Source organism: Bidens hawaiensis, unplaced genomic scaffold (genome assembly GCF_021521415.1).
Source record: "Bidens hawaiensis isolate Kalapana, Puna unplaced genomic scaffold, B.hawaiensis_p1.1 tig00030915_1, whole genome shotgun sequence".
NCBI classification, from domain to species: domain Eukaryota; kingdom Viridiplantae; phylum Streptophyta; class Magnoliopsida; order Asterales; family Asteraceae; genus Bidens; species Bidens hawaiensis.
This window is the reverse complement of record NW_027495183.1, coordinates 149,070-211,337: the sequence shown is the minus strand read 5'-3', so window position 1 is coordinate 211,337 and position 62,268 is coordinate 149,070. Positions and strand designations below refer to the sequence as shown.

The window sequence follows — 62,268 nt, the reverse complement described above, 5'->3', positions numbered from 1 at the left end:
TTTTTTTTAGAACGAAAAAGACGGTGGAAACATTTTTGTGTTTTTACTTTTTTTTGTTTTTTATTAAATTTTGAGTTATGATTTTTTTATTAGTTTTTTAAAAAGTTTTTTGTGTGACTAGAAATTCTTTTCGTCCTTCTTATTTTTGTTCTCCTTTGTTAAATAACATGACCCTAAATTAAAAACCATATGTTCATATAGTTTGAATAACATTACTAACTTTTTAAAAAAATTATAAGTTATAAGTTAATGGAAATAAGTAATCCCAAACACCTCCCTTAGACCATGCGTAGACATAACTAGGTACACCTGGACATTTTACGTCATGTGGCGCATAGTCAGTTTTTTGACATTTTGCAAAAAGTGGGTGCAGTAAGAAAATGTCCAAAAATGCTTCTCTCTCTCTCTCTCTCATCCCCTCTGTCTATTTCTCTCTCACAAGACCCTCAAAATCTGTGCCTTCCTTGCGTTATGTACAAAACGCCAGAGGGGGCGGTGTATCTCGGCATTTTGGAGTGAAAATGCCTAAAAAAACGCCATGAGTACGCATGGTCTTAAGCTATGTGTAGTGGAGGGACTACAAATTGGGCGAATTGCAACATGTGGCGCCCAACCACTTAATAGTAGGAAATTTGTTTTTAGGGTGTAATGGTATTGTAGCCCTTCTTCAGTGCTACGTCACCATTTTTTTATTATTTTCTTTTAATAATTAAACTAAACAAATAAAAACATATTGAATTAAATAATTAAATAAAAATACATAAAATAAAAAAAGAAACATTAAAAAAATACATAACAAAAAAAAAACTAATAGTCATAATATTCATGCATTTTTTGAACTCGTCGTTGTTGCGATAATGTTGCCTCTTCGTGTAACCCATTCGCTTTGAGAGATCGTAGTCTTCTTTCATTTGTCGTAGTTGAAGCGTCTAGGCTAGCATTCCGTGATATTCGTTGGTTGCTTTCATGCCGTTTCCCATATGGACTATTTTGGGAATTTTAGCAACTTTCGGACTATTTTGGGAACCTCTCTCTTCAAATTGACTATTTTGGGAATTCTTGTGGCCACACAAAAAACTCTTTAAATATAAATTTAGAAAAATAATAAAAAAATCATAACTTAAAATATAAATAAAAAACAGAAAAATTTAAAAAACTAAAATGTTTCCGCTATCATTCCTGTTAAAAAAAATAAAAAAAAATGACGAAAAGACACAATGCCAAGATCAAAGACACAATGACGAAAATGAACAAAAGACACAGTTACAACTAAAAAAAGACACAATAGATCGCAAAATATACCACAATGCTGAACAAAATATATCATAATGTTGAGTAATATAAAACAATATAAAGAAAAAAAAGACACAACGTAAGGAAAAAAGACACAATCAATGACGAAAACAAACCAAAATATAAACAAAAAGACACGACGACTTTTTTCACTCACCATTGTGTTTTTTTTAGAACGAAAAAGACGGTGGAAACATTTTTGTGTTTTTACTTTTTTTTGTTTTTTATTAAATTTTGAGTTATGATTTTTTTATTAGTTTTTTAAAAAGTTTTTTGTGTGACTAGAAATTCTTTTCGTCCTTCTTATTTTTGTTCTCCTTTGTTAAATAACATGACCCTAAATTAAAAACCATATGTTCATATAGTTTGAATAACATTACTAACTTTTTAAAAAAATTATAAGTTATAAGTTAATGGAAATAAGTAATCCCAAACACCTCCCTTAGACCATGCGTAGACATAACTAGGTACACCTGGACATTTTACGTCATGTGGCGCATAGTCAGTTTTTTGACATTTTGCAAAAAGTGGGTGCAGTAAGAAAATGTCCAAAAATGCTTCTCTCTCTCTCTCTCTCATCCCCTCTGTCTATTTCTCTCTCACAAGACCCTCAAAATCTGTGCCTTCCTTGCGTTATGTACAAAACGCCAGAGGGGGCGGTGTATCTCGGCATTTTGGAGTGAAAATGCCTAAAAAAACGCCATGAGTACGCATGGTCTTAAGCTATGTGTAGTGGAGGGACTACAAATTGGGCGAATTGCAACATGTGGCGCCCAACCACTTAATAGTAGGAAATTTGTTTTTAGGGTGTAATGGTATTGTAGCCCTTCTTCAGTGCTACGTCACCATTTTTTTATTATTTTCTTTTAATAATTAAACTAAACAAATAAAAACATATTGAATTAAATAATTAAATAAAAATACATAAAATAAAAAAAGAAACATTAAAAAAATACATAACAAAAAAAAAACTAATAGTCATAATATTCATGCATTTTTTGAACTCGTCGTTGTTGCGATAATGTTGCCTCTTCGTGTAACCCATTCGCTTTGAGAGATCGTAGTCTTCTTTCATTTGTCGTAGTTGAAGCGTCTAGGCTAGCATTCCGTGATATTCGTTGGTTGCTTTCATGTCGTTTCCCATATGGACTATTTTGGGAATTTTAGCAACTTTCGGACTATTTTGGGAACCTCTCTCTTCAAATTGACTATTTTGGGAATTCTTGTGGCCACACAAAAAACTCTTTAAATATAAATTTAGAAAAATAATAAAAAAATCATAACTTAAAATATAAATAAAAAACAGAAAAATTTAAAAAACTAAAATGTTTCCGCTATCATTCCTGTTAAAAAAAATAAAAAAAAATGACGAAAAGACACAATGCCAAGATCAAAGACACAATGACGAAAATGAACAAAAGACACAGTTACAACTAAAAAAAGACACAATAGATCGCAAAATATACCACAATGCTGAACAAAATATATCATAATGTTGAGTAATATAAAACAATATAAAGAAAAAAAAGACACAACGTAAGGAAAAAAGACACAATCAATGACGAAAACAAACCAAAATATAAACAAAAAGACACGACGACTTTTTTCACTCACCATTGTGTTTTTTTTAGAACGAAAAAGACGGTGGAAACATTTTTGTGTTTTTACTTTTTTTTGTTTTTTATTAAATTTTGAGTTATGATTTTTTTATTAGTTTTTTAAAAAGTTTTTTGTGTGACTAGAAATTCTTTTCGTCCTTCTTATTTTTGTTCTCCTTTGTTAAATAACATGACCCTAAATTAAAAACCATATGTTCATATAGTTTGAATAACATTACTAACTTTTTAAAAAAATTATAAGTTATAAGTTAATGGAAATAAGTAATCCCAAACACCTCCCTTAGACCATGCGTAGACATAACTAGGTACACCTGGACATTTTACGTCATGTGGCGCATAGTCAGTTTTTTGACATTTTGCAAAAAGTGGGTGCAGTAAGAAAATGTCCAAAAATGCTTCTCTCTCTCTCTCTCTCTCTCATCCCCTCTGTCTATTTCTCTCTCACAAGACCCTCAAAATCTGTGCCTTCCTTGCGTTATGTACAAAACGCCAGAGGGGGCGGTGTATCTCGGCATTTTGGAGTGAAAATGCCTAAAAAAACGCCATGAGTACGCATGGTCTTAAGCTATGTGTAGTGGAGGGACTACAAATTGGGCGAATTGCAACATGTGGCGCCCAACCACTTAATAGTAGGAAATTTGTTTTTAGGGTGTAATGGTATTGTAGCCCTTCTTCAGTGCTACGTCACCATTTTTTTATTATTTTCTTTTAATAATTAAACTAAACAAATAAAAACATATTGAATTAAATAATTAAATAAAAATACATAAAATAAAAAAAGAAACATTAAAAAAATACATAACAAAAAAAAAACTAATAGTCATAATATTCATGCATTTTTTGAACTCGTCGTTGTTGCGATAATGTTGCCTCTTCGTGTAACCCATTCGCTTTGAGAGATCGTAGTCTTCTTTCATTTGTCGTAGTTGAAGCGTCTAGGCTAGCATTCCGTGATATTCGTTGGTTGCTTTCATGCCGTTTCCCATATGGACTATTTTGGGAATTTTAGCAACTTTCGGACTATTTTGGGAACCTCTCTCTTCAAATTGACTATTTTGGGAATTCTTGTGGCCACACAAAAAACTCTTTAAATATAAATTTAGAAAAATAATAAAAAAATCATAACTTAAAATATAAATAAAAAACAGAAAAATTTAAAAAACTAAAATGTTTCCGCTATCATTCCTGTTAAAAAAAATAAAAAAAAATGACGAAAAGACACAATGCCAAGATCAAAGACACAATGACGAAAATGAACAAAAGACACAGTTACAACTAAAAAAAGACACAATAGATCGCAAAATATACCACAATGCTGAACAAAATATATCATAATGTTGAGTAATATAAAACAATATAAAGAAAAAAAAGACACAACGTAAGGAAAAAAGACACAATCAATGACGAAAACAAACCAAAATATAAACAAAAAGACACGACGACTTTTTTCACTCACCATTGTGTTTTTTTTAGAACGAAAAAGACGGTGGAAACATTTTTGTGTTTTTACTTTTTTTTGTTTTTTATTAAATTTTGAGTTATGATTTTTTTATTAGTTTTTTAAAAAGTTTTTTGTGTGACTAGAAATTCTTTTCGTCCTTCTTATTTTTGTTCTCCTTTGTTAAATAACATGACCCTAAATTAAAAACCATATGTTCATATAGTTTGAATAACATTACTAACTTTTTAAAAAAATTATAAGTTATAAGTTAATGGAAATAAGTAATCCCAAACACCTCCCTTAGACCATGCGTAGACATAACTAGGTACACCTGGACATTTTACGTCATGTGGCGCATAGTCAGTTTTTTGACATTTTGCAAAAAGTGGGTGCAGTAAGAAAATGTCCAAAAATGCTTCTCTCTCTCTCTCTCTCTCTCATCCCCTCTGTCTATTTCTCTCTCACAAGACCCTCAAAATTTGTGCCTTCCTTGCGTTATGTACAAAACGCCAGAGGGGGCGGTGTATCTCGGCATTTTGGAGTGAAAATGCCTAAAAAAACGCCATGAGTACGCATGGTCTTAAGCTATGTGTAGTGGAGGGACTACAAATTGGGCGAATTGCAACATGTGGCGCCCAACCACTTAATAGTAGGAAATTTGTTTTTAGGGTGTAATGGTATTGTAGCCCTTCTTCAGTGCTACGTCACCATTTTTTTATTATTTTCTTTTAATAATTAAACTAAACAAATAAAAACATATTGAATTAAATAATTAAATAAAAATACATAAAATAAAAAAAGAAACATTAAAAAAATACATAACAAAAAAAAAACTAATAGTCATAATATTCATGCATTTTTTGAACTCGTCGTTGTTGCGATAATGTTGCCTCTTCGTGTAACCCATTCGCTTTGAGAGATCGTAGTCTTCTTTCATTTGTCGTAGTTGAAGCGTCTAGGCTAGCATTCCGTGATATTCGTTGGTTGCTTTCATGCCGTTTCCCATATTCACGGCATGTGTTTCGAAACGACTGCACACCTCGTTTAGATGTTCGACTTCTTCACTGGCCGCGGAGTTGAATCGTGACGACGACGAACCCTCGCCTTTATTTGTATTATTTTCTCTTTCTCTCCCGCGGGTTTGAGCCAACTCAGGTACTTGGACGTCGTCTAAATTAACCGTGTCGTTTTCGTTAACGAGGTTAAAGTTACAAGCATCAGGGGTTTTTTTGGTGTGCTCGGATTTGTCGAGGACGATGTCCTTGACTTTTTTGAAGGCCGGGATGATGAGTCGGCTCGTCGAGCAACCGGAACGGTGGGTGCCCCGTTTCATTTCGCGCATAGCCTTAGTTTTTCCCAACATTTTAGTTGCTTGAACGCTTTCCCGAGCCGCCCTTCGATGTGCCCTTGAAATCGAAAGTCGCTTAACGCTTGGGATTGGATGTCGGCGTCGTTTTGCCTGCTACGCCAACCGGCCCTGTGCAAGCGGTTGTATATCCTAGCAAATTTTTGGCAATCGGAATTAAGGCCCTTCCAGTGGGCTTGAACCGCTTATTTTCCCCGGTAGTCTTCGGGTTTACCCGTTAGCGAAAGCCAAGCTTCAAATACTTTCCTCCAAAATATCCCGCCGGCTTGAAAGTTAGTTACAAATTAAAATTATTTGTCACAATTAGTGTACATTTTTAATAAACACTAAATAAAGTTATATAAATAGTTAATATTAAAAAACTTACCGACGTCGGGATCCTCCGAAACGACGATCCAAGCCCTTGCGAGGGTTACTTCCTCCTCCTCGGTCCATTGCTTGTATGGATCACGTTGTGTCATCGGCTCACCCGGTTGTTATTTTTTTGTGTTTACGGGCCGACTTTTGGCTTGAACCGGAGGCCCGTGTTGTCTGAGTCTTCGGCACCCTCACTGGCTCCGAGTCCGGTTGGGTAGACCCGAACGCCGGCATGAGGTTTTGGGGCATGAGGTAGTTGGCATACATGTTTAGGTCGGGTCGGCAAAAGCAAACGGAAAATTTTGGTTCGCTTGGTTTCGGGTGTTCGAGTTCCATTGCATGTTTACGTTCAGTTGGTTTTGCGAACCGTGGAATTGACTGAAAGGAGGGAATAGGTGGTTCGGGTTGTTTCTAGTTTTCATTTTTGTTGTATTTTTGAAGATTTTGGTTATGTGTAATGTATGAAATGGATATGAGTTTGGAGAAGAAGGGGTATATGTATATATATATTGTTTAAATTAAATTTGTTTTTTTTTTTAAATTTGACCGTTCCCAAACGGTCTTATTATTATTTAGTTTAATCAATAGGCGATAATAACCCCGTGCCAGTCCCCCCTCCCCCTATCGCCCCTAAATTCGCCCGCGGGGGGGGGGGGGGGGGGGTTCTCGCCCACCATCGCTCAAAGTCTCCGCCCACTACATATGGCCTTAGTTGATTTCAATGCACCTTATTTTGCCTATGAGTTGTTGAACAGCTCTTTTTTTACTGTTGATTATTATTATTATTATCATTATTTTGTTTTTTCCATTTATAAATAAACTCACACTCAACTATTTTCCATAAATTATTCTACAAACCATTTTTGCTTTCTTATATTTTTATCAAACTTTTACATTTTCTCCATAGCATCACTTTTAGAAGTAACCAAATACCAAACTGAGAATTAAGGGCCACAAACATGGTGCAATGATGAAGTAGCGTTAGTGAATGTTTGGGTCCATTTTTTTCAAAAACTTAGATCCTGTGAACTAACAAGAATTGGGTTTTTGGCAACGAGTTTGCAACTATTTTGTGACACAGAGAGGATCAAGCAATTATACCGTGTACCAAGTGTGTTCGAAATGATAAAATATGATGAGACAAATTAACACTCGCGATCACGACACATTTGAAGTAAAAACGAAAGTTAAAAGCCAATGGAATTGGGAATAGTACTATTTTTATGTGTTTTTTAAATAAATAAAGTTTTTAATTATTTATGTATTTTTCTAATGAAACCTATGTTTTTTTATATATTTTTGTGTTTATAAATTTAAAATTTATTAGTAATTTTAATAAAAATAAACAATTTTTTTTTGGGAGATTGAAAGGAGTGGCGCCACCTCTTAGGGTAGTTTAGGGTAAAACCGAGGTCCAATTAAAAAGTCCATAAAACATACATTAATGATCGCTACAAAACAACATTTAAAAGGTCCATAAAACATCCAACAGTACAATCATCTACATCTCCTATCACTAAGACAATAATTAACATCCACTAATTAGATTAAAAGGTCCACAAAAGAATTGTTCAAAGCGCAACCCCATCGCCACCGCCATGAAAACACCTTTCTCGGATGAACATAGAATTGGAGATGTTCATTGAGATGCAAATGGCAGACTTGACTTGTTGCGGTCATCATAGGCATCCTGAAATTAAAATAAAAAATAAGGAAAAGTAGAAAAGATAAGATATCCTCCATTTTTATATTCTATTTCAAGTCAACTGTCGGGTTTGGGTCACAGGTCAAAACGAACAAGGTGGTGTTGGAAGTGGAGGCGGTGGTGGTGATGATGTTTGCAACGAGTAGGTGGTGGGGACAAACTGACAAGCAATGGCCATGGGTGGGGCTAACCTATTTGGGTCGTTTTAAGTTAACAAGTTTTAAAATATTTACCCGTTAACTAATTTAAGTACACCCAAATTCACCCGTTAACTGATTTGAGATTACCCAAATGAACCCGTGTTAGCCCAAATTAACCCATTTGAAGAATGGCTTTAGACTGCCACATGTAATAAATAGTATGTCCTCCTAAACTATGAAGTTGAGTGTTTCACAAAATGTTATGAACCGTTTGGACAATTATAGGCCCAACCTTGTGGCCCATCCAAGAAGCCCAACAACATTATGGATCACTTTGAAAGTTAAACGAAACCTAGTCTGATATAACATGGAGAGTGAAAGAAATTAGGAAAAATGTTAAGAAATTGGTTTTCTGTTCTTCTCATCTCTCTTTCTTAGAATCTGTTTCCCATCTCCTTCTTCTATGTTATTGTTTTGATTTCTCTTTTTAATCTTTCTATTGAATCACTCGGAGTTAGTTCATATTTGATTGTCGTTGTGTCAATTTGAATACACAACACAAAAAGATACCTTTACATGAAAGCAAATTATTACTCGTATTATATAGAAAATGCATAAAAAAGTGTAATAGAAGAATAATACTTACTGAATGCTGCCACGCATCTTCTTTCGAGCATTTCTATTGCTCGGGCTGCTTCGTTTCTTGTCAGAAGCTTGATCCATGAGGGGTATGAACTCCATTGCTTGATCAGGTTCAGCCTTTGGTTGTTTTATCACATTGGCATTTGCTGAATTGTTGATTAAAGCAGATGGAACCGGATTCAAAACCAAAGGTTCAGCAACAACCGACTTGATTGGTTTAACTAACACTTGCGAAATTGGTTGTTGATAAGGTTCGGCCTTTGGTTCTTTCATTACATTGGCGGGTGCTGAGTTGTAGACTACAGCAGATGGGTACGGGGTGAAAACCACAGGTTCAGCAACAACCGGATTGATTGGTTCAACTGACACTTGTAATACAGGCTGTTGATCAGGTTCAGCCTTTGGTTGTTTCATTACGTTAGTGACTGCTGAGTTGTTGATTAAAGCAGAGGAGACCGTGTTCAAAAGCAAAGGTTCAGCAACAACCGGCTTGATTGGTTCAACCAATACCTGTGAAATTGGTTGTTGATCAGGTTCAGCCTTTGGTTGTTTTATAACATTAGCGGTTGCTGAGTTGTTGACTAGAACAGATGGGACCGGGGTGAAAACTATAGGTTCAGCAACGACACTTGTGAAATAGGTTGTTGAGTTACAACAGGAACAACTCGACTGACCGGCATGGTTGACACTTTCTGAGCTGCAACAGGTCCAGTTGGAGCGGTTTGCTCAGCCGAAGGCTGTGGAAGTACAACAGCATTTGAACCAATATGAACATTGCTGATTTGTTGATATTGTCTGAACTTTGAATTAACTATGTCCGCCATGTCAGTTCCAGATTCAGAAGCTGAAATTAAGATAAATTACATAAGATAAAAAGCATAGAGAATATGGTATGGAGGATTGCAAATTGCAAATTACCTAAAAATCTAATTATGACAGAGCGCGCCACCAATTGTTCGGCTTCTTTTTTGCTCTTGGCACCATCTCCGGGATAAGTATCACCATTGAAAACCAAATTGGAGCGGAAAACAATAAGTGATGCCTCCGGTTGAGATGTCTCATATACAGGCTTTCCTATGTTCTTCTTGGCTGCGTATTCAGCCATAACAGACTTGCAAAATATTTTATCCTGGATAACAACAAGTAATAAGATAACGCGTTAAAACAATAATCTTAAAATAGGCCAGATGGGGTGGATCTGTCACTTCTTTTTATTTTTTTTCTTCTGCCTATTTCTTCTTTCAGATGATAATAATAATAGTTGATACAAAGAGTATAATTGCAAAAGCTACAGTATGACATATTAGTTTTTCCAATAGAGACAGTAAACAATAGGATACATTTTGTGAGAGTTCACCCTTTAATCCAACTTATTTTAATTTAGTTTCAAAATTAATCACCTGGCAGGCGGCATACACCAGAGATGTAGAAAAAAAATATAGGTGGCAATCATGACCCATTGTTCAGAAAATGGGTTAATTTAGGCAAAACAAAATTGTATATGGGTTCAACTGGGTCACCTTAAATTTGTCAACAGGTCAAATTGGGTCAACTTAAATTAGTCAACGGGTCAAACTGGGCCTACTAAAATGAGTCAACGGGTCAAAACGGGCAACTATAACAAAAACCGTTAAGTTAAAAATGGGGAGGGTGGGGTAGGTACTTTATTTCTAAAACGAATCATTTCAGCCCAATTCTATTTCGGCCAAACCCATTTGACCTGAACAAAACTGTATATATTTTTTTAAAACGGTCCGTATTGACCGAACTCATTTTGCTTACAACCCGTTTGACCCGAACTCATTTTGCTTAGAACCCGCTTTGACCCCAATCCATTATGACCCGAACCAACTTGATATATTTTAAAAATGGCCCGTATTGACCCAAAATCATTTTGCTTAGAATCCGTTTGGCCCAAACTCATTTTGCTAAAACCCGCTCTGACCCCAACCCATTATGACCTGCAACCCGACCCCGACCCGCCCACCTTGCCATGCCTTAAAAAAAATACATTGATCTATACAGTTTTAAGTTTTAATTCTCTAGGTGTGGTTAGCATTACCAAGCATTTCCCAAAAAAAACCCTGAATAAAGATACGAAACAAAGGTGTAACATCCCGAAATTTCCAAGTAATATTAATTATGTTACTTAATAATAGAGAGAAAGTTTACCCGGGTTATCAGGAAATAAATAATAGAATAGGAGTTGGTATGGGTCGGGCTAGTGTTGGGTAATGGATGTGGGTTGTGGACTTGGATTAATTAGGATGGGTTAAATGAGAATGGGCCTTAGGTCCATGGGATCTCAGGGATATAAATACCCTAACACCCCAAAATATCTTCATTCTATCTTTATCCAAGCACACTCCACACACACATACGCTAACTTCGCCGGAACCGGGCCGAGCCAAGAGAAGAATCGGACTGATCCGAGAGTAAGAGAGGGCGACTAGCTGCGTTAACAAGTTAAAGGAGATCCAAACAAGCCCAAAAATGTATGATTCTTGATCTTTGAAGTTTAAAGATCCAAGCTTTTTAGTGTTTAAGTGACCGAAAATGGTCGGGAGCGTAGTGGGTGATATTGAACCATAGCAAGGGTGTTAAAATCGCTCGAAATGCTGGAAAGAAACCGAACAGCGGCTGTCTGGGCAACTTCGCCTGCATCTGGGCAACTTCGCCTTCAACGCGATGAACTTCGCCTGCAAGCTAAGTTCGCCTAATGGTAACTTCGCTTACGGCCAAGTTCGCCTGATGACAACTTCGCCTAAAGCTAAGTTCGCCTGATGGCAACTTCGCTGTAAAGTTAAGTTCGCCTAATGGTAACTTCGCTTACGGCCAAGTTCGCCTGATGACAACTTCGCTGTAAAGCTAAGTTCGCCTAAGGTTTAACTTCGCCTGAAGCTAAGTTCGCCTAGCTGGCAACTTCGCTGTAAAGCTAAGTTCGCCTAGCTGGTAACTTCGCCTAAAGTCAAGTTCGATTAGAAAATAAATTAAAAATCTAATGAAAAAAAATGTGTTAAGACGGTTAATGGAAATAAAATTTTTCCAAGCTGACCTGGCAGCTCGACCCCAGCCAGGGGCTCTGCCCCTTGGACCCTGCTAGGGGCTGCCGCCCCTAGACCCTGCTGCCAGGGGCGCTGCCCCCGGACCCCCGTTCGTTGTGGGTAGTAGTTAAGACTGGAAAGATGATATGAGTAGTGATAGTTGTTTGATACGTGTACTTGTTATACAGTCAGCCGTGCACAGCTGAAGAAAGGGATTACGATTAACGGTGAACGTAACCGTGTTCAGGTGAGTTTCTAGCCCCATTCCTTGTTATGTTTTCGGGGCTGTGTGCATACTCGATGTGTTGTTAATACATTTATCCTAAGTGATAAGTGTATGTCATATGTGATATGTGTGATAGATATGAATGATTGTTTGTCGGTACGCGAACGATCTTCGGATATTGCGCGTACTGTCAGGTTAAAAATAAAGGTACGAATATTATATATCGTAGATGTATGAATATTTCAAATGAATACTTGTCGGGGCGTGAATGATCTTCGGGTATTGCACGTAACGACACGGGGTATGGTTGTTAAATGAATGAGGTAAAGAATGCCTAGAGTGTTCTTATGTTATAATGTAAGTATGTGTATATAGGTACACGAATGGCATGTGAGTTCTACGTTCGACATAGTAAGTTAGGATGGCAAATCCCTCTAGCTTCTGTCGGACATAGACTCGGCTGGTGATGGCGTAGTTAAGGACTGCGAGCCTTATATGTGAAGTAGATGATATATGTAAACGTAGATAAGGACTGCGAACCTTATACGTAATGTAGATAGGCGTCAGCATAGGAAAGAACTGTGAACCTTATACGTGCTGTATTTGTAGCATAGGGGAGGACTGCGAACCTCGTACGTGCTATGAATTAGGTTGCAACATAGGGAAGGACTGCGAACCTTGTACGTGTTGTGGATGTATTTCAGCATAGGAAAGGACTGTGAACCTTATACGTGCTGATTTTGTAGCATAGGGGAGGACTGCGAACCTCGTACGTGCTATGAATTAGGTTGCAACATAGGGAAGGACTGCGAACCTTGTACGTGTTGTGGATGTACTATGGTATAGGGAAGGACCGCGATCCTTGTACGTACCATAAATGGTGAACATAGGTAAGGACTGCGAACCTTGTACGTGTTCACGACCTTGAGTACTGGTATAGACGGTGAACTATGAACGTACTCTCGGTAGACTGAGGTTAGTGATTGTAGATATGTATGTATGTATGGTAGCAAGTATGTATGTAGAACAGAAGGGTAACTAGTGAAGTATGGATATGTATCTACGGATATGTGTGTATGTGTATGTATTGTATGGCGTTCGATTAACTAGAACTCACTCAGCGTAGCTGACTTTTAGTATGCACGCAGGTGAGCTGATTATAGAGTTAGCATGAGGATGACACACGGCATGGATTGAACGGCTGGCATCTGAAGAAAGAAGTAAAGATGTTTTAAATATTAAGTTTTGTGTTATGGTATCAAAGAAAAGATTTAATGTTTTGTAACAAATGATTGATGTTTTATATTCCACGAAATGTTTTAATAAACTCTGATTTGAAGAACTGTGTTTATGAGTAAATCCGACGCTAAAGTAGGGTCACCGGGTTCGGGGCCTTACAAGTTGGTATCAGAGCCGAATTTCTAAAAAGTATAAAAACGAATTTCTAAATGTGTTTTAATCATATTAAACAGAAGCCGAAAATTAAATGATATTTAACAGTTTTGCTGTGTTTTAGAGATCTATCTATGGTTATGACTGGTAAATACAAAACTTATCAAATAAAAAGCAATGCAATAACTTGTGAACATCAAACCTCTCGTATAAAATTCAGCGCATCTGTCTTGTCCTTCTGCGTTATGGCCATATATGCAACTCCATCTCGGCATTCTTACGTTGTCGAAATGTGTTAGAAGATGTGTAGGTCACACCATCAACCCAAACAGTGGATCTGAACATCGGAAGATGCTCAGATCCTTCTTTTTGTGTTTGGTATACCGGGGCAGGTTTCTTCAACTTCTGAGCACGTTGGATCAGAAGACATTTGTATATCAGATGTGGCTTTAAACCTAAAAATTAAGAACAATAACATCAACAACAATAAGCAAGCAAGACAACTTGTGGTTGAGAAAAAGAAAAACCAAACTGAAGCCTGAATAAAGCCTCAAAACTTTCGAAAAAACTGTGATTTCATAGACATTTGTAACATAAACACAAAATGCAACCCGTTGTCTAGACCAAACAAACCTAAAATTTCTAAAATTAAGCAGAAAATTAGCAAACTAAATAATCAGTTTGCAAAAATCACAAGCTCAGCAAAAAAAAAAATTTAAAAATTTAAAAAATTCAGGGATTAAAAATTTAAGAACTTGCATACACATGAAACTCAATAAAACCACATCATGTAGCTAAAAATTACTACTTGACGTGATCACTGTCACAATATGTTTAGAGTTAATTTTTTGTAAAAAGTTAACAGATTTAAAAAAGAAATAAAGTTACTTTTATAGATAAAAGGAAAGATTATAAACACATACCAGCGGCGAAGTGATGAGCATTCTCCGGCGCCGGCGTAACTCCGGCTGTTTCCATGCTATTAAGGTAGTGAGAGTGAGTTGTTGAGTTTAGTTTTGATGAGTTTATAAGTTTAGATGAATTAAAATGTAAAGTTACTTTTTGTTTTTCTGATTTTCTCTCTAGAAGTTGTAAGATGCCAATGTCAAAAGTACAGGTCAAGTTTTGATTATAGTCAATAAAAAGTATTGATCAAACTTTGATTAGAAATATCTTGTTTAACTCTAAACTAGATAAACGTATACACTTACACTTAGCAAACAATAATAAACAGATAAGTTATTCAAATAAATACATAAAACAACATTTTACTAGTTTACGTTAATGTTGCCGTTTTCATTTTCGTTACAAGCACAAACTTCTAGCATATGTGACCAGAATAGTATTTGTTAAAGCAATACGTTAGATTAGAAATTATGAATGTTTTGCTAATTCAGTCAAGATTGAGATAGAGCTTTGCGAGTCTTGTATGGTAATGCTAAAATGGGTATTCACATAAGGACATTCCTCAATAATGCATTTATTCTTACAAGTTACAACTATCCTTACATTTAAAAAAATATATAGTTTTGATACTAGTATTTCACAACTAAATAATGGTTGAGATAATGAGAGGGTGTCACGATACTGGTATTTACGTGTGAAAACGATCCGAAGTAAAATAAAAATAGCCCATCGTTATTGACATTTTCAAAGTTCCCCCATTTTCTTTTTGTAAACACATATAGTTTTTTTATACGACATTATTATTAAAAACAAAAAACTACACCATGAGACTTGACATTTTATTCTTTTAAATACTAGTATACTCTAGCTACATCTAAGAATTTTTTTAAAGACGTTGATATGTTATGCGTATAACTTTCATAATCATATGACGGTGTAGTTATAAAAATATGTTGATTGATTATCATATAAGTTGTGTAATTACGTATGTGTGCAATTATAAATATAGATTGGGTATTTATTGTACGCACATACCTTCGCGCACAGTCACACCATGTTTCATGTTATGTAAGCTTTGTATAATTTACACGTAATTTTCATTTGTACCTTAATGATATTTTGAACCAGCAATATTAATGATATTTTGCACACATTACATAATCCGGGTATTCTTTGTAAATAAATTTATTTGAGTAAATACCATCTATTTAGAAAATTAATAAAGCTTTTCTTTCTTAATAGAAAGATGGTTTTTGAAGTTGGCCATGAGAAGTTCGTTTGTTGTTACAACTTTCATAAGGTTCTAATGACATGACATTTTTGAGCATGCTCGTACTCTTAACTCACCATAAACTTGTGATGTTATTGATATTGTATTAAGCAAATAATTTGATTAACTAAATGTTGAATACTAAACTAGATTACATTTTCGCATGGAGTCCTCTAAACTTCGATTAACAAGAAGATGATGCAAAGTTATTTTTTATCATGTATTTCAAATTAGTAAGGCCATCTTCTAGAATCATGGAAATTTTTGGGCTGAAAACGAAAAAATCATCTGCATTAAATTAGTTGAGTAATTTTTTAACATTAAGTATACATATTTTTTTCAAAAATATATATATAATTTTATAAAATTCGGGCCTATTAGGGTGTCGGGTCGGGGTCGGTCAACCATCTAGCCCTGCCTCATAGTTGGCACTGCAAATTAGGCATTAGAGTATATTTAACTGAGTTTGTGATTTAATCAGTGTAATCTTATATGGTTATAATGATTACCAGATAAATTATGTTATTAAGTAATGAAATACACATTCTTAATGATCATCAATTCAAACCATATTATTGACTTCTAAAGAGCCTTTTTTTTCTTATGAAAAAGATTCTTAAATGATATAAACCCACTAAAAGCACATTAACTTTATGAAGCTTATTTGTGAGGATATTTCATGCTCTAAAACATGACTCTTTTCTTGGTTAAGACGTGTCACTAATTCTCTTCCCAAACCATTTATCCGGTTTTACACGTTTTTTGCAAAAATTAAGGCTCAAAACAAAAAATGAGTACCGGTACCGAAAATGCTTGGTATGGTATGGTACGGTACCAGTATCGAAAGCGAAATATCAGTAAAATACTGGTACCGTACGGATCGTGAAAACTCAAAAAGTGGGTACCGGAAGTACCCGACTCGATACCTGGTACATATGCTCATCCCTACTTTTAAATGTCCTAGATATTTTATCAAAATAATTTAAATTTAAGTTAATGGACTACAATAATACTACAAGTTTAAGACAATTATAGCTCCACGAGCATAAGCTTCAATCATGATAAATCTTGCAACGTATCGGTGATGAGTATATGATGTAGTATGGGTAGTAAAGTTTTGTGCTAAAAATGCACTCTAAAAAGGTAAGCGCAATATCTAATTTAAAATAAATCGAATTAATTATTGTCATAAAGGCCCTTACGCCCACCTCCCACCACCCAATCCTAATCGAATCTCTTTATAACAAAATCTTTTGTCTCATGGTCGCCTGCTCGGGTCGATAGACGCACTAGAAAGTTGACTATAGTAATAATTTGTATAAATAGAATATAAAAAAAACATGTATAATGAAATACCTGATACAAAAAAACAATTTCATCTCCTACTTTTAGATTCAAAAATTTTGCTTCTACAACCGCAACTTCTTCAGCTTTTGACCTCTCAAACCGTTCCAAAACGCAGCTGCGTTTACCACTTTCTTACCCGGCAGCTGAACTTCCAAGACCTTTAGTTAATAAACTAACATCAGATACAATCTTAACACACAAATCAATATTTTACTTAAATTTCATTATACATTTTCTAAAAAAAAGGCTCACCTCAAGAGCCGTGTGCTGGCCACAAGGTATGATCAATGACCCTTTCCTGAAAATAACCTCATCATCTTCACTATTTTTAACATCATCACCACGATAAACCCGAGACGTGATAACTTTAAGCTCAAGCTCGCTGCGTTTATCACTCTTTTCATCAATTACAAGAATTCTAGCTCGGGTTCCGGGCCAACCTGCAAAAGCCTGTACCTAAAAGGTTGTATGTCATGATAACCGACTTCAACTAGGCAAGATGTATGTAAAACTAAAAGTATACCTTGTTATGTAGAGTTAATGCGTCTTGGTCAAAGGATAACCATGACTCCTCTTGACTTATCTGCATCAAACAAAAATTAATATAAACTCATAATATAAGTGTTGGCATTAATGATTAAACTATTATATACCTTTGGCGCTAAAGTAGCCTTTGAGCCATCTTGTGGTTTGGCTTTTGTACTTGCAGACCCATCAAATATAGACGGGAGCTCTTGAAGTAGAAGTTTAGAACCTTGTGCAAATAGCAGATCAAGCAATTCGGGAGCCTTCACGCAAATACATCATTCACTTATTATAAACTGTAAGTAAAATCAAAGAAGAAATTGTATACCTTAATATTGTCATCTATTTCCATTTTTTCGCATGCAATAATGGGCCCCGCATCAAGAGCCCGGACAGTGAATGCTAATGATACACCAGTCTCTTTAACTCCATCCTGATTATTTTTGTATTTAGCTTACGGTATCGTAAAATTAATACTGAATATTTATAAATTTATGAACATAAAATGAACCTGCAATGCTCTCTGAACAGGAGCTGCTCCACGGTATAAAGGCAGCAGGCTCGGATGTATATTAACAGTCCCTAAAAATATTAAATAATAAGAGTTCAATGGATATTTAGTTTAAATAAAATTAGAAAATGTGATAGAAAGAACACCAACCTAATGATGGAATCTTTAAAAACTTGGTTGGTAGTATATTTCCATATGCTGCTGTGATGCAAAGTTCTGGCTCAAGTGCACTAAAATCAGACAAAAATGCTTCCTGCATGACGGTCAAATAAAAAAGTTCATGAGTCAATTTTATTTGAGTTCTTTATTTAAATGCATAGTGTGTTCAACATCTTTTAAACTAATATGATACAAAAAGCATGACAGTGAAGATTGAATAATCAACAAGAAGGTCTTTGTTTTGCTTTTGGAATACCCGTAACATGTTGTAATTGCGAACTGAAAAACATGGTCAATATATCTTGACAGTAAATTATTATTGTTAACTAATGACTGTTTAATTAGAAAGTCAATGGTTAATAACTTAATATGAAGATGTTTACTGAAATCGTGACACTTGGTGGTAAGCCAAGTTTAGTGTAGATATGAATGATTAATATATTTATATCGTATGCTACTAATGCCAAATTGCCAATGTATTATTAATTTTGAACCATTTGCATAGTGTTCACAATATATCCGTCCGTCAAGTAAATAGCATGACCATAGCAACTATTAACATGGACACTGATTAATGATTAGGCTATCAGTTTGAACTTGTAAGCACATTGAAAATTATTTAAGAAATACACGATTGGCTGACGAATAACAAACACTTTAACATAACTGATAAGTAAAGATATGAAATGAGTAAATGTTACCTCAGAGGCTTTAAGAGGTGTGAAAATAAGATGTGCAGGGAAGCCTCTATCAAGAGCATGCTGTGCAACAGGAGACGGTAACACCTTTCTTCCGCGGTCTCGTCCGGAAGGCGGCTGAGTAACAATAGCTGCAACCTAATTTACAATTCATCTCACTAACTAATATTAATTGTCAATTGTGTGTTTTAACAAAATGAAATTGAAACATTATTTATTTATTAAGTAAGTACCTCAAATAGGGAATTAGAGGCGGATGATGCGTCTAGAAGAGTCTCCAGAACAGAAGCAGAGACCTAAAGATAACAAATAATATTAAACTATAATTCAAAAATTATGACTCAGTGGATTTTGCATATATTATTATTATTATTATTGTAGGGAGGTTACCGACGGAGACCCCAAGAAAACGAGTTTTTTCTTCGAAGCAGGAGTAGAAAACACGGGCGTTGCTGAACAGCAAAAGCGGCGGAGCATTAGTGACGAAGAAGATGATAATGATAATGATAATGATAGGGATAAATGCTGCATTTTATTAGTAGAAAACAAGAATAAGGATTCAATAGCCGTCGGCTTTCATCGCCGTCACCGGATTAGATGGGTTTCCCTTTCCCTTTTCTCCTTCAGCCCCTCAAGGGCTAAAAAAGTCATCTCCATTTTTATATATTAGGATTTTTCTTTAAATTAAGTTGTATTTGTGATAGAGTGATAAGGGGGCCATTTCAATTCATGCTCTCATCATCTAGTTTCGATGGTCCTATGTGATGATAAATGACTAGGCAAGTAGGTGGCATTCACTAGTTGGATTTTTGAACTGAGCGAGTTCGATCTCACCGCAATGTCGTGCCTTCGGGCGAGTGTTCATGGGTGCTGGTCTATTGTGACGGTTTTCGCCGGATCAGAAAGCGAGTGTATCCCAATGTGATAAATTTAACCATTAGTCCATCTGAAGAATTCTTTGGTCGTTCAAATAAAATATCGTAGTTGATGGATCCTATCCCAAGTTTAAATCTTAATCGGTCAGATGACGTAGCTTAGGTGGAATAAAAAGTAAAAGGAAAAATAGCTTAGGTGAATGATTTTTTTTCCGGTAGCAAGTGATGTCACTTCAATTATTTTTGTATCAGTGTGCACATTGTATGTCATGTATCTACTATTATAATAAACAAAAATGTTAATTGAACCACAAACCCCCTTAATTGGCCTAATGGTTTGCCAAGTGTCACTCTCATGTATTAACCTATAATTTCTAATTAAAATTATTAATTTAAAACTAAAATTTAACTAAGATTTAAAACATTCCTTATATGGCTAGCCTTATCATGGATTACAACTAAGAAAGTTTGATTCATATTATAAAGTCATGTTCACTACACCACCCCTTTTATTGATTATGATTGCCCAAATGACTTATTTATCTTCTCACAAACCTGAAGTATATTAACTCTTGGTTTATATTTTGTTACAAGTTGCGTGCAATAGATCCGCTTTGTCAATGACAAATTTGGATGTACCATGATAAAAAAACATTAGCGAGTTGGGTAGAAACCAATTGATCAGATTATTCTAGGTTATTTTGACAAAAAAAGACCTTATTTACAAGATCAAAAACATAAGCGGGTTAGGTAGAAGGTCAAAGTGACTAATTTCGTATGGACCGGTTGGAACTGGAACACTCCTTGTCCAGTATTTTGATTAGCAATATGGGTGTCGCATATGAATACAAAAGCCTTAATATTTTGAAATGGAGCTGAAATAAATTTAGCCAATCTTTCTTTCCTTTTTTTTCTCTCTCTTTCGATCTATTTGACTGATTATGAATGTAAAAATTGAACTAAATGAATGAGACAAGTGTTGGGTATTAAATCATGATTAGTTTGGTTATTTTTTTGTTGTGAATTGCAGTTAATAGTAGAAGCAATTAATTGGGCATCAGATGACCTCATCAATGGTTAGGGAAACTAGCAATTAGTTCAAATAAAAAAAATTGTATATGATTTGTATGATTTGTTGGTATACAACGTATGGTTTATTAATGTTTCAGTAAAACTATAGATATTTTTTTGTTTATATAAAACTTGCAACTTATTTGTAATTTTAGTGATTTATGAACTTTTCAATTTTCATTATTATAGTTAATACGTAAGTTTAATCATATAACGTATTTAAAAAGATTTATCATTTATGCCGTTTTTATTGTTCAAACCGTGTAATACACGGGTTCCGAACCTAGTTATATAATATAAATATGTTGTTTGATGATTGTAACTATTATAACACTCACACAACCACGTATGACCAAACAACCCTAATGTGATAGGGTATTTGGAATGTCGGTGGTGTCCATAATTAAAACGGTTTAAAGAACTTTAGCCATACCATAGGTCCATGTCGTTTGCCCCTGAGCTCCCCAACCCCATATGGCCATATTTGAAGATAACACAACATAAAATCATACATGTTTGGTTTGTAAATGTATACACCCTTACATAAGAGTTCCACTAGAATTATTTTTTTTGTTTATCAATAAAGTTAGTCAATTATCTTATACATTCCCCCAAAAAGAGTATATAAAATACCGATGTTACAGAGTTAACCTAAATTCGTCACCATACAACACAACAGTAAATACCAAAGGTTTTGAAATATACCATATGAATAAAAAGAATCCAATCTTTATAATCTATATATTCCAAAAACTTCACAAATACCTTCAGCAATTATATATGTTCCACTATAAAATAACAAACTAAAACTTAGAGCATATCATTTTCAATATAATCCTACTACATACAATTCCTAAATCCAAGAAAAATAAAAGAAAGAGCAAAGTCTTCTGTAGACCATAGCACCTGTCTTCAAGTAACAAACTGACCATCTTTCTTTCAAAAAGAAAAAAAATATATAAAAAAACACCCTTGTTTTTAATTTTTCTTATATGTATAGTGTTTATTTTAGCATATCTTTGCATGACTTATGGTTTGACTGCAACAAAAATAACATAGTAAAATGGTGACAAGTAAATATTGGTGTCAAACTTCACCTAAATCTGAAGTGTTCCATATACAAACCTCCAAATTCAACTCCCCAGCTGAATTAAGATACCCAAAAGGTACCAAAAGAAAATCAGATTGAGGAACACCTTCAACCCGACCCGGTAAAGTCTGTGTGTGTGACTTCATTTTTAATGAGCTATCTCCCCTTTCTGATATTAAACAATACGGAAACCGTTCATTACTGTTGCTTAGGCCAATACAGGTTACCATAACCGTATGGCCAATATTTTCAGTCCCTTTATTTAGTAAAAACAGAACACCGTCTTCTTCTGCTTGAAGAACAAGAAAGGTTTCATCCATACCTAATGATACGGGTAATGGGGAATTATATTGAAAACGTCTTCCAGAATCCCAATGTTTGGCAGTGAAATGATCTGATAATTCATGAAATAAACCCGTGAAGTTGCAGTTTAAAAGAGGGCATGTAGATTGACCTGTGTATACGCCTCTATTTTCATTAGAATTTGTGTTTGAATATTCTAACGGGGTTTTGTAGCTGTAGTTATCGATTCGGAGAGGTGGTGCGTTATCGTTTTTGTATGTAAATGGTACATTATCCTGCAGTAACTATGAATCATTGGTCGGATATTATTTTATATTTAAATGAACGTAAAAATATTATTTAATTTGGTTACCAGGCTGTCCTCTTGTCGAACTAGAGTACCACGGTTAACTCTAGCAGCCACTTCTCTTAACGGGAGCACATCAGCATGATCACGGTCGTTTAACAAGCCTAAACCGAGACCTCTATCCTTGCAAATCACCTGAACGATGATGTATCAAGTGATTAATTTTTCAATGTGCTTCAGTTTTTGCTACACACTTTTGTTCTGGCATTAATTATGAGTACATACAACAATTTTATTAAAATAATAAGAGTGAATTTTGGTTTTCGCCCCTAAAGGTTTGCCCATTTTTACTTGAGTAACAAGGCCATTTTCTTGTTGGTAGAAGGGCATTTCAGCCATTTAACACCTAATGAACTCTTTCTGGCTGAAATGCCCTTCTACTTAACAGAAAAAATTGCCAGAGTTGGTGGAAAGGACAAAAGGGTTTAAATTTTGAAACCACAGACAACGCTACAACAAACAAAATGGTCTTGGTACTCAGGTAGTCAAAATGGGAATACCTCGGTGATGAAAACCGAACTCAACTCTTAACAATAATAATTTAAACTATGGGCGCCTTTCAACCGGTACCCCTTCTAAACAACTTGATTTTTATTTATTTCACATGTTAGACAAAAAATACAACCCAAATCCACTAATTAATAACTAAACAGGTTGAAATGCCCACCTCTGATTTACATACGACACGTAATTAACATGTAGCCATATGAAAAGGATAATTTATGTCCCAAATGTTCAACTTACCTCTCCAGATCCATAACCACCAAGTTCTTTCTCCTGTTTCTCTCTCTCAGAAATAGCTTCTTCGGTCCACGATGATAAACATGGAAGAACAACCGGGCCCGGTTCATACATTCCTCCAATAGCAACACTCTCATAGTAAAATATCTGCAAACGTCCAACATTTCCAAACATTAAAAACACAACCACCAAATCACTTTAAAATGTATTTCAGTTCACCTGAAGAAACAGAAGACAACCACCAACCGCCCGTTGTTTCCCTTGACGGTAACGAGACACCTCCCTAACTAACCTATCAAGCAAAAACTTTGCCCAATTGTATTCATGAATAGAATCCATATCCGTCAAAAGATGAAGAAATGAAGGGCTAACATCTAGTCTTGCAGTTGGGCACAAAAGTGTCCCCAAAACATAAAGCAAAAATGCTCTTTTGAAATCATCTCCTGCTTCTGGTTGCCCCAATCTTTCTTCAAGAAACCGAACCGAAATCCCTCGGTTTGAAGCGTTGTATTTCTGGCGCAACTCTGCAACCAAGACATCCGGACCCGAGTTGACCACATCTTTACCAGTAGCAGGTAAACCCATTACAAGCTCAACATCGTGAGGGTATAAAGGTATTCTTTCACCACATATCTCTAAGCTTCGCCTTATGGTGTTAAACCTTTCTAGCAACCATAAACATAAACTACGCCTCAGAGTCCTACATTTGAGGTCAAGAAGACTACCAAAGCCCATGCTTTTCACAGCTTCTTTTTGGTCATCTGTGAAGTGTTTTAACACATTGACTAAACGACCAGGAGAACACCGAGTGACTAAGTTGGCCTGCATCACAAAACACTAAAGTAAAACATACAAAAGCTTATAACTTTACCACATAAGAGTCAATACACATTATCACCTGCTTTCTAGGTTTAGGTTCACGGGCTGGAGCAGAACTCAAGTAGTCATCCCATACTTCACGAGCCCGTTTTGTGTATTTTGATTTGTCTTCAAGTGACATCACTTTCCACGCATCCGAAGCTGCTCTTGTCGCCTAAAAGACAAAAAACGCCAACCCAATTAACATTTTATGAAGCATCACTAGTTCACTACATAATTTACACCTCAGTCATGATGCTTACAACTTTCAGACCGGATGATTCAGGATGCGAGGCACTATACTCCTTAATAAACTCTCGGCTAGAACACCATTCACAATAACACATCAGCAAACACAAAGATCAGAAGCTGACACAAAATAATGCAATTATGCAAAAACAATATTATATTTATTAGTTGTTATTACCTAAAATGTACCCAAGAGCAAGCGGGACGGGGCGTACCGCCTTGCTTCTTCTTCTTCTTACTCCTTCTGCTTCCTTCAATCTCAACACCTGTCAATTCTTTTCTCTTCCCGGTCAGGGAATCAGTTTCACTAGGCACCTAATTAGTAATTAGGTATTAGGTGTTAAAAACTGTTACAATTGAATAGGTGTAATATTATATATACATGATAAGCAGCAGCGATTGATCAAATAGATGCATAATTAGACATCTACTAAACTAATTTAACCTATATTGCAATTTTAGGAAGGTATGTGGTAGCGGTCAGGACTAATCAATACAAACCATCAAAAGTATAATTAAGGAGAATAAAGGTAAATTGACATAATCTGAAGCATCAATTTTGCAAACTGAATCTGTACCATTGCAGAAACAATGGCGGGTGGTCCGTCTTCGTCGAAATTGGAGGAGATATCAGTAACCATGTGTTTAATTAGGGTTAGGGTTTAGGTGAATTTGGGGGATAATTGAAAACAGAGTTGAGTTTATTTGTGAGTCTGATCCATCTTCAATTCAATTCAATTCAATTCAATTCTTCATGCTATGCTATTGCTACTGCACTCACTCAATTGGTCCCAATCTATAATATATATAAAAAAAGAAAGAAAGAAAAATCGAGCTACTCTTTTTTTGGAGTCACCAGATTTGCTTAATTTTTAAATGAAGGCTTCTAATGTATTTGACCTGAATTCATGGATATAGGTCTTACCAAACCCAGATATTCCTTAAACGAGTTATAACATCTCATTAAATTAAAAATTATTTTCACCAAATTATTGATATAAAAATCTTATAAAATAGGATATACTAAAAATTAATATCTTATTTATTTTAAAAAAGATATATATATATTGTTTAAATTAAAAAAATCCATTTTATAGTAAAAAAAATAAATGGGTCTTGGGTCTCATCAAACCATAAGTATATTATTAACTTTCATACAATAAAAAAATATAGATTCAAAAAACAAATAAATATTAGAACAAATAATATAAAACAACCCCCGTAATACTATATATAAGCGAAAACATAAAAATCATACGTGTCGTTATGTAGTCACTCCCTCTTTTTTTGGAGTCACCAGATTTACTTGATTTTTAAATGGAGACTTCTCATGCATTTGACCCGAATTCATGGGTATGGGTCTTATTAAACCCGGATATTCCTTAAACGGGTTATAACATCTCATTAAATTAAAAATTATTCTCACCAAATTATTGATATAAAAATCCTATAAAATAGGATATACTAAAAATTAATATCTTATTTATTTTAAAAATATATATATTATTTAAATTAAAAAACCAATCTGATAGTAAAATAAATAAACGGGTCTTGGGTCTCATCAAACCATAAGTATATTATTAACTTTCGTAAATATTATTTATAATTAAAAAACCAATTTTATAGTAAAAGAAATAAACGGGTCTTGGGTCTTATCAAAACCATATAGCTTTTAAACCGGGTTATAACATCTCATTTATTTGTCAAACAATTTATCATCAAACCATAAGTATATTATTAACTTTCAAATAATAAAAAAATATAAATGCAAAAAATAAATAAATATTTTTAAAAAATAATATAAAACAACCCCCGTAATACAGGGATAAAAACTAGTATTATATATTGAGGTACCTTTGGAATGGACATGATTATCACCACTTTAACCAATCAGATTATTTGTTTCTGTGTGTGATCATTTCTAATTCTTTTTAAGGTGATGTTCAAGTCTCCTTATAACTTACTGTATTAACTTTTTAAAAGTTAATAAGTATATAAGTTGTTTCCAAATATAAATGACTTATGAATTTTAACTTATTAAACAAGACAAGATAAAAAGGTTTGGAACATACTCACATATATCGCGGTGCGCTCCGGTACGGGTACGCGGTTCGCTAGTCTAGACGAATTCGGTACGAAGGGGGTAGGTTCATTTCGGTACGAACCGGTATGATGTACCAAGAAGTGCGGTTCGAGGGAATTAAAAAAAAATTAATATATAAGTTATATATCTTTCAAAAAAGAAAAGTTAGTTATTTAAAAATATAATTTTCACTTTATTATTTATATATATACACATATTCAAATGTAATTTTATGAAATAGCTATACTATATTGTAAAATATAAATTTGAGTAGTAAAGTATAGGGTTATATTTAATAAAAACACAAACTTGAGGGTGAAAAATGAAATTTTATGAAAAAAAACTGCAAAAAAGAAGCGACCCTTCACTATCGTTTTAGGGTTTTATTCATGGGAGCCAAATCTGGAATCCCGCCCAAATAAATCCACTGTCCTGATTTCAATTGAGTATAATCGCGAATTTATAATCAATTAGAGCGACGGACCATCGTCAGTTGGTTCGCGAATTAGGGTTTTATGGATCGAACCGTACCGGATAATTGGTTCGCGAATTCTCCGGCGACCGGAACGCTGATGAATTGCGATTGGGTACACAACGTAACAATTCGAAAATCGTGGGTCTGTGAGCGATTTATGTAACTATGGTTTGGATAAGTTAAGAAAGTGTAACTTAACAACTTATTGTGTTTTTGATTTACCTTTTACACCTCTCAAACCATGAAAACTCATTACACTTTAAAAAAAAGTGTCTTTTTTGATCATTTTATTTTTTCCCGTCACATAAGTTAATTATAACATTTTTTTTAAAACTCATTTTAAATAGTCATAAATTAGTAAGTCATTTTAAAAAAAGTCTTTTTTATTTAAATAAGCAATGCCAAACAAACCCTAATCAAGATTGGGATTAAATAATAAATTTTCAAGGATTATGAGAATTAGTAACTAGTAATGTAAAAACGTTATGAATTGACAAGGTATTATGTTATCAAGAATGCTATTTATATGTTACTTAGCCTACTAAAAATGTGTGTTATTTATGTTTTACTCTATTTGATTCCAAAAATTTGTGACGAACTGCGTCACGTGTTTTTATGGATTTTTAAGTACATTCCAATATATTTTCATACACTAGGAGTATGTGTATCTCATCTATCGAGATCATTATGTTCAATACCGATACGATTATTATACTTTTTAATCATTTTTAACGATGTTAAAAGCGGGTCACTACGATAGACATATGTGAACAAAATATTTAAGAGAGAGAGAGAGAGAGAGAGAGAGAGTTGGGTTTGATGAAATTCCCTATCTATGTTTGTGTGTGTTTTATATAAGATTATGTAAAATCGAAATACTTTAAGAATTCTGTAAAACATAAATTACACAAAACATTAATAATCACAAAAATTATAAGTAGTATAGTAAAAACCTTTTGCATCAACATGGTATCTATTAACTCGAGATCAACCTTGTCCCTACTTTTCTAATCTATGGAATCCTATACAAGGCTTACAATATTATTCAATAAATAAAATATATGTAATATCATTACTTCTATGATTATTGTAAGCGTAAAAAACTACTTTAGGTTGACTTATATGAGTTTAACTGGTCATAAAACCAACTTGTTCTCACTTACTTTGGTTAATTGCCTACTATTTAAGTTGAGTTGGTTATATGTCAAGAACTCAACAACAACGATCACTAGATTGTTAGTGACTGAAACCATTGCAAGGTATAGGACTTGTCCCACATCGGTTGTATGGGCAATGGTTTCAGTCCGTAACAATTAAACCTTGAAATAGTTTCTTATTTTACACCAGTTTTTACTTTCAAGGACAGTGATTATACATGGGTTGTATAACTGTATTGTGTATTGTTCAAATTTATCATGTTAGTAAAGTAATTTAGTTCAAGAGGATGTCAAAACATTGCACCAAATATAACTTAAAAGTTCATACGTTTTTAGCATAATAATACCCTACCTTGCATTAAGTTATACACTTATATAAACAATTATAAAACTTTAGATAAGCAACATTAACCAACAAAAGAATCGATTTTACTTTTTTTAAAGTTGAAACCAAAAAAGATAAAACATGTCAACCAAACAAGTCGAACCCAAAACCGGTCCGGTCCAGTCTTCTTTCTAAATATAAAAACCATTCATGGTGCGGTTTTTAGCCCATGACCGGTCATAAAAACAACCACAATCACTTATAGAAAAAGAGAACATAAGAAAGAAATAAAAATCCAAATGCTAGATTAACATTACTCATCCAGTACTTAAATAGTCAATAAATCTTTAAAAAAAGGTAACAAATTCAACACTTCGCATACAAACCATTGCTGTTCATGGGCGTGACACACTTGTAGCTTTCGTTATGCGAACCTGTAAAGAAAGAGTCCCATTGTGGTGCACAAAGTCATCATTTGGAACCACTAGGTATTTACTTTTTAGAGCATGTTCAGACCACTTTGTATATACATCCGGTACACGTCGCATACACATAGCTTCACTACCGTCCATGTCACCAACAGTCAGTTGATGCACAAAACAAGTTTTCAGCGCGTGTGGGCCCACACAATCAATGCTAAAAGCCCGTTCACCTTCTCTAACTTCTTGATTAAGAATAAAAACGACCCTGTCTTGTTCTTCCTGTAAGAAAAAGTGCTTTTGGTCTGTTGTTACATTAACAGAAAAGGTGGTTTCATAGGTGAACCGGGTGGTGCAGCCCGCATGCTGGATGGAAAAATGGAGGTATACGTCTTTTGAACAACCTGCAAAGAGGCATGACGGGTGTGGGCAAAAGCATGTAACATGTAGACACATTTGTTCGTGATCGCTTTTTTTATTGTAAGGAGTCATTTCGGTGCACCCGTATCGAGTGTTTTTGCAAGGGAATTTGACTGATTCAATTACTTTCTCAAGGGCTCTGCAACGATTGTAACCAATCGGCATGCAGCATGAGGGGCACTTTCTGTTCACCTTGGAGCAGCATGAAGAGCATGCCATGTGTCCGTTTTCACACTACAATGTTAACAGAAAAAAATATAGAAAAATTAGAATTAATGGTCCTCAAGGTTATATGTTAAGATTCCCCTTTAACAAAAAGTAATAATGTAATGAAAAAGATAACCACGCAAAACTAAAGAGTAATGAATGTGCTCATAAAACGGACCAAGGACACGCAACAACTAACACAAAAATGGAAGCATGAAATTCCGTTGTTCATATAAACTGCTATCAAATAACGAAAAGTGAAAACCGTTGCCATAAAATTCCACTGATTTTCACTTTTCGTTATTTGAGTGCCAACGTATACCAACAACAAAGTTTCATGGTTTCATTCTTTCGTTAGATGTCCTGTGTCCCTCATTTGTTTTCTGAGCATTCAATAACAAAATATAACAAATAATGCACGTTGCACCACAAGATCAAATGTTAGGTTTCCCCTTTAACAAAATATAATACTATAAAAAAAAATATAACCGTGCAAAACTAAAGAGTGGTTAACGTGCTTTGAAAACGAACAAAAGACAAGTCACATCAAACCCACAATTGGAACCATAAAACTCCGTTCTTCACATACACTCCATTTAAATAACGAAAAGTAAAAACGATGACCATTTTGTGGCAAATTGGCAATGGTTTTCACGTTTCATTACTTAAATACAATTTACATAATCAACCAAGGTTCAAGGTTCCGTTGTTGTGTAATGTGTACCGTGTCCTCCATCTGTTTTTTAGACACATCATCTTCTCTGTATATTTTATGAGCATTCAAAACCAAAAAAATCACAACTAATGCACCTCAAGGACATATGTCAAACTTCTCCTTTAACAAAAAACAATACCATAATAGAAAAGATAACTACGCAAAACTAAAATGTAATTAATACGCTCGGAAATGAACCCGATCGCACGATACACCTAACACCAAAATGCCCCCGCGAAACTCCATTCAAATAATGAAAAGTTTATGGCTGCAATGTAACTATAGTCATTATGCGGATTCTATGAAACCCTAAAAACATTCGTTCCATGAAACAATTCAGACTATTAACACTACACATCAAACGCAACGTAATAGCATAATTTATCAGTTCAGGCCACTTCATATACCAATAATCTAAACAATTCACATATAAACCGATACGCCATACCTGAAAGACAAGGGGGCACAATGTTTCAAGGCAAATGGGGCAATCCAAAACGTCCGGATCAGTGATTAAAGGCAGCGGTGCTCCATTAGCATCAGTTGAAACAGCAGGCACATACGATAACCCTCGCCCTCGGTATGCGGCCTTAGATACCGTCATCCGCTCGTTTCGCCCCTCCGAAACCTGCACCTCCTCTTCAATGTCATCATCAACATCATTATTATTATCCTCATCCTCGCTTCCGACTACTTCAACCTCTGGTTCATCTTCATCTTCATCGGAATCCTGTGGATCGGATTCTACGTCTTCTACCTGAACCAAATCCTCATCTTCATCTTCATCTTCATCTTCATCTTCATCTTCATCCACCGGCAGAGCACGAGATTGTGACGGTTGGTCCGATTGAAGCGGTAGGGAGAATCGAACACGTTTGGAGCGTGGTGAACCGTCCACGGAGAATCTCGTCATCCGACCGGCGGTTTCAGTTTCGACTCTTCTACTAATGTTGTTGTTTTGAGGTGTTGAGAACATTGAACCTGGTGATTTGTTTTGTTGGCATTTTAACTGGATTGATTAGTTTTCACCTTCATTTCCAATTAAGTTAACCCTAGTTGAAGAGGTGTGATGTAATAAAATTTTAATTTACCTAGATAAAAATAAAAAATAGGAATATGTTCAAATTTTAATAAAGTTGAAACATTTACCGGTAAGGTCCTAGTTTCTGTGTACTATTTTTAAGTTGAATTTACTCATAAAAACAGTTCTAAATATCAAAGTTAATTAAAATTTTGTGGAATAAATAAAACTTCAATCATTCGTTACAAAACATTCAAACTTGTCTTCAAAAATATAACATGAAACATCTTATTTAACATCATGACAAATCTTTCTGCAGATGTCAGCTTCTTCAGATCCTGCCATGTGTCTCCCTCAAGCTAACTGCTTCAGTTTATTTGCCTGCGTGCATACTAAAAGTCAGCTACGCTGAGTGAGTTCTAGTTAAGGCAGGTAACATACAATACATTCACATACTTACATATATATGTATATATAAGTATCCGAAGATACATATTCATACTTAGGGGGTGTTTGGGATTGCTTATTTTCACCAACTTATAACTTATAAACTTTTTGAAAAGTAATAAGGTGTTTGGGATTGCTTATATTGTGAGAGAAAAAGTTTCATAAGTTATAATGTTGTAAATTATTAACTTAATGAAAAGTTATAAGGAGGTAAAATAAGGAATCCCAAACACCCTCTTAGCCTATTACCTTTCTTTCATACATACATACATACATACATACATACTTTCATTCATACATATACGTTTTAAAGAGCATTTCGCCCTATAACATTCGCAGATATTATTAGGGTCTGTTCCATACATTCGCAGATATTATTAGGGTCTGTTCCATACATTTGCAGATATTATTAGGGTATGTTCCCTACATTCGCATATATTATTAGGTTATGTTCCCTCTTTAAACATACATTCCATCCATCTGATAACCATACATACCTTTCCTTAATAAACATACTTTCGTACATACTCATTTCATTACGTACTTTCATACATACTTATCTCGTATTAGACATACTACACATTACTTTCCCTGACGACACGTGCAATATCCGAAGATCGTTCACGCACCGACAAACATTCATTCATAACATTCTTACCGACAAACATTCATTCATATCAGCGGCGGATCGCCCTATCCGCCGCTGATGTGATCCATATTATATTATTTTAAATACAGATGCTTTCTTACTTACTCTTCATCCCACAAAAAATGCTCAACCTTCCACTCAAAACATCACCAGACTATAACAGTAAAACCACCACGGAAAATAATGACGACGGGGTCCGAAAATACCATATACACAACAATAATAATTTCGTTCAAAAATAGTGGTGGCTGTGTAAATGCTATTTTCGAGTCTGTTATTATTAAAAAATAAAACCATATGTTGGTTGTGTAGATGCTATTTTGAACTTATGTGCTACCAGTGCAGCTGTCGTGAGCTGGTGAAACATTTTAGTGGTCCGCCCTCATGAATCCCAATAGTGTCGATAATAGGCATTGTGGGGAGCTACACTGGACAACCGCATTAATAATAATGTCTCATATCAACCTACTTGGGGTTGAAAACGATTCATCAAAATTGCAATGATGCACCCGTGTGGGGTTCATCTAACAATCTGCGGGTTTTGATGAATTCGGTGTCACCCCAAATTGTCGCATTGTAGATATTAACCATCAATGACTCGATAATATTAGAAAGGGCTGACACAGCTGTATGAGGAGATATGTGACCATAACGGTACCTCAATGGGGGTACATTATTTTTAGTTACACGGTAATGCCTGCAGGGTTTGACATCCCGATGACTGGAGCGCTGTGGCCAGAATTGGTTTTCTGTGTAGATGCTATTTTTGGAGTGGTTATCCAGAAGAACTGCTAATAAGCCCGAATTATTAAAAGAGGATTAGGATGCTATTTTGGAGTGGTTATACAGAATAACTGATAATAAGCCTGAATTATTACAAGGGGAGTAGGAAATAGTCGTTGCATAGATGTTTTTTAATGTAGTAATTCAAATTTGTAATTCACTATTGGTTCTAATATAAAATTTGTGTTATTATTATTAATTTATGGTTTTATTTTGTATAATTACTCACAATATATAAAAATTATAGAAATATATTATAAATAATACGAATTAATGGTTTTATTTTGTATAAATATTACTCACAATATATAAAAATTATATAATATTATTAAAATAATTTGAATTAATAGTTTTATTTTGTATTATATTACTCATAGTATATAAAAATTATATAATATTATTATAAATAATACGAATTAATGGTTTTATTTTGTATAAAAATTCTCACAATATATAAAAACTATATAATATTATTAACATCAATCCGCCACTGGTAGACCTATCCGTGGCGGATTTGATTTCAAAAGTAATAAGCCACGGAGAGGGCTATCAGCGGCAGATAGACCCACAGATACCCATCTCCGTCACTAATTACTTACAATCAACAAAAACAGCGTACTGGGCGCTCACGCTAGAGTTTTATTCTACGTTCATTTTCAGGTATTTTTTTCTTTTCAAATAACTTATAAACTAGATTTAACAAACGTGTTAATATTGTTTCAGGCCACGGCCGGCTGGAGAGCCGCATGTCCAGATGTTGATTGATGGTGCGGATACTAGTCAAACGGAGGTTCGGTTCTGTATGTTTGGGGGATGACCGTTATCTGTCGATGGAGGAGTTTGCTTTGGCGCTCGCCTTGTACACACCGAAGGAGTTACTCTAGCCTATTTACACGGAGAGCATTCACGAGACACCAGATGACGTGTTGAAGCGTTGGTGGACGGCGATTAGCGATGATCCTTGGCCTGCCGACAGCCCAGACTCCCGAGCCTCATCCATCAGGGACCCGTTGCACAGTTATGTGTATGTATATAATATAATATAATAATATTGTATTGTATTTTTGTACAGGTACCTACACAGGCTTATCGCTTCGACCATACAGGGTCGTCACCCGGGGGCAGATCACTGCAACCTCAGCGACCTTTTTTTTACGGTGCCTACCTACAGGAAGACACTGCAACCTAGCTCGTGCGTTCGGGGACTACTTCCCCATTACTGGCACAGGCAGGGCCGTGGGTCGTTGGTCGGTGGCACATATGTTACGCGAGTTGCAGTGAGTTAGGGCTACATGGATCGACCACCTACCCTACCCATTCAGCCGTCGATTCTCCCGCGAGAGCTAGACCGTTCACGAACACAGGGCATGCGCTTCGTCAGGAAGATTAACGGCCAGTTGCACGTGGTCACTGATCCACATACTCCACCATACGTCGAGGTCCCACTTGTCGAGCCTCCGCTAATCGAGGAGCCGGAGGTGCATATTGAGGACGTCGCGGTTCACGATGCGGACATCAGGTGCGTTCCGTGTTATCGTTTAAATTCTTTTTGTGTCTTCGTGTTATTAACGTTAATTTATCGTGCTCATAACAGCCACCGCATCAGGACCCGCAGCACGTTCTGCTTACATATCACGCCGTGCGTTTGGATGCATCCACTGACTTCCGGCTACATAGACTAGAGCAGGAAATTTCACAGCTCCAGTTGGAGATATCACAGCTCCGGACTCAGATGGGCTGGGTGGTTGGGTTTATGTCTGCCCAGCAGCATGGTCACCAGTACACAGCACAGGCGCCACGTTTCGACCACGAGGGGAGCACGTCATGCGTCATACACCCACGAGACGACGACGACGCTGAGGGGAGGCCGACCACACGTAGACGAGATAGCGACGACGACGCGGGTGTTGATGCATATTAGATTTTTTTTTTGTATGTTGTTTCTTTTTTTTGAACTCGTTGTTATGTATTTATTATTATTATATAAATTTTGTTCTGTTTATTTTGTTTCGTTTTAATTTTAAAATTGCTGTTTCGTTGTAAATTTAAAACCCATAAAAATGTTGAAAATAATAAATGGTTATAACCCACTAACAAAAAACAAAACAAACAAAATGAAGAAATAAAAAAAAAAGACAACAAAAGACAAAAAAATATAACTAATGATATAATGCTAAATATATATGTTTCCCTTGTTCATTTTAATTAATATTTTAATAGTTTTTGTTCGTTTTAAGTCGAGATTTGTATACTACTAACATTTCTATGTTTCTTAGGTTCCGGGATTTGATCGTGTTTATAAAGGGCGAAAAACGAGCTAAAACGAGCCGAAACGGAGATCCGGAACGCGTCAGGAAGAACCAGAACAGAGAACCGATCAGACCGGTCCAGTCTGACCGGCCCCCATGAAGAAGCACGCCACGCCGCGAGAAGGGGGGAGGCCAAATGCCCTCCACGCGGCGCCTAGGCAACACTGGGCTTAATTAATTTCGTTTTCGCTTAATGTCGGGCCTTGTTTTGGTTATTTAAACACATTTAACTTAAACCTGACATAACCTGAAACCCTTGGCCGATTTTGGAGAGTTCTTGGAGCTATATTTCGCGTTTGTTGATGATTTTGAAGACGAGAGAACATCCGGTGAAGAGCTACACGTTCACGTTCGAGTTTACGGGTTTTATCATCTTCGATTCCCCGTTTCTTATACTTTCACCATGTTTTCGTTATTATTTGTTTTGTTTGATTTAGATTTTAATATGCTAGGCTAAATTCCATAGACTGCCTAGGTCGTGATGAAACTTAGTTCGGTTTGATTTTATTTGGATTTTTGCTTCGTTATGGATATTATGTTCTAAGTAAACGGTTGAGTTTGATTTAGTTGATGCGTATGATTGCTTGGTTTTGTTTATTTGAATTTATTATTTCACATTGCTCTTGTTGATTGTTTCATAGGATAGGGTTTTGTTAGGTCATTTACTGTGTGTTCTTGACTAGTTTATGATTGATATCGATTAAGATCATAGAAACAATAAAATCAATTAAACAAATAAAAGTGAGGTGCTAGTCTAAAAAGCTGTAAAGTGATATGGTATTAATAGATCTTTGCTTGTCAGGATTGCTAGATTTAGTTATTCGTAAGGAGTCCGTCTAGATTTGATTGTCAGCTTAGTCTATTAAATTAATTGGGTTTGCTTTGCTATCTTTTGAATTTCGCGTGTAAGGTAGGTTTTCGTCATAAAATATACTTAGACATAAGCAATTAAATAACCGTAAGGAAGTTTAATATAAAACTGGTGAGTCTTAAAACTTGTTAGAAATCCATAGGCGTCTTCTTGAAGTTCAAGGGTCCTGTTCGGGTTTTCTGTCAATGGTCTATCTTACGATCCAGGTTCCATAACTTGCGTTTTTCCATTTAAATTAATAACCGTAACTTTGGATATTCCGGCCTGGGTAGTTATTTTAATCATCTGAATTAATCCAAGTTTTACAAATTGTTTATTAGTTAAAACTAACTAGGGTTTAAGTTTTATTAATTAATTCATAAGTAATGATTATGTTTTATTATTATTATAATAATTAGGGTTTGTTTTATCATTATATTAATTAGTTTATTAATAGTTAAATTAAAGTAATCATTAGTTAATTATTATTGGAGTTTAAATTAATTAGTTTTAAAACCCCCCTCAAATATTATTAATAAATAGTCGTGTCTTGTAGTTGAGTCTAATTTGCTAGTTTCATAATTTAAAGAGTCTCGTGGGTTCGATATTCGGACTTACTTAGCTGTACTAGAGTCGATCGATTCACTTGCCGGTTAGTAGTTTAAGTTAAGTTTAAGGGTCTAGAGTATTACTTAGTGTCTAGATTAGTTTATTTTTAGTTAACAATTATTTGATTAATTCAAGAACATCAAGTTTTTGGCGCCGTTGCCGGGGACTCCTAGCGATTGCGTTATTTGCTTTATTTGGACTTAATTGCTACATACGTGCTATTTGTTTTATTTTCGTTTGAGTCGTAGGAGTCTAAGTTAATTTTAGTTTACTTTCGTTTTTAGCTTTTAATTTTATTTTTAGTCTACTTACTTGGTATGTTGCGATTTCAGGTTTATGCCACATCTTCGTTCGCAAGGACCACCGCTGGTAAATCTAGATTTTTCTCCATTCAAGACCGAGACCAGCTCGTCAGCAGAGAAACCACCGTCAGAAGCTACTTCTTCATAAAAATCGTCACCACACAGTTCACCACCCGAAAGTCTGAGAATTCAACCAAACGTTCAAATGGCCGACGATAGGACAATTGCTGCTCAAGCCTTCGATGGCTTAACCGGAAACCAGTCATGCATCGTAGTTTCTGCGATCGACAACCCCAACTCGTGGCAAATTCCGTCATACGTCATGAACAACATCGTTCAAACTAATCAGTTTCATGGGAACGATGACGAGGATGCGCCGGCTCATATTAACCGACTTTACCGCATTTTGAAAACTTTTAAATTGCAAGGTGCTACTGAAGATGCAATTTTCTTACATCTTTTTCTTTTTTCACTTACAGGTAAAGCAGCTATTTGGCTTGACACGCAGCCACCTGGCACGTTCACCACTTGGGAAACACTATGTTCCGCATTTATCAAGAGGTACTTCCCACCGGCTAAAGCGGTTGTTCTTCGCGATCAGATTCACTCGTTTCACATGGAGCCGGATGAGCAATATTGTCATGCTTGGGAGCGTTTTCAGAGCTTGTTATCTCGATGCTCACTGAATGGTCTCACACCATGGGCTCTAGTGGAGAAATTCTACAATGGGTTGAACTACGAAACCCAATTTCTGTTCGACACGGCAGCAGGAGGAAGTCTACTGGCTAGGAAGAATGTCGCCGAATGTAACGAGATTTTTGAGAGCTTCGCTCAATCAGACCTCGCCAAAGGGCCACGACGCGGGAATTCCACTCCCGTTAGCAGTACATCCTCATCTTCTCGAGGTGTACACCAGGTTAATCTGGATATTACTGTGGCTTCTTCTTTGGAATCACTAACCCGGGAGGTGAAGGAACTCAAGACTAAGGTGGACAAGTGTGAGTTTTGTAGAGGTGGACATGACACCTTAGAGTGTCCGGTGATGAATCAGCAAGTCGATTATGTTGGTGCTCAGAATAGGTTTCCCAACAACAACTTCAACAACAATCAGAATTGGAACACTTACAAGAATCCGAATCAGAATAACTCCAACTGGCATACGACAGGCGCGCCACCCGGCTACCAAAATTCTTACAATCAAGGACAAGGTCAGTATAATAATACTAATAATAACAATGGTACTAATGTTCAAAATAATGTGCAGGATTCTAATGGAGGAATGGGACCTCTAGAAGATATGATGAAGCAAATATTAGAGAGGGATCAAGTTACACAGAAAAAGTTTTCCGAACATGATATGCTCTTAAAGAATCAACAATCTTCTTTGCTTGACCTTCAAAGGACCGTTGGTGACTATGCTCGTCGTCTCGATGAAAGGCCTCAAGGACATTTTTCGGGTTCTACTCAAACGAATTCGGCCGCTCAACTGAAAGCAATTACTACTCGTAGCGAAAGGATTTTGGGTCCCGAGGTAGTTAAAGAAACGGGTGGAGTTGAAGAAAAGGAAGCGGTGGATGAAGAGATCGAGTTGGAGGCTCCGGGTAAGTCACAAATTAAAACACCAATTATCGAGCCACAAGTTGAGAGAGAGCCGGTCGTATTTCGGCCATCGCCCGAAATTAATATTGCCCATGTTCCTTATCCCGCTCGTCTCAAGAATCAAAAGTACACGCGGGAATACGGGCACTTTCTAGATATGTTCCGACAATTAAAGATTAATCTTCCATTTGTTGAAGCTCTCCAATACATGCCAAAGTATGCGAAATTTTTGAAAGATTTACTTAAGAGAAAAGATCGGTTGGTTGAGATTTCATCTATTCCACTTAGCGGGGATTGTTCGGCGGTTGTGTTAAATCGGGTCCCGGAAAAGTTATCAGATCCGGGTGTGTTTACAATCCCGTGCACGTTCGGAAGTGATATGATGAGTCAAGCGTTGGCGGATTTGGGTGCGAGTATTAATCTTATGCCGTATTCGTTGTTTGAGAAGTTGGAGTTGGGTGAGCTTACACCGACTCGTATGTCGTTGTCGTTGGCGGATCGTTCGGTTAAGTATCTGCGAGGTATTATTGAAAATTTATTAGTAAAAGTTGACAAGTTTGTATTTCCGGTTGATTTTGTGGTACTTGACATGGAGGCCGACGAGAAAGTCCCCATTATTCTCGGTCGGCCGTTTTTGAGAACGGCTAAGGCTCTTATTGATGTGTATGAGGGATGGATTACACTTCGGGTTGGTGACGAGAATGTTACTTATGATATTGCAAAGTCGATGACGCACCGGGATGATAGTGACGATGTTAGTGGTCCATGCCATTCGGTGTATTTTCTTAATTCTTTTATTCCGGGTTTTGATAAGTGTCTTGATTATATTTGTGGTACCGATTTGGTTGGGATGGATATGGATGACGAGTTGACGGAAATTATGGAGGATGGTGAGAAAAAATTGGTAGATGATGTTTTTCTTGTTCGGCGGAGATTATGGAGGTTAGTGAAATTATTTGTGAAAAAGAGGTCGAAAAACCCGCTCCGTTGGAATTAAAGGTTCTTCCGTCACATTTAGAATATGCGTATCTTGAAGAGGGCTCGGATTTGCCAGTTATTGTTTCGTCTAAGTTGAGTGAGGAAGAAAAGTCAAAATTGATAGAAGTATTAAAGATGAATAAAGGGGCGATTGCATGGAGACTTTCGGATATTCAAGGTATTAGCCCCGCTTATTGTACCCACCGGATTTTGATGGATGATGAATATAAACCGCTGGTTCAACCCCAAAGGCATTTGAATCCAAATATGCAAGAAGTTGTCAAGAAAGAGGTTCTTAAGTTGTTGGATGCCGGGGTGATCTATCCGATTTCGGATTCTCCATGGGTAAGTCCGACTCAAGTTGTTCCGAAGAAAGGGGGATGACGGTTGTCATGAACGAGAAAAATGAACTTATCCTTTCGCGTACGGTTACTGGTTGGCGGGTTTGTATTGACTACCGGAGGTTGAATGATGCTACTCGAAAGGACCACTTCCCGTTGCCGTTTATTGATCAGATGTTGGAGCGTCTCGCGGGTCAACAGTTTTATTGTTTTCTTGACGGTTTTTCAGGTTATTTTCAGATTCCTATCGCACCGGAAGACCAAGAGAAGACGACTTTTACGTATCCGTATGGTACATATGTGTATCGTCGCATGCCGTTTGGGTTGTGTAATGCTCCGGCTACCTTTCAGCGTTGTATGGTGGCAATTTTTCAAGACATGATAGAGACGTCCATGGAGGTTTTTATGGATGATTTTTCGGTGTACGGTAATTCTTTCGATCATTGTTAAGTTAATCTTGAGAAAATGTTGAAGAAGTGTATTGAGACGAAATTGATGCTAAATTGGGAAAAGTGTCACTTTATGGTTACGGAAGGGATAGTCTTGGGTCACAAAATTTCAAGAGATGGTATAGAGGTGGATCGGGCGAAGATTGACACGATTAGTAGGCTTCCTCCACCAACAAATGTTAAAGCTATAAGAAGTTTTCTTGGTCATGCGGGTTTCTACCGGCGGTTTATTAAAGACTTTTCAAAGATTACCCGCCCGATGATCCGGTTATTAGAGAAAGATGTCCCGTTTGTTTTCGATGAAGATTGTTTGAAGGCGTTCTAGTTTCTGAAAGATCAACTTGTAAGTGCTCCTATTCTCGTGTCACCAGATTGGAATTTACCTTTTGAGCTCATGTGTGATGCGAGTGATTATACGGTTGGAGCGGTTTTGGGGCAAAGGTGTGATAAACATTTTCACCCTATTTATTATGCAAGCAAGACGTTGAATGATGCCCAAGAAAACTACACCACCACCGAAAAGGAACTTTTAGCCGTTGTGTTTGCATTTGACAAGTTCCGGTCTTATCTCGTACTTTCATGCGGCGTTGCGTTTTCTCTTTCACAAGAAAGACGCAAAGCCCCGTCTCATACGGTGGATTCTCTTACTTTCCGAGTTTGATATAGAGATTAAAGACAAGAAGGGGGCAGAGAATGTTGCGGCGGATCATCTTTCTCGTTTAGAAGATCCAAAGAGAGAAGAGATTCGCGAAGAAGAAATTGGTGATAGATTCCCGCATGAGTCGATTGATTTTTTTACGGCCGAAAACAAAGGTTTGTCTTGGTTCACCGATTTTGCTAATTTCTTATCTACGGGCCTTGTGTTAAAAGGGATGACTACTCAACAAAAGAATAAATTTTTCCGGGATGTTAATCGGTATGTTTGGAATTATCCTTTTCTTTTCAAGATTGGTGGTGACCGAATTCTTAGAAGATGTGTGTCGAAAGAAGAAGGGTTGAATATTCTGAAGCATGTTCATGAAGGTTTAACGGGCGGTCATCATGGAGGGCATGCCACGACTCAAAAGGTATTTGACTGTGGTTTTTATTGGCCATCGGTTGTAAAAGATGCAGTGTAATTTGTTAAGACTTGTGACGCCTGTCAACGCACCGGAAATATTTCGTCGAAAAACAAGATGCCTCAAAACCCCATACAAACTCTTGAAATATTTGACGTTTGGGGCATCGACTTTATGGGACCGTTTCCCGTTTCCGGTGGTCAAAAGTATATTTTGGTGGCAATAGATTATGTTTCAAAGTGGGTCGAAGCGCAAGCATTGTCCACAAATGATGCTAGAGTTGTGAAATTTTTAAAGAAGTTGTTTACTCGGTTCGGAACTCCACGGGCGATTATTAGTGATCGAGGTACTCAATTTTGTAATTCCGTCATGGAGAAAGCATTAGCTCGTTATGGAGTTACTCATCGCACCTCTACCGCTTACCATCCTCAAACGAATGGTCAAGTCGAAAATGCTAATAGAGGAGTGAAGAGAATTTTGGAGAAGGCGGTTGGGATAAGTCGGAAAGATTGGTCGGAGAAATTGGATGACGTGCTATGGGCATTCAGAACCGCGTACAAGACACCATTGGGTACTACACCGTTTATGTTAGTTTATGGTAAAACATGTCATCTTCCCGTTGAGTTGGAGCATCGAGCGTTTTGGGCATTGAAGACGGTAAATGTTGATCTTACTGAAGCCACAAGAAAAAGGTATTTTCAAATTCATGAGTTAGAGGAGCTTCGTGATGCGGCATATTCTCGATCATTAGATATTAAGGAAAAGACGAAAGTGTTGAAAGATCGACGTTTAAAGGGAGGTAAAGACTTCAAGAAATGTGATAAAGTTTTGTTATATAATTCTCGTTTGAAGTTATTTGCAGGTAAGCTGAGATCCAAGTGGACGGGACCGTATTTGGTGAAAGAAGTATTCCCGTATGGAGCGGTGGAGTTAGAGAATCCGGACAATGGAACTTCGTGGAAAGTGAACGGTCATCGTCTAAAACATTATCTTGGAGGGCCGGAGGAGTCAACCGAGGTGGAGGAAACTCCCCTCGATCCATCGAATTAAATCATCGACGGGTTCTTGAGTGAAAACTCAAGTGTAGAGTTTGTATAATTTCTTTTTTTTTTAATTTCGTTTCGTTGGGTCACTAACTTTCGTTTTTGTAGTTTAGTTGCGTCGTTGAGTCATTGCAAGAGATCTTCACCAAACAAAACGAGAGGTTTTAAGAGGTTTCGAAAGATGCCAGGTAAGTTTTGCACGTAAAATTAACATACAATAGGCATAAGAATGAGTGGGTAATCATCTAAAATTTTTTCTAAGGAAAAACGCGGTCTCAAACTTAAAAACTTTCTGTTAAAACACCCCGTCGCATGGCTTGGCGCACGCAGAGACAACACAAACAAAAAAAAATTGCCCAGCGACGCCTTAGCGCCGCGCGACCGGAAGAGAGCCGGGCCTCCCGCGACGCGGCGCCACCCACACACACATTCTGAAATTTTTTTATATTTTTAACCATATTATACCAAATTTCTTCATCTTTTTCACCTTAGAACCCTAACAGATTTACCCCTCTTTCCCCAACATAATCCACCAATGTTTTCACCATTATTGACCAAATTAAACCTCCAAATCACTTTCCTATCACCATAACATCATAATCCACCATTAATTTCACCTTAAACTCACCAAATCTCTCACTTGCACACACTTTAGTTCTTAATTATTTGCAAGGTCATCTGGGTTTTCACTATCCAAAGTATGGTTTCTTGTAATTTTTGTAATCTTTGTACTTTATTAGTGTTAGTTTTAGCTTAGATTTTATAAACTTTGTGGTTAGGTTTTGTTCAAGTAAGATGTTTAAGTTAGATTATTGGGTGCGGGTTGAAGGGCTGGCAGTTTCGTTGTGATTTTTGGGTGCGGTTGTTAGATTGGAATATGTTGAAACTTTGTTTTCGGTTGCGGTCGGGTTGTCGGTTTGGGGTTTAAACGAGTGTATCTAGCTTTGGATTTTGGTTTGAGATGTTGAATTTTGTTATTTTAGTGGTTAAAAACGAGCCGGAAAACAAGTTTTAAACAATATATATTTTACTAAAAGTGTGGTTTTTCGCTCGTTTTCGACTAAATTTTTCGGGTTTTTGGCACTTGGGTGTAATTGGGACAATTAAAGTGCCAGGAGGAGGTGATGTTTGTTGAGTCGGTATGATCGTTTTCGAATTTTTAAGCTAGTAAAAGTTTTAACAAGTTGGTAATCCGTTACCCTTTTAAGTAAATATATAAACCACTCGCGTTTATTAAATTTTCATCTAAAAAAAAGTCGGTTTAATTTGTTTTGTAACCCGGAATTCCAAATTCATTTTATTTTCAGTTTTTATATATATAATTTAAAAAAGTAAAAAAGAATAAATAAATTAAAAAAAATCCGAAAATTAAAAAAATATTTTGTCTTTTCCTTTTAGTTTTTATTTACTTACTCCCATATTTGTTTGTTTGTTTAAATGTGTTTAGATGTCTAAAGAGGCGGGAAAAAGGAAACGAGGCCTGACCGCGCGACCACGTGGCGAGCCGGAACCGGTTATTTTCATGGACCCGAGGGCTCGGGTGATCGAGTATCAACCCGGACAGATTGTGTTTAGAAAAGTTTCCAACCTTAAGAAAAGCTCCTTGCTTAAGTTTGATGTTAATTCGGCCGAGTACGATCAATTATGTAAGTTAGTTACCTCGGATCTCCTCACATTCAAAACGATAAATTGGGAATTAGTGGGTTCGATTGGTAAAAAAGAGCGCATTGAAGAGTTATTAGACTCAAAGTTTAGGGCGATGTTAGATTTAAACGAACCACAGCACCGCGAGCTGACACTTGAGTTCTTGAGCACATTTCAATATAAAGATGGTAATTTTGCTCAATCGAATGCGGTATCATTTTCTTTGGGAAGACAATTGCACAATATGACTATCGCATAGTTCGCGATAGCAAGTGGTTTTTATTCGGATGCGGAGGTGAGAGAACCGGGGTTTGTGACGGGTCTACGGGGTGCGTTTTTGAATAAGCATGATGTGAGTATCGATTCGGACGAGTTGGCCACTTTTTGGAACAAAATTTCTATTTGTTCGTTTTCAGGAGCGAATGTGGCGTCGGATATTCGAGATCCCGTGCTTTGGTTTATCCAGCGGGTTTTGGTTAATACTTTGATTTGTCGCGGTTCGGGCAACAATAAAGTAATTTGGTTGGATATTTTATGTTTGATGGTGATGGTTGAGAAGGTTCCGATAAACTACGCGAGTCTTTTGGCGTGGTCGTTTCATCGGAAGAGACGTGGGGGAACAAAAAATAGGTCAAGGTTGGATATGGGCCCGTACGTTACACGGATTGCTAGATATTTGGGTGTGTTTGATAGGTTTAAACCATATATTTTGACAGAGGGACCCGTTAGAGAGTTTTTGGAGGTTAAGGATTTGAGGAATGCTGGAATTTTGAAGGGGTCCGATCCGTTAGAGTGGGAGGATGTCAAGACGGGCCCACAGATTCATCCACCGGCATGAGAGCCGGTTTACTGACACGTCACCAGAGGCCACTTCACAGGTCAGAGAGACCGGGTGTTCAGTTCCCGGTCAGAGAGCCTCGTCCCAAGGATATTACTTTGGATTCGTTATATGACCGGAGGGAGTCCGGTTTTGATCAGATCAGGGGTTATGTGACCGAGAGTCGAGAAGAGTTGAGACAGACGATAGAGGTGAACCAGCGGAGGCAGGATGAGCACATGAGGCATATGATGATTGCACGGCGTATTGATTTGCCTGCTTCTCTTCGACAGCCGGCCGATGCGGGACCGAGCGGGTCGAGCGCCCCGGGTGGTTCGGGATTTGGTCATGGAGTACCTTTTTATAGGACGGGTTACCCAGAAATTGATAATGCTGAGCCATACCGTATTCTTGAGCAGGAGTCGAGTCGGAGGAGGAAGAAGATGAGGATTGAGTTGACGAGCTGACATGGGAGTTTATGTTTTATGATGTTTTTATTTTATTTTTTATGATGTTTTTGTTTTTATTTGGTCTGTACGGATATTATTTTAGACTTTTTGGTTGGGTTGGCGGGTTGGAAGTTGGTGGATGCTTGAACTTTATAAGTAACCTTTATGTTTTAGTTTCTATGTTTGATGCTACTTAGGTTTATCGAGAGGAGAGGCCGTGTCCGTTCAGAAAGAGGGAATGAGTTACCAATTTATGTTGAGCGGTCGGTGAGGAGAGCACCCATGGAAATAGACTGTCACGTTGACAGTTTTGCATATTACCAGCTAAGTCTTTTCCATTGGAATTTTTTTATGTTTTTATTTTTATGTCTTTTTTTTTTTTGCTTTTTATTTTTATATTTTTAGTTTTGTTTTAAATTTTCAAGTCGTGTTTTCCCGTGCCCCGCATTGAGAACAATGAAAAATTTAAGTGTGGGGATGGGACACAATCGTTTTAACTAATTTTAGTTTTGTTTTCATTTTCGCATTTGGTTAAAAACTAAAAATATAAAAAAATGAAAAAAAAATGTTTTAAAAATGTCCCTTGAGTCTAGTTTTTGTTGCGTTAAAGTGGGAGATGATGATTTTATCGAAAATTGGTTTTTCAAACTACTTATAATATGAGATAAATAATAGAAAGCGCACTTAACTTGGGATGTGTCGGTAGGCTCAGCCTTGAAAATGAAAGGACAAATTTGATAAAATGGTTAAAACGGAAATCTTTTGTGGGTAAAGCGTTTTGTCCGTGAAAAATAAGTAATGAAAGGTCGGGCCATACTCAAGCCTCAAATTTTGGTATGAAAAAGTGAAAATATGATAAATTTTAAAAATCTGAATACGTTATCATATGATGCTTAGGTATGTTTAACGTTAGAGTATGCCGTGTAGCCTGTGATATAAACTTAAAACTGCTTGTTTAGTGTTTTACACCTCATCGGCGTATAGTTTTATAACCTTAAATCCTGTATTGATGGGATTCTTTGGGTCCGGAGACCATGGGTCTGTATGCTGACTATTCATCTGGGTATTCACAATTCCAAATGGGGCTGTGAATATTTAAAATTAAGCCAAAAAGAGCAAACCCTTATAAGTCTATAAACATGATCACAAAAGTACAAATTTACTACAGACTTGATCATCCACGCTGTTAGCCATGTGGGGTCCCCTTGCTCGCGTCTCATTACCATTAAGAAACGGACCACAAGGGACACGCTACATGTAAGCCCTACAAATGAAATTTTGCATACTCACCTATGGTGATGGATTTGGGGTGTTGCTTGAGAACGGTGGTATGTCATGTTGTGGGGAACACTAGCTATAAATTAATTGAACCTTAATCGTATCTAATGGCTGCTTGATAGACTTTGATGCTTAAGCTTAGGTGGATAAACAATACCCTTGATCGTCTTAGCTATTCATGAAAAATAGAGCAACAAAAGTTTTAAATCTGCTAATTTTGAGGTTTAAGTCAAGTTTTGGTGCTCTGGTCCGGTAAAAGCTGAAAATAAGCGGGTCTTAATGGTGTAAACCACTGAGTAAAAAAATTGTCGGATCATATTTGTCCCGGTAAAGATTAAGGCATGGGTTTAAGTGGACAACAATATCGGGGATCGCGGTTTTTGCGTTCTATAGAGCTTTAAAAAATTAACCTATATGTTTGTTAGACTATATTTTCCGATTCTGATCCAACTGCAACAAATTAACCTATATGTTTGTTAGACTATATTTTCCGATTCTTAATTGTGTAAACCATCTCCGTCACTAATTACTTACAATCAACAAAATCAGCGTACTGGGCGCTCACGCTAGAGTTTTACTCTACGTTCATTTTCAGGTATTTTTTTTTCTTTTCAAATAACTTATAAACTAGATTTAACAAACGTGCTAATATTGTTTCAGGCCACGGCCGGCTGGAGAGCCGCATGTCCAGATGTTGATTGATGGTGCGGATACTAGTCGAATGGAGGTTCGGTTCTGTATGTTTGGGGGAGGACCGTTATCTGCCGATGGTGGAGTTTGCTTTGGCGCTCGCCTTGTACACACCGGAGGAGTTACTCCAGCCTATTTACATGGAGAGCACTCACGAGACACCAGATGACGTGTTGAAGCGTTGGTGGATGGGGATTAGCGATGATCCTTGGCCTGCCGACAGCCCCGACTCCCGAGGCTCATCCATCAGGGACCCGTTGCACAGTTATGTATATGTATATAATATAATATAATAATATGTATTGTATTTTTGTACAGGTACCTACACAGGCTTAACGCTTCGACCATACAGGGTCGTCACCTGGGGGCAGATCACTGCAACCTCAGCGACCTTTTTTTAAACGGTGCCTACCTACAGGAAGACACTGCAACCTAGCTCGCGCGTTCGGCGACTACTTCGCCATTACTGGCACAGGCATTGCCGTGGGTCGTTGGTCGGTGGCACATACGTTATGCGAGTTGTAGTGAGTTTGGGCTACATGGACCGACCGCCTACCCTACCCATTCAGCCGTCGATTCTCCCGCGAGAGCTAGACCGTTCACGGCCACAGGGCATGCGCTTCTTCAGGAAGATTAACAGCCAGTTGCACGTGGTCACTGATCCACATACTCCACCATACGTCGAGGTCCCACTTGTCGAGCCTCCGCTAATCGAGGAGCCGGGGGTGCATATTAAGAACGTCGCGGTTCACGATGCGGACGTTGATCAGGTGCGTTCCGTGTTACCGTTTAAATTCTTTTTGTGTCTTCGTGTTATTAACGCTAATTTATCGTGCTCATAACAGCCACCGCATTAGGTCCCGCAGCACGTTCCGCTTACATATCACGCTGTGCGTTTGGATGCATCCACTAACTTCCGGCTACATAGACTAGAGCAGGGAATGTCACAGCTCCAGTTGGAGATATCACAGCTCCAGACTCAGATGGGCTGGGTGGTTGGGCTTATGTCTGCCCAGCAGCATGGTCACCAGTACACTGCACAGGCGCCACGTTTCGACCACGAGGGGAGCACGTCATGCGTCATACACCCACGAGACGGCGACGGCGCTGAGGGGAGGCCGGCCACACGTAGACGAGATAGTGACGACGACGCTGGTGTTGATGCATTTTAGATTTGTTTTTGTATGTTGTTTCTTTTTTTGAACTCGTTGTTATGTATTCATTATTATTATACAAATTTTGTTCTGTTTATTTTGTTTCGTTTTAATTTTAAAATTGTTGTTTCGTTGTAAATTTAAAACCCATAAAAAATGTTGAAAATAATAAATGGTTATAACCCACTAACAAAAAACCAAAACAAACAAAATGAAGAAATAAAAAAAAGACAAAAAAAAATATAACTAATTATATAATGCTAAATATATATGTTTCCCTTGTTCATTTTAATTAATATTTTAATAGTTTTTGTTTGTTTTTAGTCGAGATTTGTATACTACTAACATTTCTATGTTTCTTAGGTTCCGGGATTTGATCGTGATTAAAAAGGGAGAAAAACGAGCCGAAACGGAGATCCGGAACGCGTCAGGAAGAACCAGAACAGAGAACCGGTCAGACCGGGCCGGTCTGACCGGCCCCCCATGGAGAAGCACGCCACGCCGCGCGAAGGGGGTGGGGAGGCCAAATGCCCTCCGCGCAGCGCCTAAGCAACACTGGGCTTAATTAATTTCGTTTTCGCTTAATGTCGGGCCTTGTTTTGGTTATTTAAACACATTTAACTTATACCTGACATAACCTGAAACCCTTGGCCGATTTTGGAGAGTTCTTGGAGCTATCTTTCGCGTTTGTTGGTGATTTTGAAGGCGAGAGAACATCCGGTGAAGAGCTACACGTTCACGTTCGAGTTTACGGGTTTTACCATATTCGATTCCCCGTTTCTTATACTTTCACCATGTTTTCGTTATTATTTGTTTTTTTTATTTAGATTTTAATATTCTAGGCTAAATTCCATAGACTGCCTAGGTCGTGATGAACCTTAGTTCGGTTTGATTTTATTTGGATTTTCGCTTCGTTATGGATATTATGTTCTAAGTAAACGGTTGAGTTTGATTTAGTTGATGCGTATGATTGCTTGGTTTTGTTTACTTGAATTTATTGTTTCACATTGCCCTTGTTGATTGTTTCATAGGATAGGGTTTTGTTAGGTCATTTACTGTGTGTTCTTGACTAGTTTGTGATTGAAATCGATTAAGATCATAGAAACAATAAAATCAATTAAACAAATAAAAGTGAGGTGCTAGTCTAAAAAGCTGTAAAGTGATAGGCTATTAATAGATCTTTGCTTGTCGGGATTGCTAGATTTAGTTCTTCGTAAGGAGTCCGTCTAGATTTGATTGTCAGCTTAGTCTATTAAATTAATTGGGTTTGATTTGCTATCTTTTGAATTCCGCGCTGTAAGGTAGGTTTTCGTCATAAAAGATACTTAGACATAAGCAATTAAATAACCGTAAGGAAGTTTAATATAAAACTGGTGAGTCTTAAAAGTTAGAAATGCATAGGCGTCTTCTTGAAGTTCAAGGGTCCTGTTCGGGTTTTCTGTCAATGGTCTATCTTATGATCCTGGTTCCATAACTTGCGTTTTTCCATTTAAATTAATAACCGTAACTTTGGAGATTCCAGCCTGGGTAGTTATTTTAATCATCTGAATTAATCCAAGTTTTACAAATTGTTTATTAGTTAAAACTAACTAGGGTTTAAGTTTTATTAATTAATTCATAAGTAATGATTATGTTTTATTATTATTATTATAATAATTAGGGTTTGTTTTATTATTATATTAATTAGTTTATTAATAGTTAAATTAAAGTAATCATTAGTTAATTATTATTGAAGTTTAAATTAATTAGTTTTAAAACCCCCTTCAAATATTATTAATAAATAGTCGTGTCTTGTAGTTGAGTCTAATTTGTTAGTTTCGTAATTTAAAGAGTCTCGTGGGTACGATATCCGGACTTACTTAGCTGTACTAGAGTCGACCGGTTCACTTGCCGGTTAGTAGTTTAAGTTGAGTTTAAGGGTCTAGAGTATTACGTAGTGTCTAGATTAGTTTATTTTTAGTTAATAATTATTTGACTAATTCAAGCACATCAACTAATAAAAAAAGACAACATAAGAAAAAAAACAATAAACTAATAAAAAAAGACAATAAATGAAAAAAAAATACATTTTTCCAAAACACCCACCAAATCCGACACTGATTGTACAATCCGTGGCGGATTTGGTGGTGTTTTGGAAACACCATATTGTGCATGTAGCAAACCCATAAATTTGGCTATTTTTTCAAAACAAGTCAGCTATTTTTTCTAAATGGTGGAGGACAAAATCTTTGGGTTTCCTTTGGATTAGAAATCGTTCTTCGTTTAAAAATTTGGCTTGAAATGATTGATGTAATTTTAATATGTAAGTTTGTTTCGGTGTTCGGTTTCTAGCGCCTTGCTAACTTTTTAATGAAATTCGTTGTAAAAAAAACAAACAAACAAACACATAAATTGAAATAAAGAGTGAGCATGTGTATATGGTGTGATGATAATAATGACAAAATACATCCTTGCTTCCTTTTGTCCTCTCTCCTCTCCCTCCTAATAGATGTGCATAAATAGGGTTTTTCTAATACCCAGGTTTTGGTATAGAACCGGTTTTGGGTATGATCGGGTATTGAAAAATCCGGTATTGAGAGAAATTGGGTACGGTTCGGGTAGGGTATTGAGGAGAAAAACACAACCCTATGCACCCGGGTATGGTATAATCGGGTTCAGGTATGATCGGGTTCGGGTATTAATAACCGGTTTTGAATTTGTAATTTTTTTATTCATTTTATATTTGTTTGAAATTTAAATTTGCTTTGTAATTTATAAAATAATTATACTATATTAAAAAAACCATAAATCCACTTAAGCACAAATTATTTACTTAATGATATGCATTTTAGAAAAACTTAAACATAAAAGTTGCGAAGTAAACATAAAAATATACTATAAAAACTAATGTATTATTTCGGGTATTAGAAAATTGGTATTGGGTATAACCGGGTATAGGTATAGGGTATGACCGGTTCCGGGTATTTACGGGTATAAATCAGGTACGGTTCCGGGTACGGGTATTGAGCTCAGAAAGCATACCCTATCCATACCCTACGGGTAGGGTCGGTTCCAGTTTTGGGTATAGAATACCCGGGTATAAAAAAACCGGTTCCGGATATTTTTTCCGGTCCGGTTTCGGGTACGGGTTTTTTGTGCACTTCTACCTCCTCCTATATATTATTATTATATTATATATTATTATGTTAAAAATAATATAATATATTTATTTAAGATGAAGGGGATCATTTGTTATGTACTGAAGCAGCCGTATTGGTGGAGCCATGAATATGATCCGAATGAGAGGCATAATACATTATAAAAACAAAAACCCTTTTCTCTAATCTCATACATCAAATTCATCAAAAACCCAATTAAAAAGTAATAAAGTAAAATGGCAATGAGGATGAGTGGTGGTTCTTTGATCATCAAGAGTGCAGTCTGGAGGAGGATTTCGGCGTGCACACGGTAACGGTACCGCAGCCAGCAAAAATGGAAACGGGAACGCAAATGAAATCGGAAACCAGCAAGTGATGATGGATGTTGACTCCACTTCTCTCATCCCAGCTGGTAAACCAAACCTGCCTTCTGTTTTATTCAGTCTCTGTTTGCATTTTCTTCCGATTTTTCACTTTGATTTTGATTATGAGTTTGAGTTTGTTGCGGGTGCCATTGTTGCTGCAGCTATCCGACAGATGTATGAGGATGTCATATATGGCATACATGCCGTGAAGCCGGCAATCAAGAAAAGCGACGAGGACTCGATTAATTTTGAGATTCCGGCTCTTGGGTTTAAGAAGGGTGACATTATGATGGAGGTCAACCCATACAACCGCTTCATAATGTACTCTTTAAACCCCGAGAGGCCCTACAAGCAATCTTTAAAGTTGCCTCGTGATGCCAACTTCGAGAAAGCAATCTTCAAGATCGTCAAGCTTGATTTGGGTCTTATCGATGTCACCGTCACTAACTTCGCCAGGAAGTCCGTCGCGGTCAAGTTCACCGAGCAAGAAGATTAGGAGGCTAGGGTTTGTTTGATTAATTGGCTTTTTGGTCACAATGTTTTGGTTTTAGATGGTTGGATAGCAAGAAGATTATTCAATATGATATCAATTAGTGAAACTTATATTTTGTCTTGTGTGTTTTATGTTATGATATTATTAATAGTTAATGGGTTGTAAGCAATGTTTAGTACCAAATGTATTCCGGTTACAGTTAGATGGAGTGACGAGTTTGTTTCTTATGTGATTGATTGCTGCTGCTATAATTCGCATTGTTTGAAAGTAGATTGAGCTTGATAACACCTTCGATTACCAAAATCAGCTTACGAATCTTCTTAATATCAACGAGGTTCGTATCAACTTGAGTTAAATAGCGTGTTTGTAACCGATTTTATACATGTATTTACTATTTAGATCTAATTTTTAATCATATATGAAACCAAATCAAAGTCATCATTTTTATCTACAAGTTCAGAAAATCAATCACATAACAACACATCTGAAGCGTATATCTTAACAGGAAATCACAAACGCGAGTTCAAAATTTATCAAGGATGTAGCAAAACCAAAATCTGTTTGGTAGTTTTGCATATTTTCATAAGCCTGTTAACATTAACAATGCTAATATAGAAATTTACACAAAAATACCAGAAATACCCCCAATGGTCAATTTCCACAGATGTGATTTTTTAGCTGTCTAGAAATGGTGATCTGCACCCTTTTGCTATGATCTGATTGCTATACAAATCTGATACTTATCCGAAGCAATTTGTGACCTGTAACAAACTTGGGAATGTCCTCGGTTGTAAATTGTGAAACGTTTTCTTCAATTTTATCTCTCAACTCAATCTTTTTCTACAACATTGCTCGGTGTAGGACTGTTGACACGGGGGTTCTTTTAGATACATACCTTCCTTATAGTAGTACCCCTAAATGTTCCGCCTAAGCTATTGTAAGTATAACTTTGTTCATGTAGCATGAATTTAACAAGATAGTTGGTATGCAGAAATGAAAACTGAGATGCATCTAGATATATCTCACAGTTGTGGCAGGAGGCGGGTTGAACAATCTAACTTGTAAATCGCTTATTAAAAATTTAAAATGGGTTATATGTGCATAAACGAATGGACATGGGCGAACGCAAATATATGAACAAACATAAACGAACGAACAACGTTTGTTTATTAAAGAAACGAACTTCCAAACTAGTGTAAATATGACTTCTGATTAAAGGTCTGAGCTGCAACATCTTTCTCCAACTCCAACTACGCCCGTCTTTAGGATCAATATTCCAGAACCTATGAGATGTGTTTTCAACCAGCTCACCCAGCACTTAGCAGATTCCGTATATGTCTAGACCACCAAATTTTCATTCTTGGCAAATATCTATCCATTTAACTCTTACCTACCCCTTTGCATTGCTTTTATGAGGCCATTAAAAAGTCTGCAAATGTTAAATATTGCAGTCGACAAGTGACATTGCAAATGTTAAATATTGCAGTCGACAAGTGACATCGTCACACCACATAATATTATATCGAAACTATATTTACTCGCTCCACATTTTTTACATTTTACATTTTTTACATAACAGGTCAAAACGGGTTTGTGTCGAAACACATCATTTTTACATTTTCAGTACGTCTCGGAATGGTCTGGATCGGTAAGAATGTAAACGATCCAAGCCGCTCGTGAGCTGCTTGAGACCTACTTGCTTTACGAGCCGAGCTTAAACGAGCTCGAGCCTAAAAATAAGGTTGCTTAATAAACGAACCCAAGATTCACTTATCAGGCTCACGAGCCAGTATCTACATAGTTGGTTTTACATTCATATAGATAGTTTATGTTTATGGAGTAAGCAAATGCATGCAGTAATCCAGTATCTGATGGGATGGATGATAAAAGATCAGTTATATAAAACTAGCTTCTAAGATATAAGGACCGGAATGCTTAGCTTATAAAGTCCAGATATTGGTTGTAGCCCAGCCAGCTTTTAGACTGTTCACTTTAGCAACTTTAATATAGAAATTTAACAAAACAAATCACCAGAAATGCCCCTGTGAATAGTTAATATGCAACAATTTGCAATTTTCATGAATAAGATTGAAACTGCAAAGTTGACTTTAATTAGTCAAAAATGCGTATCAAGCTAAACTGAATGTCTGTATCAGTGTTTACAGTTTTCGGATTTTTAAACCGAAGTCAAAATCCCCGAAATACTCCAGTGGTCAATTTCATCATACGCGATTTTTTTAGCAAAAACATTATAGTCCAACTTTGAACCTGTAAAACTGGACTTAAGGGGCTTGTCATGTTAGTATGGAACTAGAAGCAGTCGTAAAACTTTAAGAAATATACCAGGTGGCAATGGGAATAGTTGCCTTATACGTCCCATCTTGCATCTCTTCTTCCTCGATCATAGTGGGCTTCCTGGGGTACAACTCTGGTAAACGTATGCCTGTGACATACTGCACTTTGTTGGTTTTGGTTTTAGTCTCCCCTTGAATGAAGAGAGTGCCGTATTTTCAGAAGGACCTGACGTCGTGTATGCTGTTGAAGTTCGTCTTCTTGGTCTTGGATTCTTCTTCTTCTTCTTCTTTATTAAGCTTGGCAGGGTGACCTCAAACATTCCGTCTTCTTCTTCTTCTTGCAGGGTCTTGATCATACAAGAAGTGGTGTTCCTGTAAACATTCCGGGGCAAGCCCATGAGTGCGGTGTAGGTTTCTTTGGGTAATTTGCCACGGCGGTAGGTATCTTCGTATTTTTTGGCTCGAATGGAGAGCAGCAAAGACCTCCTGCTGGTTTCAACAGATGCATTGACACCAGGCATATTCAGGAATACAGATAGGCTTTTATCATTCTCCGTCTGTGTCAGTCCGGGAATACTGAAACTAAAGTATCTGTTGTCATCCACAGAGAGTGATAAGGAAGACATGGATGGCTGCTTTATCTGTGGTTGATCAGCTGAAATCCAATCCAAAATATTAATTAAGATCATAGGCTAGGCTAATTAAAATTAACACACAATTAATTACAACACATACTGGTATAGCTTCTTCGCCCATTGCGGGGGGGGGCGTCAAATAAACACCTTTTCAGGTACCGACTAGACCTTGTGAGGCGTAGCATCTTATCTACCGATCGATCGCAGCTTTGGGTTTGTTTCGTTGGGAGGAAACCTCGTAGTTGTTGGGATTCTTATTTAAGGTAAAAAAGTCATCTTAATTTTGATTAATATAAGACAATAAGTTATTTTTTAAAGGTGTTTGATTTAACTTATTGATTTAAATGATCAAAAGGGTTATAATTTAGCAATGGGGGAATGGAACTTGGAAGGGAGTAATGGGTATTCTAATCCTATAAGAAGATAAGTTAACAAACTCTAACTTTTTGAAAACCCTATTTTGGCTTTGCTAATAAGGAGAAATGAAAAATACCTTATGAATTTCTAAACACTTTGTTAACACAAAAGAACTTATTCAACAATCATAAGTTATAAGGAGAGGAAAATAAGGAATCCCAAACACACCCTTATTTTAGGGCTCAACTTTCATCCTATCAATCAAATCAATCATACTCAGCGGAGTCCCACCAATAGCAAAGATATAAATAGGGTCTGGGAAGGGTGGGATCAGGGCCGTCTCCGAGAATTTAAATACATTGGCCGAGCCAAAATGAAAAGGTCCGTAAGCCTTAACGAAAATTTTTTATTCACTTATGTACATGGATAAAACTTTTATCGACCGATTTATTATAAGCAAAAACAATTCTAACTATGTAATTATCTCATAAACCATTACATATAACCTTATTTTTAACACCAAAAAACATATATATGTAATATGTATAAAAAAGTTTGTACCCCTGAAGCTTATGTGCCCCGGCCGATGGTGCGGCTCGCACACCCTCCGAGCCTCCTATGGGTGGGATGTAGGCACACCGTACCTCTATCCAATGGGATAGAGATGTGGCTTTCAGAGAGACCCTCAGCTCTTGACTACATATGTATGCGGCAATATAAAAAGAAAACAAAGTTCAACTATAGTATCATTGATAGTAGCACGTAGTAAGAATGACAATACTATATATATATATATATGAAAAGAAAATACCATAATGGTGTGTGACAAAAAATAAGGTAAATAAAGGCCCCTAAGGTATTCATTTCTCTCTAAAAATCCTTAACTTTAATTCTACTTCTCCAAGAATTCCTATCCCTAACCATGTCCTCTGAAAGATTTAGGTCTATCAAATCATGCCTAATCCTCTCATCCTAGGTCAATTTAGGTCGTCCTCTACTCCTCATCCCCTCTATAGTAATATTTTCTACGGATCTAACCGGGTTCGTCGTCTGTCTTCTCTTCACATCTCGAAACCATATCAATCTCCACTCTCTTATCTTGTCTGATATGTTAGCTACCCTTAATCTCTCACGAAACACAACGTTTCTTATTCGGTCTAACCTTGTGTGCCCACACATCCAGCGTAGCATTCTCATCTCTGCTACCTCCATCTTCCGCACTTGTGCCTTCTTGATGGCCCAACAATCTGTTCCATATAGCATTGCAGGTCTAACTGCTACCCTACAAAATTTTCCCTTTAGTTTAGTTGAGAAACTCTTGTCGCATAATATACTTGTGTGTGACAATCGTCAATTTCAGGTTAACTCCGTTAACTCAACTCCGTCAATTCAAACTTAAAGATCACTGAATCTATAACGCACACCTCATTACATTTAAACTAGGGTTTAAATGACGCTTAACACTTACTACATGTGTAGTCTTTCGGGAATTGCACCGAAACGCAAACGAGTTGACGCAAATGATTGGTGAATAAACGAAAAACGTCAAAACAATAATTATGTGTTAGACTTATGTGTTATGTGATAACATCGTTATAAACGTTAACTCAATGTACTAGAACTAGTTAGTTAAGCTAGAAAAGCAACAATTGAAAGTTGAGGGACTTGAGTGTAACATATTATTATTATAAATAATACTAAACCTAAACCCTAACTCACTTTTTTTTCCTTTTCCTCTACCCCGATCGGCAGCCCTTTCTCCCCTCCCTCTTGCGACGGCAGCCTCACACACACACATATCACACTCGTTTAAGCTTGATTCTTCATAATCGGAGCATCCTACACTCGTTTCTAAGCACCCCTCACGTTTCCCTTGGTTTATTTCTGCGTTTTAAGGTATAAATATGAAACCCTAACTATTGAATATCATATTAAGTGTTCTTATGATTGATTATTGCTAGAGGATGATTGATTATGTATTGGTTGTTGATATTGAGGATCATATGTGATTTTGAACGGTGAAAGATTGATGAATCGTTGATTGTTTGTAAACCCTAGAGGGTTGCTACTGATTTTCTATGATTAATTATGTGTATTACATGTTTTGGGTTATGTCGTATGCTTAGGATGCATGTTAGATGATTGTTTAGGCTTGCTGAGTTTTTGACAGCAGTGATTGTTAAGATTGAATGATGTGTAACTTGTTGAATATAAAAGCAAACTGAGCAAATTATGAGTCTACAAGGTAGTACTCTGAGTCTAGTTTTCAGAAAGTCCAACCACGCCAAATTTGGAGGTGTTTTGGTTGGTCAAACGATTTAATTGTGATTAAAGGTCAAAACTGGTCCTGGACAGATTGTAAGTGATGTTTAGACGACTGTAAATAAATGTTAATTTAGAAATTGGTTGAGGTTGTTAACACTAAAGGGTACTTTGTTGAGTCTAGTTTTCATAAAGTCCAAACTTGTAATTTTTGGACGTGTAAAAGTTAACTTTTATGATTTTACAAAAACGTTGTGCAAAGCTGAATTGTTAGACCGGCAGTTAGGTTGTTTTGTAAATATTATATCTCATGAACTACGAGACCAATTGGGTTGGTTCCACCTCTGGAAGTTGACTTGTTGAGTTAGAAACCTAACCCAAGTGGTCTTGAATTTATTGGATTTTTCGTTCAACGGGAATTTCAAATAACATTCTGTTGCACATGAATTTGACTGTTATGAGTTTGCTGTAATGATTTGGTTATTGTGAGAAACCTATGTGGAATAAAAATATAATAAAATATGTTCTGGAAACCTAAGACATATATGCTTTTGTGATGATTTTTGGTAAATTAATTGTAATGCTATGATCGGTGGAATAGACTAGTTTTTCAAGTAGAATTCTGCCGTTAAGAAACTAGCTGCTGAGTTTGTGAAAGTTGCATGAAACAACGTGATTGCTAATTGATTGTCATGATTTGACCAAATTGCCCTCGTGGGGAATAATTGCTAGTTAATTGTTATGGGTTGACCAAATTGCCCTTACGGGGAGTAATTGCTAGTGATGTTCATTATGAATACATGACACGTAAATAATTGCTTACACATGTAACGTATCACAACTACACTTGTTAAAGTCACACACGATTCACAAACGAAACACGAAACATGTTGTGTGCATAGGTATTATGTGCCGGGTCTAGAGACTCGATAATATTCCGACACTTAGAAAAATCTCTTTGTTGTTTTAGAACGCTAGAGAGAGTTTTTCTGTGACGCGCATCTTGGTGAATTATTTTGGGAATACTTCGCAAACAGTGAGTTTCACTTTCCCCTTTTAAACTTTTTAAACGCTTTTCACTTGGGGGAGATAACATACTCCGAAAACGCATTTAAGATTTTGTTAATATAGATTATATATCACTTGTAAAGACTAAGTGGCAAACGCGTTAACTTAAGTCCTTCATTCACATCGAACCGTTTAATATTGGATAATAGCGAGTCATTGTTGAGTAGTACTACTGGGTTTGACAAACCCCACCCAACGCTAAACTCGACTGGAGGTCGAGTGGGTGCAATCTTGGCTAAACACATACCATGGTCTGGATGACCCGGTGGCAAGGCAAATGATAAACAGTCAGCTTCGGTGTCGAACACTTAGTGATACTTGTTTTATAAGCTAGCTACCTATAGATATATAATTGACATAACACTATCTGGTAACGCAAAACGCTGTAACGCAAAACGCTTAACGCAAAACGCTGAACGCAAACGCTAAACGCTTTATTTTATATAAACTTGTGAACTCACCAACCTTGTGTTGACACTTTTAGTATGTTATTCTCAGGTAGCCGAGGCGGGCGCGCGGTTTAGGAACATGCATTGCTTGAAACACTTTTGACTATGCAAACTTATTTTTAACTGTTATCATTGGGTTTTAAGTCGTCCTGCGTGACGTAACATTGTTTGCTATGGTTTTACGCTTCCGCATTTAATTACTCGTAAACGTTTTCATGGTTTTGAAACTTTGTTTTATGGTTTGATTATAACTAATGAATCCGATCCTGTTAGTTCACACCCTCTGACGGTAAAACTCCGTTAGTGGATCTTGAGGGTGTGACATTGTGGCTGCTTTCCATCTACACCATCCTACCTGAACTCGATGGGTCACATCACTGTCTAATTCCCCATCGCTCTGAACAAATAATCCTAGATACTTGAACTTCGTTACCTGCGAAACCGCTTGCCCTTCAATGGTGATCTGGGCGTCCTCATTGTCCTTTACTCCACCAAAATCACAGTGGAGGTACTCCGTATCAGAGCGACTAATCCATAGATCTTTTGTCTCTAAGGTTGTTCGCCACTCCTCTAGCCTCCTGTTTAGGTCTTGTTTTCTCTCAGCAAGTAACACAATACCGTCTGCGAACATCATGCACCACGGGAGCGTCCCCTGAATCGACTTTGACAACTCATCCAAGACTACTGCAAAAAGAAACGCACTCAACGCTGACCCCTGGTGAAGGCCTACCTCTACGGGGAAGAAATCAGTATCCCCCACGGGCGCACGGACACTTATTGCACTCCTGGTATACATATCCATAATTATCTCTATATATTTTCTTGCGACTCCTCTACCATCCAAGCACTCCCAGAGTACTTGTCATGGCACGCTGCCGTGGCCCTTTTCTAAGTTAATAAACACCATATGCAGGTCACGTTTCTTCTCCCTATACTTTTCCATCAATCTTCTTAAAAGGTGTATTGCCTCTGTGGTGGAACACCCCGGCATGAAGCTAAATTGGTTCACTGTAACCTGAGTTTCCCGTCTAAGTCTAACCTCAATAACTCTTTCCCATAGCTTCATAGTGTGGCTTAGTAGTTTGATTCCTCGGTAGTTACCACAGCATTGGGCGTCGCCTTTGTTCTTATAGATAGTGTCACACCCCGACCAAAGGCGGAACATGCCGGGGCATAACGTATGGATTGGACAATAGCTCAAAAGACACTAATTAAAGTGACAATAATTATTTAATTCATTAATATCAAAACAAGTACACAATTATAATAATCATAACAATTACATCATATTTATTGTTTGGATAAATATCCTAAGTTGAAAAAACTAATATTCTTCAATTTTGATTAATGTAAATTACTTGTACCTCTAGCATGTATAAAAATAGAGTTTGTCAACACGAATGTTGGTGAGAATACATAAGTTTTAGTTGAGATACATATATAGATAAAAACCCCAATTCATATGTTAATGTTGAGCATCACAATTCCCATGAAAAATGTAAACAACTAAATAGATATTGACCCGTTCCTATTGATACGAAATCGAAGTACTTGGGTAAGTGTATGATCATACTAGATGAGGATAGATGAGGATGAGATACCAACCACCAAACATAAAATAAACAATTAAGCACATAGAGCATTATCATAGAGCATGCAATAATCACACATAAACATATATTGAATTGTGTTATGAATAGACGAATAAATAAAAATGAGTAATTTAAATAGGGTATACATGCCACCCCCAAAATATAGAAGATGAAAAAGGGGGATATGTAAACTCGCCTCAATAAGAAGGCGATTACGCAAACACTGAATCGAGTAGTAAATGACGCGGAAAATCACAATGGGTTATCCTACCAAGTATATATAGAGGTGCGCTAGGGTTAATCACTAACTTAAACGATACAGGTAATTAATATAATTTGGGGGTTTAGGGTTTATGATTAAATTGGGAAACATTAAGGGTTTAGTTTCAAAACATTGGCTCAGTGAAGCTGTCAGATTATATATTTTTTATAATTTTATAAAACACTTTACCTTAACATGACTATATTAGAATTAAATGACAAGAAACATATGACCAATTGTTTATTCAATTATAAATGTGAATGACCCTTTTCTTTTATTAGTTTATATTTAAACAATTGGTTAACGAGATTCCAGATTGTTAAATAACTAATTCATTTTTTTAAAAAAGAAATAAAAACATTAATTAATGTATCACCATCAAAATAATAAATAATAATTCAAAAAAAACTATATATGTTAAGTAGTTTGTTTAGTGGAAAAGTGAACAGAGCTCTGCACCGATGATAATAATAATAATAATAATAATAATAATAATAATAATAATAATAAACATTAAAACATTCTTGCAGGAGCCCGTCTTCAAACTCTCTGGTTCAAAGTTCGTGAACGATAAAAATGGGTTATTAAAGAAACCTTAGTTTTGATTCCCGAATTGAGACGAATATATAGATGGTATATTTACCTCAAATGATGCACAATTCGACTAATGTGGAGCCTCACCGGAGTAACGGAGGCGGCGACAAAGCGACTAAATTGAGAACAAAGGTGGGCGGATGAGTGAAGGTAAAGTTTAACGGTGTCTGTCATCCATAGGAAGAGCATTCCTGAGGAATCTCCAGAAGAAGAGAATCAACCGAGGAAGCCACTGGTTCCATAATAGAGACCACCAAGGACTTTTCTGGCCATGAATTCTGGGAAAATGCCAATAGGAAGCAGAGGAGAAAAGAC

The 62,268-nt window shown here is 36.6% G+C and overlaps 3 protein-coding genes across 4 annotated transcripts; all 3 read right to left on the bottom strand.

Moving 5' to 3' along the window:
* Positions 1 to 16,670: 16,670 nt before the first annotated feature.
* On the bottom strand, positions 16,671 to 19,133 carry LOC143581421 (uncharacterized). Its single transcript, XM_077064213.1, has 10 exons — positions 19,032 to 19,133; positions 18,875 to 18,937; positions 18,645 to 18,779; positions 17,935 to 18,037; positions 17,785 to 17,855; positions 17,602 to 17,706; positions 17,402 to 17,536; positions 17,272 to 17,331; positions 17,001 to 17,204; positions 16,671 to 16,906 (listed from the first exon to the last, which is right to left on the bottom strand). The coding sequence occupies exons 1-10, from the start codon at positions 19,116 to 19,118 to the stop codon at positions 16,811 to 16,813; spliced, it is 1,059 nt and encodes a 352-aa protein (XP_076920328.1). The 5' UTR covers positions 19,119 to 19,133; the 3' UTR covers positions 16,671 to 16,810.
* A 2,463-nt stretch (positions 19,134 to 21,596) lies between these two features.
* On the bottom strand, positions 21,597 to 24,894 carry LOC143581412 (uncharacterized). Of its 2 annotated transcripts, none has more exons than XM_077064204.1 (8): positions 24,753 to 24,894; positions 24,353 to 24,489; positions 24,189 to 24,246; positions 23,966 to 24,100; positions 23,287 to 23,889; positions 23,071 to 23,214; positions 22,333 to 22,461; positions 21,597 to 22,264 (listed from the first exon to the last, which is right to left on the bottom strand). In XM_077064204.1, the coding sequence occupies exons 1-8, from the start codon at positions 24,813 to 24,815 to the stop codon at positions 21,674 to 21,676; spliced, it is 1,860 nt and encodes a 619-aa protein (XP_076920319.1). In that variant the 5' UTR covers positions 24,816 to 24,894; the 3' UTR covers positions 21,597 to 21,673. The 2 variants fall into 2 exon arrangements, with proteins under 2 accessions (XP_076920319.1, XP_076920320.1); XM_077064205.1 differs by having other exon boundaries at positions 21,598 to 22,255.
* Positions 24,895 to 28,391: 3,497 nt separating this feature from the next.
* Positions 28,392 to 30,951, bottom strand: LOC143581418 (E3 ubiquitin-protein ligase SINA-like 7). The gene is made up of 2 exons (XM_077064209.1): positions 30,424 to 30,951; positions 28,392 to 29,287 (listed from the first exon to the last, which is right to left on the bottom strand). The coding sequence occupies exons 1-2, from the start codon at positions 30,949 to 30,951 to the stop codon at positions 28,610 to 28,612; spliced, it is 1,206 nt and encodes a 401-aa protein (XP_076920324.1). The 3' UTR covers positions 28,392 to 28,609.
* Positions 30,952 to 62,268: the final 31,317 nt, after the last annotated feature.

Bases quoted from the DNA above. Each gene is read 5' to 3' on its own strand.
- LOC143581421 (XM_077064213.1), bottom strand. From the start codon at position 19,118: ATGCTCCGCCGCTTTTGCTGTTCAGCAACGCCCGTGTTTTCTACTCCT. The intron at 17,856-17,934 runs GTTGGTGTTCTT...TAATATTTTTAG, and splicing joins TTTAAAGATTCCATCATTAG to GGACTGTTAATATACATCCG. The intron at 17,205-17,271 runs GTATACTTTTAG...ACAACCTTTTAG, and splicing joins CATTAACTCTACATAACAAG to GTACAGGCTTTTGCAGGTTG.
- LOC143581412 (XM_077064204.1), bottom strand. From the start codon at position 24,815: ATGGTTACTGATATCTCCTCCAATTTCGACGAAGACGGACCACCCGCC. The intron at 22,462-23,070 runs GTAAGTTGAACA...ATCATCGTTCAG, and splicing joins GTGGTTATGGATCTGGAGAG to GTGATTTGCAAGGATAGAGG. The intron at 22,265-22,332 runs GTAACCAAATTA...AATGATTCATAG, and splicing joins TTCGACAAGAGGACAGCCTG to TTACTGCAGGATAATGTACC.
- LOC143581418 (XM_077064209.1), bottom strand. From the start codon at position 30,951: ATGTTCTCAACACCTCAAAACAACAACATTAGTAGAAGAGTCGAAACT. The intron at 29,288-30,423 runs GTATGGCGTATC...TTAACATTGTAG, and splicing joins TGTGCCCCCTTGTCTTTCAG to TGTGAAAACGGACACATGGC.